Raw genomic sequence first — 71,863 nt, 5'->3', positions numbered from 1 at the left:
GGGGCGAAGGGATAGTGGATTTCCAAAGGGGGAAAAGGGGAAAGTATATGGAAGGGGTAGGAAGGAAGAAAAGATAAAATACATTAGAAAAAAGGAAGAAGAGAAAAAAAAAGTAAAAGAGAAGAAAAGTAAAGAAAAGAAAAAAGAAAGTACTGAGAAGAAAGGAGAAAATATTAAGGAAATGTTAGTTTGCTTGAATGTGATGAGAAGGGCCTGTAGTATAAGTCTGTACATCACAGTTGCTGCTTCGGTGGTCTGACTGGTCACGTGCTTCAAATCCTAAAAGAAGGTATAACCTAGAGATAAAGTGTATGTTAAAGAGTTTTCTCTGGACATTCTCGTAGTGCAAGCTGGGTATGGTATCTCATGTGACTGAGCCCCGAGATGCCATCTTAGTTTGTCCACCCTTTGTATCCAAGAACACCTGTGGACAGAAAAGTTGAGAGGTTATTTTAAATATAGTAAGATTAAGGCATTAAAACATCGTGTTATGAGATGTTTCCATTGGAGTCAGTGATTTCCCATGGTATTCTTTACCTGTGATCCTGTATAAGATCCCTAAGGGATTATTATGGGCCTTTGTAGTAGAAGGCTGATTACATACCTGTTCTCTCAATGCTGCTGTTTCTGCTGTTGCTGGTTTCTTTGTGGTATAATGTGTAGTCAAGAGTTTGTGTTGCTCCTTTTTCTTGTATTTTGGACCCTACTCCCGAGTATATGTTGACTATTACAGTGTTTGGAGTTTCTACCCTGTTAAACCCTGTTATTTGGTTGTTGAGTATTAGTTGTCTATAAGGTGTATGTTCTAGGTGCTTCAGAAAAGTGCTATCATTCTGTTTTATCTTTTGTCTTCTGACTTACTTCGTTTAACATAATATGTTCTAGGTCCATCCACATTGCTGCAAAGTCTGTGATTGTATCATATCTGACTGCCATGTAGTATTCCATTGTGTATAGATACCACATCTTAATGATCCATTCATCTGTTGTTAGACATAGAGGTTGGTTCCAGGACTTGGCTATTATACTGAGTGCTGAGATAAATAGTGGGGTGCACACATACATTGGAATGAATGTTCTTCCAACTTGGGGGTAGATACCTAGGAGGGCAATTGCTGGGTCAAATGGCAGCTCAATTTTGAGTACTTTGAGCACTCTCCAGACTGTTCTCCATAGGTGTTGAACTAGGGGGCATTCCCACCAGCAGTGGATGGGAGTGCCCTTTCATACCGCATCCCTGCCAACACAGATTGTTCCCATTATTTTTTATGTGAGCCATCCTCACTGGTGTAAGGTGGTACCTCATTGTTGTCTTGATTTGGATCTTCCTGATGATGAGTGAAGGTGAGCATGTTTTCTTGTGTTTGTTGGCCATCCTTCTGTTGTCCTCAGAGAAGTGTCTATTTATTTCATCTCCCCATTTTTATGGCTTTATTTGGTTTTGGGGGGCTCAGCTTTCTGAGTGCTTTGTATGTTCTAGATATCAGCCCTTTATCTGATATGTCAAGTGAAAAGATTTTTTCCCCATTCTGTTAACTGTCTTTTTGTGTTAAGTAAGGTTTCTTTCGCCATGTAGAAGCTTTTTAGTTTGATGTAGTCCCATTTGTTTATGTTTGATGCTAACGTTCTTGCCATTGGTTCTTGTCATTGGTGCTCCATCCTCGAAGACATTTTTGATATATAGTTCTTCGAGTGTTCTGCCTATTTTATTCTCGATAAACTTTATAGATTCTCGTCCGATTTCAAGGTCTTTGATCCATTTTGAGTTGACTTTTGTATAAGGAGTGAAGAATGGAAAAGGAAGAAATAGAAAGCCTAAATAGACCAATCACCTCATAGGAAATTGAAGATGTAATTAAGAAACTCCCTAAGAACAAAAGTCCAGGCCCAGATGGATTTACAGGTGAATTCTATCAAACATTCCCAGAAAACTTACTTGTTTATTTTTTCGAAAAACCAACTCCTGGTCTCATTGATTTTTTGTATTTTTTTTTAGTTTCTATGTTGTTTATTTCTGCTCTGGTTTTTATTATTTCTTGCCTTCTGGTTGTGGTTGAATTTCTCTGCTGCTGTTATTCCAATTCCTGGAGGTGACCCTTTAAACTGTTGATTTTGTCATTTTCCTGTTTCTTGATATAGGCCTGTATTGCTATGAGTTTCCCCCTAAATACTGCTTTTGCTGTGTCCCACAAATTTTGACAAGTTGTCTCTTCATTATCATTTGTTTCGAGGAATCTTTTTATTTCTTCCTTGAGTTGCTCTTTGATCCAGCTGTTGTTGAGCAGCATGTTGTTTAATCTCCAGGTATTAGTTTTTCTCCATTGCTTCTTCTTGAAGTCAATTTTGACCTCTGTTGCATAGTGATCTGATAGGGTGCTTCTAATGATCCTTACATTTGTGGTCTTATATAGGTTGGCTTTGTATCCTAAGACATGATCTATTCTGGAGAAGGTTCCATGTGGGCTTGAGAAGAATGTGTATTCTGCTTTCTGGGGATGGAGGGCCCTATATAAGTCTATTAGCCCTAGATCTTCTAATTTTTCATTTAGAGCTCTTATTTCTTTGCTATTTTTCTGTTTGGTGGATCTGTCCAGTGGTGATAGTGGAGTATTGAGGTCCCCTACTATTATATTTCCCTTCATGTGTTTCTTCAGATTTGTGAGCAGTTGCCTCACATATTTTGCTGGCTCTACATTAGGTGCATAGATATTGACCAGGGTTAGTACTTCTTGATTAATGTTCTCCCAATCAGTAAGTAGTGACCCTCTTTGTCTCTGATCACTTTCTTGAGGTTGAATGCAATTTGGTCTGATATAAGAATGGCTGTCCCTGCTCTTTTTTGTTTTCCATTGACCTGAATAATTACTTTCCATCCTTTTATTCTTTTTTGTTTGTTTGTTTGTTTGTTTGTTTGTTTTTGGGCCACACCCGGTGGTGCTCAGGGGTTACTCCTGGCTCTCTGCTCAGAAATAGCTCCTGGCAGGCACAGGGGACCATATGGGACACCGGGATTTGAACCAACCACCTTTGGTCCTGGATCGGCTGCTTGCAAGGCAAACGCCACTGTGCTATCTCTCCGGGCCCCTCCATCCTTTTATTCTAAGCCTGTGTTTATCCTGTAGTTGTAGGTGTGTTTCTTGCAGACAGCAGAAGTCCGTTTTATTTTTCCTAATCCAGTTCTCTACTATGTGTCTTTTAATTGGAGAGTTTAGTCCGTTGACATTTAGGGAGATTATTGACAGAGATGACTGTTGTGCAGTTGTGTGTGTAGGATGGGTTTTGTTACAATCGGGGGTTTGGATTGTGTAATTAGTCTCTGAGTAGGTCGTTTAGGATCGGCTTTGTTTGCACAAATAGTTCAAGTTCGTTCTTGTTTGAGAATGTTTTTAGTCTGCCCTCCCATATGAATGATAGTTTTGCTGGATATTGGACCCTAGGTTGGAAATTTCTTTCATTCAGTAGTTTAAATATGTCATTCCACACTCTTCTTGCTTGAATTATTTCAAATGGGAGATCTGGTTTGATTCTTATGTCCCTTCCTTTGTACTTGAGGGTTTTTTTCTCCCTTATTGCTTTAAGGAGTTCATCTTTCTCTTCGTTTTTTTGCCATTTGGATTACTATATGTCTTAGTGTTGGTTTATTAGGGTCTATTTTATTAGGGACTATCTTCACTTCCTGAATTTGCACTGAAGTTTCTTTCCAGAGGGTGGGAAAGTTCTCTGCTATTATTTCCCTGACTACTTGTTCTTCCCCTTTTCCTATTTTCTCCCCCTCTGGTATACCCACAATTCTTAGATGGTTTCTTTTGTCCTTGTTCATTAGATACTGGACTTTTCCTTCCAGTGCTTTGCCTTTTATTTCTTTGTTGGTTTCTTGGTCACTTTCGGTTTGCAGTTTTCCTTCGAGTTCTTCAATGTGCTTCTCCAACTCTGTGTTTCTGCTCATAAGGCTTGTTACTTGTCTTTTAATTCCTTCAATTCTTTTTGTATGAAATCTCTCATGTTCTTTAACATTTCTTCTTTAATTTGGCTGATTTGTTCATCCATAGATTTCTTATACTCGGTAGCTAGCGTTTCTTTCATTTCTTTTATCAATTCTTGCATTTCCTTCTTCATGGCTGCTTTTAGGTCTCCTTCCCATGGATCTGTGTGTTTTGGTGGACTTGGAAACTTGCTAGGGTTTGTCTCCATATTTCCAGATATTAGGGTTCTCCTTGATTTACCCATATTTCTTTGCATTTATTGGTGTGGTTTGGAGTGCTGTGCCTTCTAAATTCAGCCTGCTTTGGTCCCCCGTGGCATGGGGATGGGTCCCCTCCCTGAGCGTGGTTCTAGAGGGTGTTGTTAGGTGAGCTCACTGAGGTTTGGCTCATCCTGTGCTCTTTATGTAGCCTGATCTGTTGCTTTTCCCTTTTGTTGTCAGCTAGTTCAGGTCCTCTCCTGGGCACAATGGTGGAGGGCACTGTTGAACTTAGCTCCTTTGGCCCCCCTCCCCTATCTGGAAGTCAGCCCTCCTTCAGTGGGTCTGGTCAATTTCCTTCTCCTTATTCCTGCCAGCTGGTGCAGTTCTGCTCCTGGCCACAATGGTTAAGAGCACTATTTAGCCTAGCTCTCTATCCTCCCTCCCCTCTCTGGAAGTCAATGGAGCTCCGCCCCCTCCGAGCCTCAGGAGAAGAAATTCCCATAGTCAAACCCACCCAGTAACTACCCTCAGCCCTTGGGGAGTCTCAGGTCCACTCCAGGGCTCAGGGGGGTAGGCTGCTCTAGGTTAGCCAAAGATCCAGGTAGCAGGCCCAAGCTCACCCAGTCTATTGGTCCTAGCCCATCCCAGCTGTGCAGAGTGGGTCAGGTGCAGGGTTCTCCTCACCCTGTCTGCACTCAGCTCAGGCTTGGGTCCCTGGGAGGGGCTTGAGGTGTGGTGGCCAGAATCCTGTCTCAGGCTCCCACGTGGAGTGTGGAGGTCTTCTTTTATTTTTGGGGGGTTGGGGGGAGGTTGGGTTTGGCCACAACAGGTAACATGCAGGGGTTACTCCTGGCTATGTGCTCAGAAATTGCTCCTGGCTTGGGGGATCATATGGGACACTGGAGGATCAAACTGAGGTCTGTCCTAGGCTAGCGCGCACAAGGCAGGCACCTTACCGCTTGCGCCATCGCTCCCGCCCCTCTGTGAATACTTTTTGCATGTATTTGTGTGGCACAAAGTTGAAAACTTAGTTCTGAATCGACCCAGTTCTGGAAGCCTCCATTACCTTGAAGGCTTACATTATTCTCAATCTTCCTCCTTTCTTAGTTCATTTTTGAACTCAAGACTTGGTTAATGTGCTGTCACACAGATGGGTTAGATTTCAGATTCCTTAACTCTATTTTAATTTTTTCCATCAATATAATCTCATTTATTTCCCAAAAATGCCCCCAAATTTCTGACTCTCTAAATACCCCATTTATTAAAACTCTGTAAGTAAATAGGTTTTTGTTCCTTTGTTTTGTTTGTTTGGGAGCTGTACCCGGCAGTGCTCAGGGCTTATTCCTGCCTTTGTACTCAAGGATCATTTCTGGCAGGTCCAGAGATGGGGTGCCAGGGATTGAACCCGAGTCTGACATGTGCAAGGCAAGCACCTTAGCCACAGAGCTATTAGTTTAGTTCTTGAATTTAGTATTTTCATTATGATAGCTGCATCTTGGGAGATGAATCATAAGAACATATTTTGGTCACTTTCCCTGTTTTTCCTTGTGTTGATGTGTGTATGTATATGCATATGTGTGTGTTTGGACCACACCTGGCCTGTGCTCAGAAAATGTGCAGGCATAGAACCTGGGCATGCAATCAACCCATTGAGCTCTAACTTCTACTCAGTTCTTGGCCTTGTATTTTTCCATTTACTTATGGGGGGGGGGAACCCCACAAACTCAAAGATTTCTGCACTATAGTTGGCACACGGTTTCCTTCTGGCCAGATTACTCTCACCTGTCACTCTGAGCAAGCTACTCTTTCCTCCTGGGGGTTAGCTCTCACCCAAGATCCGTTTGGCCCTGGACAACTCATGGTCTTCTCTCCTGTTAGACTCCTGATTCTCCCCTTATGCCTTTCATTCATATTTAGCTTATTCCCTCAGTTGGATGAGGCATCAGAGCCACCACCAAAGGCGATGGAAACAGCCACAACAGGGAATTCTGAAATTTCACTTCGTGAAATTTCTCATTTTATCCTATTGATCATTTGGTTGGATACCTTTTATTTTCACAGTGTAGCAAAGTGCAGTCACAAAGAAACCAAGATTTTATAGAAGAACCCATATAGAAGTGTTTTCTTACATAAATTTACCTGAAGTTTGAATTTAGGAATCAATATTTTCTTCTTCTCTTTCAAATTCTTGTGAAATCTACATGCCTCAGTTTCCAAGGTGAATTGAACATTTCTTTTTCTTTTATGTCTTCCCACAGGGATCCATTTGTAATGACTTTATGGTGACCACTTGCTGTCCTCTTTGCTCTCTTTGCCAAATTAAGAGAGACATCAATAGAAGGAGAACCATGCGTACTTTTTAAAAAACAAACAAACAAACCCAAATATGGTAAGTCTCAGAATCTATGGATTTTTTTTCAAACTATATATAAAATGTTGAAAATTAGGTATTCTTTTTGAATAATTCAGTTTTAGCAATTCCTCGGGTTTCCCACATAGTGTTTTATAACAAAGTGGGTTTTATTTTTGTCTTATGAAAGATGGCATTATTCATTCTCTCAGGCTGCCATAACAAAGTACAACAGCCTAAACATCTTTGACAACAAACTTCATTCCAGTTTTGGATGCTGGAAAATTCAAGATCCACGGCCAGACGGCCAGACAGTTGAGTTTCTCCCTGAAGGCTCTCGTCCCCAATTACCTTCTTTTCCCAATGCCTTCCAATGATGAGAGAACTCTCTGGTCTCTTACAAGCAAACAGTTCTTAATGGGGGTCCTCACTTTTTGATCTTTTATAAAATTGATCATCTCCATAAGGTTCCATTTCCTAAAACCATCACATTGGGGCTAGGGTCACAAAACAAATTTTGGAGGCACACACACACACACACACACACACACACATTGACAATAAAATTTAAGTCCTATTTTAGTAAGTAAATCTAAACTTCACAAAATCTGATTGGTTTATTGGCAAAGAAATTTCCACTTAAAAATAGTAGAGATGGGCCCGGAGAGATAGCACAGCGGTGTTTGCCTTGCAAGCAGCCGATCCAGGACCAAAAGGTGGTTGGTTCGAATCCTGGTGTCCCCTATGGTCCCCCATGCCTGCCAGGAGCAATTTCTGAGCAGACAGCCAGGAGTAACCCCTGAGCAACGCCGGGTGTGGCCCAAAAAGCCAAAAAAACAAACAAACAAAAAATAGCAGAGACATAAAAGAAATAGAAAACATGTTCCCTTCCTAAGACAGACAAGAGAAATTAGCAGTTACAAAACAGTAAAGCAAATAAAAATTACCTGTTAGCTAATTGATTGGGACATAAAGCACTAAACAACGAGGGAAAGTTAAATAGAAAAGCCCTATAGGAAAAGATGAGCTTTGAAAGAGAAATATAGGTTTTTTTGAGATGTGATCTAAAAATTTTTCCTTTCAAATTTCAGTCATATCTCAACTGGTTTTTCGAAAATTTTCAGAATTTGCTATCAAGTACTTAGCAAAGTAGGAGTCGACATAATTTTGTGAGTCCAGTATAGAATATTTCTTGAATATAGGCAGAAAACATTCAGTTTTCCATTCCTGATAATTTTCTGCTCAAGTGAATGAGGACTATTGAAAAATAACTCTTAGAAGATCTGTCAACGGGCCCGGATAGATAGCACAGCAGCATTTGCCTTGCAAGCAGCCGATCTAGGACCAAAGATGGTTGGTTCAAATCCCGGTGTCCCATATGGTCCCCCGTGCCTGCCAGGAGCTATTTCTGAGCAGACAGCCAGGAGTAACCCCTAAGCAACGCCGGGTGTGGCCCAAAAACAAAAAAACAAACAGAAGATCTGTCAAAATATTAATTTATAATTTAATCTAATAAAATAATTTAATCTAACAAAATATTATTTTATCAACAAATAATGTATCAAATACCTCTAAAAAATAATGATACCTTATCTTGGTGGTCTTCCTCTCAAATCCTAAAATTCTAGTTTATTCATGAAAATACAAAAGATTAATCCAAATTGAGGCATGTTTTCTAATATACTTGGCAAATACTCCTCAAAACTGCCAAAAGGATGGGACCGGAGCAGTGGTGCAGCGGTAGGGATTTTGCCTTACACGCTGGCTGACCTAGGACAGACCACAGTTCAATCCCCCGAAGTCCCATATGGTCCCCTGTGCCTGCCAGGCGCGATTTCTGAGCACATAGCCAGGAGTAACCCCTGAGCATCACCGGGTGTGGCCCTAAAACCAAAAATAAATAAATAAATAAATAAATAAATAAATAAATAAATAAATAAAAACTGCCAAAAGGTGTGTCTAAGAAATTATCACAATCACGGGTTACAGTGCCATAAAGAAACTTGATGCCTTTAAGGTAATCATGTATTGAGATCCCAGAGCAGAAAAGGGACACTTGAATCATCTGTATAAAATATAGACTGACTACTTATAATGCATCAACGTTGGTTCATTGGTGTCACAATCTTCCTCAATAAGATGCTGGTGGGTGGGAGGATGCTCAGGGCATATCTGGCTTTTAAAGTCTAAATCAAGGTAAGGTGGATTAAAAACATTTGACATTGTTTTGTATTTATCTTTATAGATGAAGAGCTCTTACTGAAGCAATTAAAATCAGCAGACACCTCCTTAGCTTGACCTCTCTACTTATGCATTGAAATGGGTCGATATGTTTAAATATAACTAAGTTATTGTGGATTTGGGAGGGAGCAGGGGGACGAACATCTGGCAGTGTTTAGGGCTTACTCCTGGCTCTACACTCAGGAATCACTCCTGCCTGGGATCAAACCCAGGTCACCTGTGCGCAAGACAAATGCCCTACCCACTGTACTATCTGACCCCGGATAATTTTTAATAAATATCTCTTAGTGGGGTCGGAGAGATACACAGTGGTAAGGCATTTACCTTGCATGCAGCCAACCTGGGACAGACTCGGTTCGATTCCCGGCATCCCATATGGTCCCCCGAGCTTGCCAGGAGCAATTTCTGAGCACAGAGCCAGGAGTAACCCTGAGCATCACCGGGTGTGGCCCAAAAATCAATAAATTAATAAATGAACTGCTTTTAAAAAAAAGTCCATTAGTTTTTATAAACTGCTAAATTTAATTTCTCCCTGCTTTCATGCTAATACATGGTTTGTATTTCATTTAAATTCAAATCAAATAAAATACCTTACTACTTTTAATCTTTGTTTCTTTTTTTTTTTTTTTTTTTTTTTTTTGGTTTTTTGGTTTTTTGGTTTTTTGGGCCACACCCGGCATTGCTCAGGGGTTACTCCTGGCTGTCTGCTCAGAAATAGCTCCTGGCAGGCACAGGGGACCATATAGGACACCGGGATTCGAACCAACCACCTTTGGTCCTGGATCGGCTGCTTGCAAGGCAAACAACGCTGTACTATCTCTCCAGGCCCTAATCTTTGTTTCTTTGCTCTCAATGACATGTTTTAAAGCGACTAGTTAATTTAATAAGTCAGTCCCGTAATTTTGTTCTAGTCCTTTGGTTTCTTCACGAGATTTTTGTCCATAGCAACTCCCTGATCTTTCAGTTAAGGATTTTATGAGACGTGAAAGACTACAGATAGTAAATACAAGACATTTAAAATCCTTTAGTTAACATATTGTTCCTTTTCATGTTTATAAATAGTATTTGACCTTTCAGTTGAGGATTTTATGAGACGTGAAAGACTACAGATAGTAAATGCCAGATGTTTAGTGTCCTTTAGTTAACATATTGTTCCTTTTCATGTTTATAAATAATATTATTCAAAGCAACATTCTCTGCTTCCCAACAGTATAACTGATGCTATTGTGGTTGTATTAATCTTTTCATTAATTTGATTATTTTCTGGTTCTAGGAATCAAACCCAGGTTTCACACATGGAATTACTCTACCTGCATTGAGCTACATCCCTGGTTCCTTTTCATTTTTCTCCCTTCTGTTTTTGTGTTTTGTTTTTTTGGAGGGTCACACCCGGTGGCACTCAGGGGTTACTCCTGGCTCTGTGCTCGGAAGTCGCTCCTGGTAGGCACAGGGGACCATATGGGATGCCTGGATTCAGACCACTGTCCATCCTGGATTGGCTGCATGCAAAGCAAATGCCCTACTGCTATTGCTATCTCTCCGGCCCTCTCCCTTCTCTTTTAATGTGAAATACTAGAGCAATAAAAATTTAATTGTCAAATTCAATACCAATACTGATGTACAATTATGGAACCATTTATGTTTATTCCTTGTCACTGTGCAACATTTGTCCTGATTAAAACCTTACACCTTTAATTTTCTTCCCTCACTTCTTGTGTGTTGTGTATAGTATTTTGGGGGGCTGTTTGTTTTGTTTTTTTTTTCATCCAACAGTGCTCAGGACTTCCTCCTGGCTCTGTGCTTAGGGATCTCTTCAGGTGGCAATCAGGGGACCATGTGATTCTGGGGACAAATTCATGTTAGCTAATGAAGGAAAGCTTCTTATTTGCTGTACTCTTGCTCCAGCGGGGTCTTTCATATATCTGAGGTATCTGAGCTATCATTTCTGATACGATCTATTATTTTCCTTTTCCTTCGTGAGTTTAGCTAAGGTTTGTCAATCTTGTTTATTGTTTTGGGTACAAATAAAAACTATTTCATTGATCTCTGGTATTATATTATTTATAATCTTGTATTCCGTAACATTCCACCTTAAATTTTTATTATTTTCTTCATTCTACTTACCTTGGGTTCCAATTTTACTCTTCAAGTTTCCTGACATGGGAAGTTAGGCTATTTATTTGAGTTTTTCTTGATTTCTGATATTAAGTCTGCACTATTGTGAATATTCCCCCTTAGCACTGCTTTTGCTTTATCCCAAAAGTTCAGATAATTTGTCTTATTTGTTTCCAGGCATCATGTGCGTGTCTGTTGTGTGTGCTGTGTGGACCGAATTCAAATTCAAGTCAAATATTCTACCACCACTCCACATCCTCAACCCTGTTTCCAATAAGCCTTTTATATCTTCTTCCATTTTCTCTTTGATAGTGGTTGTTCAGTAATATTCTGTTCATTTTCCAAATGGTTAAGCTTTACCCAATGTTCCATTATTATTTTTTACCTCCATACCATCATTATCTGAAGATATTTTATAGGATATTTATTTTTATTTTTTGTTTGTTTTGGGGCCACACCGAGACGTTCAGGGGTTACTCCTGGCTAAGTGCTTAGAAATCACTCCTGGCTTGGGGGACCATATGGGACGCCGGGGATAGAACCCAGGTCTGTCCTGGGTCAACCGCATGCAAGACAAATGACCTACTGCTGTGCTATCGTTCTGGCCCCTTTATTTTGGGGTGGGGGCACAACTAATGGCACTCCTGACTCTGTATTCAGAATTACCCCTGGCAGGCTTGGGGGATCTTATGGGATGCTGTGGATTGAATTCAGGTTGGCTGTGTGAAGGGCAAACACCCTCACCTCTGTGCTAAAGCTCCAGCCCAGGATTTCTTTTTTTTTTTTTTTTTTTTTTTTTTTGGGGGGGGCACACCCGTTTGACACTCAGGGGTTACTCCTGGCTATGCGCTCAGAAATCGCCCCTGGCTTGAGGGGACCATATGGGATGCCGGGGGATCGAACCGCAGTCCGTCCTACGCTAGCGCTTGCAAGGCAGACACCTTACCTCTAGCGCCACCTTCCGGGCCCCAGGATTTCTATTTTGATTATTTTTTGTTTATTTTTCAACCCAGCATGTGGCCTATCTTGGAGAATATTCCACGTGCAAAGAGTATTCAGTGTTTGGGAGGTAGGAAGCCCTATATGTGACTATCAAGTCACAGTTTAATTCCTGTTAGCACTGCATTTCCTTATTGATTTGTGTTTGTTGATATGACCAATGGTGAGCAGATGTTAAAGTTTCTTACTATTGCCTTGCCATTAATCATCTCCTCAGTCCTATTAAGTACTTGCTTTAAGAACTTTACTGCTCCTTCCTATATGCTGAGGAGTTAAGTCCTCTTGATGTACCTACCGATTCCTTACTCAGTGTGTAATGACCATCCCAATCTAATAGATGTCTACTTGAAATCAGTTCTGTTTGGTAACAAGCATACCTGTCATAGCCTTTTCGGTTTTAGGTTACCTTTTACTTATAATTATCCTGTATTTATCATGAGAGTTCAGGTATATCACTAGAAGCAATGGAAGATGGAGTTTTGTTTCCTGGTGCACCCAGCCACTGTGGCTTTTTTTTTTTTTTTTTTTTGGTTTTTGGGACACACCCGGCAGCACTCAGGGGTTACTCCTGACTCCACACTCAGAAATCGCTCCTAGCAGGCACAGGGGACCATATGGGATGCCGGAATTCGAACCACTGTCCTTCTGCATAAAAGGCAAAGGCCTTACCTCCATGCTATCTCTCCGGTTCCTGTGTCTTTTAATTAAAGATGTCAATCCATTAACATTTAGGAAAATTGACATAAAAGAATTTATTGCAATATTCTGTGAAGATTTTAAGTTTTGCAGTTTGTTTCTTTGGCTTTCCTTTATTTTCTCCACTCTTCCTTTGATATCCAAGTACTTTTAATTTTATGTAATGACACTTCCTTTAACTCTTGTTTCTTCTAAATATTTTTGTTTTGAAAGTACTATGTAGGGCTGGAGCAATAGCACAGCAGGTAAGGTGCCTGCTTTGCACATGGCGGACCCAGGTTCAATCCCAAGCATCCCATATGGTCCTCTGAGCCAGCTAGGACTGGGTGTGGCCCCTACCCCCCAAAATAGGACTATGTAGTTTACACCTAAAATTCTCATTTCCCTTTCTAAATTTAAAACAAGTTGAGTTCTTTTTTTTTTTTTTTTTTTTTTTTTTTGGTCTTTGGGCCACACCAATTCTTTAAGTTCCCTTTATGCTCTCTTTCTTTCTCCTATCTTAATGCTTTTTTTTTTTTTTTTGGTTTTTTGGGCCACACCCGTTAGATGCTCAGGGGTTACTCCTGGCTAAGCAGAAATTGCCCCTGGCTTGGGGGGACCATATGGGACGCCGGGGAATCAAACCACAGTCTTTCCTTGGCTAGTGCTTGCAAGGCAGACACCTTACCTCTAGCGCCACCTCACCGGCCCCAATGCTTTTTTTCTTTTAATCTTCTGCTTCTGGGTGGGATTACCTTGCCATTTATCAAAAAAAAAAAAAAAAAACATTTAGTGGGGTCGAAGCAATAGCACAGCAGACAGGGCATTTGCTTTGCAGCAGCCAACCAGGCATCTGATATGGTCCCCCAAGCCTGCCAGGAGTAATTCCTGAGCATAGAACCAGGAGTTACCCTGAGTGCCATCAGGTGTGGCACAAAAACAAAAGACCATTTAGTATTTAGTATTTCTTGCAGGTCTCTTTTAAGAACTATAAACACCTTTAACTTTTGTTTATCTGCAATTACTTTCATTACTCCTTCAAATCAAGATGTTAGTAGATGGCTCTTTTCATTGATATATTAATTTAAATGTATCATAACTTTTTACCTGAAAAAGGAAATATGCCTTATATGGCTCCTTTATATATATATATATATATATATATATATATATAATTTGTTTGTTTGTTCTGGTTTTTGGGTCACACCTGGCAGCACTCAGGGGTTACTCCTGGCTCTATGCTCTGAAATTGCTCCTGGCAGGCTCAGGGGACCATATGGGATGCCAGGATTTGAACTACTGTCCTTCTGCATGCAAAGCAAACACCCTACTTCCATGCTATCTGTCTGGTCCTATATATGAATCTTTGCTCTCTCTTGCTGCTTTTAGGAGTGTCTTTTTTTGTTAGTTTGTTTTTTTGTTTTTTGGGTCACACCCGGCAGTGCTCAGGGGTTACTCCTGGCTCTATGCTCAGAAATCGCGCCTCAGAGGCTCGGGGGACCATATGGGATGGCGAGATTTGAACCACCCACCATCCTTCTGCATGCAAGGCAATTGCCTTATCTCCATGCTACCTCTCTGGTCCCCTAGGAGTGTCTTTTTACTTTGTCTTTTTTAATTTATGTCTTGGGTGTTCTTGTTTGAGTATTTTGTTTGGAAATCTTTGAGCTTCCTGTATCAGGGTACGTATTTCTTCAAGACAGGGAAGTTTTTCAACTTTTCTTTTCTTTTTTTTGTAAGAATAAAATAGTAACTATAAATATACATAATTTATGTGTTTGTAATGAGGAATCCAGAGGAAATAAAGGATGGTTAGTTTCTGGAACACTCCATCAACACTGAGGGGAGTTCCAAGGCCACACTTGGTGAACTCAGTGATGCTTGGGGTCTTATCTGGTTCTGTAGTTGATTCAGAGTAAGCTGCATGCAAGGTAAGTGCTTTAACCCCTGCACAATCTCCTCAATCCCTGAATAATTCTTTCTTGACTATGAGTCATGCAACTCCCTATCAAAGTCCACTATAGGCTTGCTGTATCTGGGAAACATTCTATAATCTTCTAATTTTATATTTTAGTTGGCACGAGTCCATAGACTTTAACCTTCAGAAGTATCAGCCTCATGTTCCTTCTGGTAGATGAGTCTAGGGGATCCTGTACAAAGTTTGGCAACCTTTATTTCTTATTATTTCCTGTCATTTCTTCACCTCCTGCATTACTGAATTTTAGCAAGTTCTCTCTTTTCTCATCACAGACCAAGAGACTCCCCCAAATTTCTTCACCATTTCTTCACCTCCTGCATTACTGAATTTTAGCAAGTTCTCTCTTTTCTCATCACAGACCAAGAGACTCCCCCAAATTTCATACTTGCACATAAACCCTGGAAAGTCTCTTAAAAATTATGGGGCCGGGCGGTGGCGCTGGAGGTAAGGTTCCTGCCTTGCCTGCGCTAGCCTAGGACGGACCGCGGTTCGATCCCCCGGCATCCCATATGGTCCCCCAAGAAGCCAGGAGCAACTTCTGAGCGCATAGCCAGGAGTAACCCCTGAGCGTCACAGGGTGTGGCCCAAAAACCAAAAAAAAAAAAATTGTTCCTGTTCTCTCAGAGTCACCTGGTAGGCCTCTTCCTAGGTTGCCTCCTTTGTGGTTAAGTCCCCCCCCCCACACACACACACACAAACACACTCTCCTAATAAAACCTTGCCTGAGAAACAAATTCTGTCCTATTAAATTCCTTCCTGCTTTCAAGAGCCAAAGAATGCAGCTTTACAAACCTTTGAATACAATTTGCTGGTAGATCTAAGAAAAAAATTTCAAACTTTTTTGGCCTACTGGTCAATTTTTTTTTCTTTTCAGGAAAAAATTTTTTTTCTTTTCAGGAAAAAATTTAAAATAACCTAGTACCCTCTTGAAAATCTACCTACCTTCTTAAAGAGAAAACAGAGAACACCTAAGGCAAGCACCATACTCCTGGGTCTTTGTTTTGTTTTGTTTTAGTCTATTATCTATTTTCGTCTAAGTATGGAGTAATACACCTTGGAATAAAAAGGAAATTGCTCACCAGCTTTTTTAAAGTCTGTTCCACCATTTCTCTGAAATCAACCTGTCTTTTGGGCTAGTCTATAATCTCTTTGCTAAATAAAATACACTTCCCTGTATGCACTAGTACTTTTTAGTAGTATACATACTTTCTTTTTTTTTTTTTTTTTTTTGGGGGGGTGGGGGGTTAGGGTCACACCGGGCAGCGCTCAGGGATTACTCCAGACTCTATGCTCAGAAATCGCTCCTGGCAGGCTCAGGGGACCATATGGGATGCCAGGATTCAAACCACCATCCTGCATGCAAGGCAAATGCTCTACCTCCATGTATCTCTCCGGCCCCTATACATACTTTCTTTTAGCTCAGTGACTCAGCCTTGATCAAACAGGCTTTGTGGCTAATCTCCACATTCCTAGTGGAGTTGAATTCAATGCTGACTGAGAGGGAGAAGGAGCAAAACAATATGCATTAATAAAAAATAAAAAAAAACACTACTTTTATTTGGTTCACCACCATTTATTAGAATAATCACATTTGGAGAGGCAAAAAAGCACTTAAATTTTACGTGACTACAACGTTATCACAAATCCCAAACTTTTAACCACAGATATTTCACTTACTCAGTTTAGAGAAAGAGCTTTCAACACATGAGTTAGTCTGCTACATGAAGAACCTGAATATACTGGGAACTACATATTTTTGAATGCCATAATTCTTGTTCTACTAATGTCTTCTTTAAATAAAATCCAGCATAAAAGAAATTGGAATTGTAAGTTCACAATGCAAAAACTATGGAGAGAGTGAAATTAACCTGGACATCATGGAGAAAGATGTAGTGCACACAGCTGCAAAGATTTACTGAGCCATCTGGGCTTCCATGGCTTGTGCTGTCCATTCTGGTGCTGTCTGACTGATTTTCTCCAAAAGGTTATTCACTTGAAAACAAAGTGATTGAATCTGTTTGTCCCATGTTGGCAGGGCTTCTCTTGCTAAAGAGAGAAGGAACTGAAGTTACAAAACTGAAATTGCTCTTAAGAATAAACAAAAAGGCAAATTAAATATAAACATGGTGGCAGCATTTTTACTCCAAAAATGTTTAACTAAGTTAGGTTATGAACCAAGTTAATAACTTAACCCAAGTAAGGAATAGTCAAGCAAAGTAGCTAAATCATTACAAATCAAAGTAGCACAAACCATAGGATAAATCCCATAAACATATACACAGATGTAAATGATTATTTCAATTACTCATGAAAACAAACTAGACCATGCTTAGCTGCAACAGTTGCTAACACAAAAGGTACCCTCCTCACAGAAGACAACAATCCCAGCACTAATGTCCACAACTGGTCTGACACTGCCACCTACTGGGGAAAGCAAATCCATTTAAAACCGTCCCTCCTTAACTGAAGGATATTTAAATATTCCAACAAAACCCAAAGAACCCACCAGATTTTTCCTCTATTCAGCAACTGGTACTAGAAGTTGATCATTTCGGGGCCAGGAAATAGCTCAGGGTCAAGAGTGTGTGCCTTGCATGCACAAGGACCAGTTTTGATTCCCCTGGATGGCAGGGCACCATCAGCACTATCTGGAGAGTAATCCCAAAACAACAAATACGGTGACAAAGCTCTGGCATATGTAAAGTAAAATATTAATACTAAGCTTTAGAAGGAAAAAATATTGATTACATATTACAACATGAATAAACCCTGAAAGCACTATGTTGAGTGGTATAGGTTAAAGTCACCTGATTTCTATGCCTGTATATTACAGAAAGACATTTTTTGATTAGTTTTTACTTTGGGGCTACATACAAAGAAGCACTGAGGAATCACTCCTGGTGGAACTCGGGAGATCATATGAGATGCCGGGAATCAAAACCAGGTTGGTTGTGTGCAAGTCAAACACCCTATCCTCTGTACTATTGCATCCTCAGAAAGACACCTTTATCAACAGAAATACAAGCATACATACATACACACACATATATACACACATAGACACAGAAATATCTGTATCTATATTCATCTATACAGATCCTCAATACATAGAGATAGAGACTAACCCATAATTACCTATAAATAAACCCACATTTATGTATCTAGATATAGAAATATTCATATCTAGGGCTGGAGTGGTGGCACAGGACATAAAGCGCCTGCCTTGCGTGTGCTAGCCTAGGATGGACCATGGTTCAATCCCCTGGCATTCCATATGGTCCCTCAAGCCAGGGGCGCTTTCTGAATGTATAGTCAGGAGTAACACTGGGGTGTGGCCAAAAAAGCCAAATATATATATCCATATCTAGGTCTGTAGATACATTTATATCAATATTTATCTATCTAGCCATCCACATATACGTATTATATCCCCCAGAGTAAATAAATCCAGAAAAAATAAAATGTAGATTGGTGGCAAGGTAAAAATGGCAAACTAACTGCTCAATTAGGATGGAATTCCTTTTAAGGAGTTAAAAATTTGTTTTGGGGGCCAGAACAACAGTACAGTGTGTAGGGCGTTTGCTTGCCAGAGAAGTGATTCCTGAGCTCAGAGCCAGGAGTAACCTGTGAACACCACCAGGTATGGCCCCCAAACAAAAACAAACAAAACAATAAAGAAAATAAAATGTGTTGGTTTTGGGGAGGGGACGGAGATAGCATGGTGGTAGGGCATTTGCCTTGCATGCAGAAGGACGGTGGTTCGAAACCCTGCATCCCATATGGTCCCCCAAGCTGCCAGGAGCGATTTCTGAGTGTAGAGCCAGATTATCTCCTGAGCACTGCTGGGTATGACCGAACCCCAACCCCCCCAAAAAATGTGTTGGTTTGGTTTGGTTTTGGGACCATGCCCAGTGGTGTTCAGGGAACCATGCAGTACCAAGGATCAAACTAAGACAAATGCTTTAGCCTATGTACTATCTCTCTGGCCAAAAAATATTTTGGAACTAGGCTGATTCCTTTAAATTCCATAAAATACATCAGGGATCACTTAACTGACTGATTCTGATTTGGGAGTCCGTGAAGTAACGCTGAGCAGTAGTGCCCTGTAGGTGCAGGACCCAACTTCAATCCCCAGCACCTCACATGCAATGTGTGGTCCTAGAGGAATTGGGCATGTGGTTTCCTAGGTGCTACAACAAAGTGTTTCACTTCCAGGGTACTGAACCCAGTTAAAATATTCATACCCCATCAGGTGTGTATGCATCACAATAAAGGGACCATCACAATAAAGGGAAGAGGAAATAAGTAAAAATAAAAGTTTATATGAATTTTTTGTTTTGTTTTGGTTTTGTTTTTGGGTCACACCCGGCGGTGCTCAGGGGTTACTCCTGGCTGTCTGCTCAGAAATAGCTCCTGGCAGGCACGGGGGACCATATGGGACACCGGGATTCGAACCAACCACCTTTGGTCCTGGATCGGCTGTTTGCAAGGCAAATGCCGCTGTGCTATCTCTCCGGGCCCAGTTTATATGAATTTTAACTCAAAATAAATTATAGTGGAAAGATAAAAGTTGTTTACCAAAAGTAACATTCATTATAAATAAGCCTGTCAGAAGTGAATACTGTGCACAGAAACCTGAGCGCTGCTAGGTGTGGCCCAAAAATGGACACAAACAATTAAAAACACCATAAAATCAAGAGGTAGAAATTATATATTGTCAACTATATACTAAGACCACAATGCACTGAAAATGATAGTGAATTACAAGCAGAAATGGAAATATGACTTTAACACCTAGAAATTAAAACAGTTCACTTAAAAGTCAGAGAGAAGGTAAAAAAAACATCTAGAAACAAATGAGAATGAGGATACAAATAATTAGAATATGCGGGACACAGCCAAAGAAGTATTAGGAGGAAAACTTATAGCTTTACAAGCACTCGCCTAAAGGCAGGGCCTACAAAAATAATGACACAGCTTAAGAAATTGAAAAATGACCAACAAAATTAGTCAAAAGCAAGTAGGAGAAAATAAAAAAAAACTTACAACAGAAATTAATGAACTGGACACCCAAAAAAAACCCCAAAAATTCAAGATCAATGAAAAAGTAAACAAGATCAATAAACCATTAGTAAAAATTCAGAAAGAGACAGAGAAAGAAAACACCTAATAAATAGATCAGAAATAAAAGGAGTATGACACAACAGATACTATAGAAATTCAAAGGGTAATAGAGATTTTCTTTAAAAATTTTTGTGCCTCAAAATTAGAGAATCTACAAGAAATAGATAAATTCTTGGATTCCTAGAACCTCCAAAAAAAAAAAAGAGAGAGAGAAAACATCCCAGAAACACTACCAGTTTCTATATCCCCTGATCTCAAAAGCAGAGACACCATAAAAGTAGAATTACAGGCCAATATCCTTTAGGGGTGGGGTAGGGGTTGGGACGCACCCAGCAGTGCTCAGGGGTTACTCCTGGCTCTGTGCTCAGAAATTGCTCCTGGCAGGTTCGGGAGACCATATGGGATGCATGCAAGGCAAATGTCATACCTTTGTGCTATCTCTCCAGCCCCAGGGCAATGATATCCTTGATGAAAACTGATGCCAAGATCCTCAACAAAGTACTAGTAAATAGAATCCAACAATTCATCAAAAGGTCATACAATGGGGCCGGAGTGGTGGCACTAACGGTAAAGCATCTCTGCCTTGCTCGTGCTAGCCTATGACGAACCACAATTCAATCCCCTGGCATCCCATATGGTACACAGGGCCAGAGAGATAGCATGGAGGTAGGGCGTTTGCCTGGCATGCAGAAGACCAGTGGTTCGAATCCTGGCATCCATCTGGCCCCCTGAACCTGCCAGGAGCAATTTCTGAGCACAGAGCCAGGAATAACCCGAGTGCTACCGGGTATGACCCCCCACTCAAAAAAAAAAAAAAAACCAAAACCATATGGTACCTCTAGCCAGGAGCACAAAGCCAGAAATAGACTCCCTGCACGTCACTGGGTGTGGCCGAAAAACCAAAAAACAAAACAAAACACTATGACCAAGTAGGATTTATGCCAATGAGGCAAAGATGGTCTAACATACTCAAGTTAAAGGTTTAACATATATCAAAATAATACACCATTATCAATGAAAGAAAAAGTAAAACTCATATGATCATATCAATAGATTCAGAGAAAACATTTGACAGATCCAGCACCCATTCATGATAACAACTCTCCTGGAAATTAAAGGAACTTTCCTCAAACATGGTCAAATCCATTTACCACAAGCCCACAGCAAACATGGCTGTGTCTCACCCTGGAGGGCTAATTTAAAATAATAATTCAAATTCTCACTAATTCAATAGTGAGAATTTGTAAAAAAAAAAAAAGTATGTAGTTTCCAGATATACCTCCAAGAGAAAACAATTCTAAACAGAGAAGAAAGAAAGGGGTCAAGGACAAGAAGAGAAACATAAGCCTGCAAGGTAAATCTAAGCATCACCTACCTAGATAATTAACTAAATTAAAGGGAATAGAAATTACCTAGACAAACTTAGTAAAGTGAGGAGAAAAGGGTCTACGAATACAACCTAGTCTAAGCAATTGCAACATTAATTTTTATTTATTTGGGGGTGGGGTGAGTCACACCTCATGGTGCTAAGGCCTTACCACTGTTGGTGGAGCTCAGGAAACCATATATGGTGTGGAAGATCAAACTGGTAAACTGCATGCAAGACAAGTGCTTTAATTCCTGTACTATCTCTCTAGCCCTCAATATGTTTTAATTATAAATATACAACAGTTCACTGCCATTTCAGTATAAGAGAAATAAGCAAATGCTCTTACTTTCAAAATGTACTATTCCATCAATCTGATCAATGAATCCATTCATCCGTCCTTCTGTTATCATCTGTGATGCTATCTTTTCTGCCTTTAAAAACAGAAACATAAAATTCTCAGTATATTATTGTACCAAACAGTTATTCATACAAAGATGAAAGCACTGAAAGCTCGTTTCAACTAACCAGCAGAGCTTTACTTCTATGTTCATCCATTTCCCAATCATATTTCCCAGTCATGTTTTTCCATTCTACTCAAGAATCCAATATCCTTACCAAAAATTCCCAATGCTCAAAATCAAACTAACAGTTTCCTTTTCCATTCAGAGTAATTAAAAATTACTTTAATATTCTTAAGTGGGTAGTGACTTAATAATCTTACATTCTGGGGCCAGGCGGTGGCACTGGAGGTAAGGTGCCTGCCTTGCCTGCGCTAGCCTAGGACGGACCGCGGTTCGATCCCCCGGTGTCCCATATGGTCCCCCAAGAAGCCAGGAGCAACTTCTGAGCGCATAGCCAGGAGTAACCCCTGAGCGTCACAGGGTGTGGCCCAAAAACAAAAAAAAAAAAATAATAATCTTACATTCTAACTATCATTTATTATTAAAATTCCATTCACTTTACTTGGTCTCAACAACAGAACATATCTCAATCCAAGCAGAAAACATCTTTTAAGCTTTGGTCTTCAAATTTTCTACTATGTACTGAATGTGTACAGATTAAAAACTGTGTCAGAAAATCCTAAAATAAGAATTCTATGATTTTAAAGTTTTCAAGTTAGGACTTTTTTGACTCTGGAAAACCATGTGCTCTTCCTTAAATATGCATTTCTGTTTCTCTCCTCTCACACTCCTTTAAATCAAAAAATTTTGCTTCACTAAGAACATAAAATTATCAAGTTAGTAAAAGGTCAACTCCTTACTTTTACCATAATTTAATTTTTTTTGCCACACCCAGTGGTTCTCAGGGTTTCCTCCTGTTATACACTCAGGGATCACTCCTAGCAATCCTTGGAAGACTATTTGGAGTGCTGAAAATCAATACCTACTATACTACTAACATAAAAATTATAGAAAACATTTATGATTCATAACTGACATACTACTGAATACTCCTGATGCTATTTCAAATTAAGAATGTTTTGCCGGGCCGGGTGGTGGCGCTAAAGGTAAGGTGACTGCCTTGCCTGTGCTAGCCTTGGACGGACCGCGGTTCGATCCCCCGGTGTCCCATATGGTCCCCCAAGCCAGGAGCAACTTCTGAGCACATAGCCAGGAGTAACCCCTGAGCGTTACCGGGTGTGGCCCAAAAACCAAAAAAAAAAAAAAAAAAAAAAGAATGTTTTGCAAATGATAGCAAATACCTTTTAAACACCACCAGTGGCTTGTTGGAATTCTTTTTTTTTTTTTTTTTTTTTTTTTTTTTTTTGGTGTTTTTGAGTCACACCCGGCAGCGCTCAGGGGTTACTCCTGACTCTATGCTCAGAAATCACTCCTGGCAGGCTTGGGAGACCATATGGGATGCCAGAATTTGAACTTCCATTCTTCTGGATGAAAGGCCTTACCTCCATGCTATCTCTCCGGCCCCTTGTTGGAATTTTTTTAACAATCAACCAAATCCTTATGACTAAGAATAAAATTAATTCTGTAATAAACTCAGTTAACTTCTTAGCTAAATCAAGCACACAAGTTACAACAGAACAGCAGAAAGTATAAACACAGTCATTCTTTCAGAGTTGAAATATTTACTACGTGAGTCAACCTAGAGCATGTATTTTAAAAGCATACTTCAAATCTCAAATTAGAAATCAGAAACCATGGGCCGGAGAGGTGGCATAGCAATAGGACGTTTGCCTCGCATGCAGCAGACCTAGGTCGGAATACGGTTCGATCCACCGGCATCCTATATGTTCCCCCAAGCCAGGAGGGATTTCTGAGTGCAAAGCCAGGAGTAACCCCTGAGCATCACTGAGTGTGGCCCAAAACCAAAAATAAAATAAAAAAAGAAATCAGAAACCTCTTAATTTAAACAGAAACTAAAAAACTTTTCACAAAACAGATATCAATAATTGGAACACCTAAGATTTATATTCTAGGCCCCTTTATTATGAAATATGATTATTTTTAGTTTTGAGGTCACACCCGGTGATGCTCAGGGGTTCTCCTGGCTATGTACTCAGAAATCTCTCCTGGCTTGAGGGGCCATATGGGACTCTGGGGATTAAACCAAGGTCCATCCTGGATCAGCCACATGCAAGGCAAATGCCCTACCGCTGCGCTATCACACTAGCCCCAAAATATGGCTTTTTATTTATTATTTTTTTTTTGTTTTGTTTTTGGGTCACACCCGGCAGTGCTCCTGGCTATCTGCTCAGAAATCGCTCCTGGCAGGCTCGCTTAGGGGACTGTATAGGATGCCAGGATTCGAACCACCGACCTTCTGCAAGCAAGGCAAATGCCTTACTTGGTTGGCAACCTTATTTTTCATTTTTTTCCCCTTTATTTAAACATCTTGATTTCAACTGAGCCAAATCTCGCCAAAACCACGATTGAAATTTATTTTGAGAGCCACACAGGGCATGCACTGACATAGGCTAGGAGCAGTCCTGACTCCTGGAGCGGCCACCCGGTACACAGAAGAGGCAAATTAAAAGTGTAAAGAGCCACACGTGGCTCACGAGCCACAGGTTGCCGACCACTGCCTTACCTCCATGCTATCTCTCTGGCCCCAAAATATGATTATTTCTAAAGAAAGGGACATGGATAAAACTCAAAAGATGTAGAACAGCATGCCTTGCATACACAAACCCTAAGGAGTTTGACTACCAGCACTGCATGATCAATCCAAACACTAGCAGGTCTGACCCAGTGAATCCCAAAAACCATTGACCTGAGCAGCACTGCACTGGTCAGCTTGACTACTGAACTTTCTAGCCCAGTGGTCAAAGACAATTCCAATATAGCACTATTTTAATATTCAAGTAACTTTTTTTCACTTAACTGAGTCATTTTCATATGCATTTTGTTGCAAATAATTTATTATAAATAATTTTCAGGAACCAGAGAGATAACACAGTGATAGGGCATTTTCCTTACAAGTGGCTGACCCAGGACCAATATGGTGGTTCGAATCCCGGCATCCCATATGGTCCCCCAAGCCTGCCAGGAGCGATTTCTGAGCATAGAGCCAGGAGTAATCACTGAGTGCTGCCGGGTGTGACCCATAAACCAAAAAAAAAAAAAGGAAAAAGAAATAACTACACTAACAATTACCATGACAATGTTAATGAGTGAGAGAAGTAGAATGCCTGTCTCGAATTCAGGCAGGGAGCTGGGGAGAAGGAAGATGGGGGCACTGATGATGGGACTGTTGCAATGGTGAAGGGGGTGTTCTTTTTATGACTGAAACCCAACTACAAACATGCTTACAATCATAGTACTTAAATATATGATTTAAAAATATAATTTAAAAAATTTTTCGGGGCCGGGCGGTGGCGCTAGAGGTAAGGTGCCTGCCTTGCCTGCGCTAGCCTCGGACGGATCGTGGTTCGATCCCCCGGCGTCCCATATGGTCCCCCAAGCCAGGAGCGACTTCTGAGCGCATAGCCAGGAGTAACCCCTGAGCATCACCGGGTGTGGCCCAAAAACCAAAAAAAAAAAAAAAAAAAAAAAAAATTCAAAATATAATTTAAAAATATAATATAAAATCAGCCCCATTTTGCAGGTGAGAAAACAGAGACCAGAGATGAATACATCTGGCCATAGACAGGGCTGGTGAATGAGCCACCTCCCCAGCATAAGGCCACACCTTGTCTTCCAGCCCTGCCATGACTTCAGACCTTGGGTCCTTTCGTTCCCACCAACTGTCTGAAAATCACTCCCCAGATGGGGAAAAAGGCTCAGCGCCACGAATCACCCAGGTCTGCACCACTGCTAGGTGCTGGCCCCTATAGCCAGAGCCCTCAATTCAGAGTCACATTCTGTAATGCTGAGGTGTGTGTGCCTTCATTCTGTACCTGAATCTCAAGGGGGGTTGGTATGGGAAGCTGGGAATTCTTCCGGGGGTTCTCCCACCCCCTGCCTTCCAATAAGAGAGATTCAAGGCTCACATGTCCAGTGTCTGCTTGTCTCTGGACTCATCAGCAGCAGAAGGAGGGGGAGCCAGTGGCCGCTGGAAGGGCAGGGCGGAGGCGAAGGAAAAAGGAGTTTATTGCTTGTGTTTGTTGCAAAGTAGAGATTGAGCTCAGGGCCTCACACGTTTCTTTTGGTTTTTTTTTTGGTTTTTTTTTTTGGTTTTTGGGCCACACCCGGTGACGCTCAGGGGTTACTCCTGGCTATGCGCTCAGAAGTCGCTCCTGGCTTGGGGGACCATATGGGACGCCCGGGGATCGAACCGCGGTCCGTCCAAGGCTAGCGCAGGCAAGGCAGGCACCTTACCTTTAGCGCCACCGCCCGGCCCCTTCTTTTGTTTTTTAACCTTAGTGAGTAGGAGTGGCATGTAGTGGCAGCAATTGAATATGGAGAACCTGCCTGTAGACCAGTAACTCAAACCCATTCAGCCTTCTCCCCTAATTTCCCTTGTTTTGCTATTGTTTTGTACTGGAAGTAAGAAAATACCTTTGCTGCAGGGATTTCCAAAAGAGCTCCAAGTTCTTCAAAGGTAATATTATTATATAATTTGCTTGCAGATAGCAAATTGTGTTCAATAACAGCTCTGTCCAAAATGCTAGAACCTTAAATAAATATACATACAAGTTATGTTTAAAATTCATTTTATACTGTTAGATGGTTCTTTAGATCCTGAAATTTCTAGATACACAAAAATTCATAATCATCATATCTTTTATAAAAAAACTGGAGTAACCAAGTATTTTAATCATTAATAAAATACATAAATATACATATCACATGTATTTGAAGCAATAGGTTTATAAGAATTTATAAGAAGCAACAGGTAATTAATTACTGACTAGCTGAATAGATTTAACATTTTGTATTTAGGGTTTTGCACCCTGTCCAAGCTAATGGATATATTCATGTTCTTTACTATAAGATATATTAGTAAGCAGCAACAAAATATCATGAAAGCTGTTCTGCAAACTTAATAAAGTTTGACAATTGACTCATTGTTATTGAATACATTAAGCAGTCATCTCTCTGTTCTTGTAGATATTCATTCAAGCAACACTTTACTCTGAGATAAAGTGAGAAATTTCCAGAAAGTTAAGCACTAGAGCATCCTGCACCTGTAAGTGAGGTAACACAAGCCTAAGGATGTCCTACCTAGACCTAAGGTCTTATCCTCAAGGTATCAAGACTTCTGGACAGAAAGATGGGATCTAAGTGGTAGCTTTTCTTATCTTTTCTTTTTCAAGGAAGGAAGAAAATAAAGGAGGAGAGGAAAAGCAGAGGAATAGGGAGAGAAAGAGAACAACTGGTACCTTCTTAAAGGACAATTAAATTAAACATATAATCTCTCTACTGATATGATTTAAACTCAAGACCCACTCAAGAGAGTGGGTGAAGAACACAGTCCTAAACGGACAGACCAATAGCATGGTCCACTTTGTGACTCAGAAGTCAGTGCAAGCTGAAGGGAAACGAAGCACCAGAATTTTAAAGAAAGGGTCTTTCAGCCACCCCAGGTAGGTTTCACCTAGCCACACAGTCCCAAGAAACTAAGGCAACAGACAGACTGGCAGCAGGGTCCTCCTTTGACTCAGAAGAGTCATATTTCAAGTCAGTATGTCCAATAAAAAGTGTGGCCACACATTTCTTATACTCAATGTGCCAGACTACAATACTTTTACTTAAAAGCACAACTGGAGGGCCCGGAGAGATAGCACAGCGGCGTTTGCCTTGCAAGCAGCCAATCCAGGACCAAAGGTGGTTGGTTCGAATCCCGGTGTCCCATATGGTCCCCCGTGCCTGCCAGGAGCTATTTCTGAGCAGACAGCCAGGAGTATCCCCTGAGCACCGCCAGGTGTGGCCCAAAAACCAAAAAAAAAAAAAAAGCACAACTGAACTGCAAAGATCACAATGGGAAAGCAATGCAGAACCCCATCAACACTTAGTGAAAGAGGACAGTAGTTCTGAAGACTCAATTAGTATCAGCTATCTATATAGCCTCTCAGATTAGGAGTTTAGAGAGGAAATTAAGAGGATGTTCAAAGAACTCAAAGAAACCATTTGAGTAAAAATGAGGATATTTTAAAGAGAAATGACAGAACTGGAAAAACTTGGTAGGCAAAATGAAAAACTAATTGAGAGACTTCACGAGCAAAGTAACAGTTGCTAAGAACAGAATAAGTGAGCTCAAAGATAAGCTGCATAACACCTCCAGACAATAGCAGAAGATGAAAGAGTCTTAAAATAAACAAAGAAAACATGAAAATAATCCACAAAATAAGCAGACAACATAGAATTTTTGGTTAAATTCAACAGAAACAATAAAAGAATCATTGAGATCCCAAAGAGTCACAAACAAAACCCCTATGAAGAAGCAACAGTCAAGCTGGAATGATAGCACAATAAGGAGAATATTCGTCTTTAACATGGATGATCCAGATTTGATACCTATATCCCATAAGGTCCCCCGCACAACAGTCAAAGACATCACTACTGAGAGGTTCCCAGAGCTGAAGAGAGAATGCACCCACATCCTGGATGCCCAAAGAGTACTCGCTAGAAGAGATCCAAAGGCAAACAATCAAGGCACATAGTTGCAACAACAGATAGAATACTGAAAGCAGTATGATCAAAAAAGAAAATTACGGGACCAAAGCGATAGCACAGTTAGTAAGGCATTTGCCTTGCATGCAACCAACACAGGACAGACATCGGTTCAAATCTCGACATCCCATATTGTCCCCCGAGCCTGCCAGGGGTGATTTCTGAGCACAGAGCCAGGAGTAACCCCTGAGCGCTGCCAGGTGTGACCTCCCCCCGCCCCCAAAAAAAAAGAAAGAAAAGAAAATTACACACCAAGGAACATCCTTGATCTACAGCAGATCACAAGCAACCATTCAGGCCCAAAGGCTGTGGTGGGATATGGTGAAAAAGCCTCAACAAAATGGTTCGAATCCCGGCATTCCATATGGTTCCCCGAGCCTTCTGGGGGCAATTTCTGAGCGTAGAACCAGGAGTAACCCGAGTGCTGCCGGGTGTGACCCAAAACAAACAAACAAACAAACAAATAAATGGTGAAAGATGGGGCCGAAGGGGTAGCACAGTGGTAGGGCGCTTGTCTTGCATGCGACTGATCCAGGACAGACCTCGGTACGATCCCTGGCATCCCATATGGTCCCCCAAGCCAGGAGTGATTTCTGATTTCTGAGGAGTAACCCCTGAGCATTAACAGGTGTGGCCCAAAGAACCCAAGTTAAAAAAAATGTAAAAGGTGAAAGAGCTATATAAAAACTACAAAACACTGCTTCAAGATTACAGAGAGGGGCAGGAGCAATGGCACAGCGGTAGGGGGTTTGCCCTGCACACAGCTGACCCAGGACGAACTGCGGTTCAATCCCCCAAGTCAGGAATGATTTCTGAGCATGGAGCCAGGAGCAACTGGGTGTGGCCCAAAAACAAACCAACAAACAAACAAAAAGAGGCTAGAGAGACAGCCCTATGATAGGGCATCTGCCTTGCACACCATCGACCCAGGACGAACTCAGGTTTGATTCCTGGCATCTGGTATGGTCTCCTGAGCCTGCCAGGAGCAATTTCTGAGTGTAGAGCAACCCTGAATGCCACCAGGTGTGTCCCAAAAACCAAAAACAAACAAACAAAAGAAAACACTGCTTCAAGATATAAGAGGACACAAGGAAATAGAAACACTGCTGCTCATGGATTGCGAGGATTAATATCATTAAAGTGACAATACTCTCCAAAGCACTGTACAGATTTAATGCAATCCATAAGAAAACCTGTGACATTTTTTTAAAGAAATAGATCAAACACTTTTGAAATTCATATAAAACAATAACTCTACAGCTAGAGCAATCCTTGAAAAAAAAGAAGATGGGGGCCCGGAGAGATAGCACAGCAGCATTTGCCTTGCAAGCAGCCGATCCAGGACCAAAGGTGGTTGGTTTGAATCCCGGTGTCCCATATGGTCCCCCGTGCCTGCCAGGAGCTATTTCTGAGCAGACAGCCAGGAGGAACCCCTGAGCACCGCAGGGTGTGGCCCAAAAACAAAAAAAAAAAAAAAAGAAAAAGAAAAAAAGAAGATGGGAGTAATCAGGTCCCCCAACTTACAACTATACTACAAAGCAATAATCATTAAAATAGCATGATACTGGAATAAAGACAGACCCTCAGATCAATAGAATAGATTTAAATATCCTAAGACTGACCATCAGACCAATGATAAATTAATCTTTGATAAAGGAGCAAGAAATACAAAATGGAACAAAGAAAGCCTTTTCAATAAGTGGTGTTGGAAAACTACAAACAAAAAAATGAACTCATCATTTTAATGCCATGCAAAAGAGTCAAATCAAAGTGGATCAAAGAGCTTGATATCAGATCTGAAACCATAAGCAACATAGAGGAAAACATAGTTAGAATTCTCTATGGCACGAATCTAAAGGCATCTAGCATAAATCCCACTGGCCAAGCAAGTGGAAGCAAAAATAAACAAATGGGACAACATTAAACTAAGAAGCTTCTGCACTTCAAAGGAAGTGGTACCTAGAATACAAAGACTGCCCATGTAATGGGAGAAACTATTCACCCATATCCATCTGAAAAGGGGTTAATATCTAAGATATAAACGGCACTCATAGGGGCCGGAGAGATAGCATGGAGGTATGGCTTTTGCATTTCGTGCAGAAGGTCGATGGTTCGAATCCCAGCATCCCAAATGGTCCTCCATGCCTGCCAGGAGCAATTTCTGAGCACAGAGCCAAAAGTAACCCCTGAGCACAGTCAAGTAATTAAGAATTATCATGAATAGGGCTGGAGTAATAGCACAGAAGGTAGGCACAGAAGGAAGGCATCTGCCTTGCACACCACTGACCCAGGTTTGATCCTAGGCATCCCATATGATCCCCAGAGCCTGCCAGGAGTGATTTCTGAGCACAGAACCAGGAAAAACCCTTGAGCTGCACCGATGTAGTCCAAAATACACTCCAAAAAAAGAATTATGATGACAAGGCTGGAGAGATAGAGTGGGTAAGACACTTGTTTTCACATGTGCTGACCGCGGTTTGATCCTGGACACCATATATGATCCCATAAAGTGCCATCAGAAATTCCATCAGAAGAGTAAACCCTGAATGGTTTGGACCCCGTCCTCAATACCCCCTCCTACACATACACACAAATAAAACTCACTATAGAAAATATCCCAGTATCCAAGGTTAACATCTTTTCTACTAGCATATATCTAAGTATTTATGGCCATATACTAGGAAGACATGAAGACACAATCATTACCATCAGCTGTAGTTGCTTTTTGGTGAGGCATCAGCATGGCAGCAAATTCTTGAAGTTGATTTCCTCTGATGATCCTATCCAGGTACATTTTTTCTAGAATCCCATAAGCAGCAAGTTGCTGACACCTTTCATCCTTGAAAAGAGTAGCAAGCATCCGAGAACGCTGCTGTCCTACGGAAACAAGTAAGAATCAAATAGTCTCACAATTCATTCCTTCACTAAAAAGCAATCTTCTGAGGCCAGAGCGACAGCACAGCAAGTAGGGCATTTGCCCTGCACACAGCCAACCTGGGTTCAATCCTCAGCATCCCATACAGTTCCCCAAGCCTGCCAGGCATGATTTCTAAGTGCAGTCAGGAGTAACCCCTGAACACTGCTGGATGTGACCAAATACACAAACACTCACACACATACACATACAAACAACAACAACAAAAGATTTGAAAAAAGAAAGAAAACAATCTATGACTCCAGTAATCTACTAAAGTCAATTATCTTTATTTGTGATAACTGTGTTCTACAAGGTTTGACACTATTGACAGCAACTTTGCATTTGTAAAAATGCAATTACTGCTCCTACAGAAAATATAGGGCTAGTTTCTTATGAGCCTCTGGTCACATTATTTCTGTCAAGTGAATAATATGTATGTTTTATCTGTTTCTGAATAAAGGTATCTTTCTGAATATGTACTTACTGATTCAACATTAATAACGCTTTATAAAAACAAAGAATCATAATAATCATGATACATTAAAAATGTATTTGTGGGCCGGGAAGGTGGCGCTAGAGGTAAGGTGTCTGCCTTGCAAGTGCTAGCATAGGACGGACCGCGGTTCGATCCCCCGGCGTCCCATACGGTCCCCCCAAGCCAGGGGTGATTTCTGAGTGCATAGACAGGAGTAACCCCTGAGCATCAAACGGGTGTGGCCCAAAAACCAAAAAAAAAAAATGCATTTGTATGTTGATGAAATATAAGATGAAAGTAAGAAAAGACAGGAAATTTTAGAAAAATAGTAAGGAAGAAGGAGTAGTCCTGTTAGATAATAAAACATGTTAAGCTAACAAAAGTCAAAAGGCCTGGGGCCAGAGCAGTGGCACAGGCAGTTGGGCGTTTGCCTTGCAAGTGCTAACCTAGGACAGACTGCAGTTTGATCCCCCTGTGTTCCATATGGTCCCCCAAGCCAGGAGCAATTTCTGAGCGCATAGCCAGGAGTAACCCCTGAGCGTCATCGGGTGTGCCCCCCCCCCAAAAGACAAAAAGACTAGCATTAGCCTATGAAACAGAATACTGTGTTCAAAATACTACAATGTTATTCAAATCAAGAAGGGAAAAAGAGGGGCCAAAGTGGTGGCACAAGTTTAAGGCGTCTGCCTAAAGAGCGCTAGCCTAGGACAGACCAAAGTTCGATTCCCCAGCATCCCATACAGTCCCCCAAGCCAAGAGCAATTTCAGGAGTAACCCTTGAGTGTCACTGGGTATGGCCAAAAAAAAAAAAAAAGATGGGGGGGCCGGAGAGATAGCATGGAGGTAAGGCGTTTGCCTTTCATGCAGAAGGTCATCGGTTCGAATCCCGGCGTCCCATATGGTCCCCCGTACCTGCCAGGAGCAATTTCTGAGCATGGAGCCAGGAATAACCCCTGAGCACTGCCGGGTGTGACCCAAAAACCACAAAAAAAAAAAAAAAAAAAGATGGATTATTACATCAAATGAATAACAATTTACTGATCACTCTTGACACGAATTGGATGCTGAAAGGGGATAAAGTGATATGTATGGTACTCGTTCATTAGTAATAATGCAAACCAGTGTCAAAAAGCAAAGAGACAGTGAGTGAGTGAGTGAGTGAGTGAGTGAGTGAGTGAGTGAGTGAGTGAGTGAGAGAAAGAGAAAGAGACAGAGGGAGAGAGACAGAGAGAAAGACGAGGGAGACAGAGAGAGAGAGACAGAGAGAGAGACAGAGGGAGGGAGACAGAAAAGTAATATGCCTGCCCTAGAGGCAAGCAGGGGAGGGTGGGTGGAAGGAAAACTGGGGACATTGGTGGCAGGAAACGTGCACTGGTGAAGGGTGGTGTACATTCTATGACTGAAACTCAACTATGAACAATTCTGTAACCACAGTGCTTATATAAAGTAATTATAGATCTATCTATATAGATCTATCTGTATAGAATGTGTATATATATTTATTATATATGTATTTATATATAAAGAATTCTGGGCCCGGAGAGATAGCACAGCGGCGTTTGCCTTGCAAGCAGCCGATCCAGGACCAAAGGTGGTTCGTTCGAATCCCAGTGTCCCATATGGTCCCCCGTGCCTGCCAGGAGCTATTTCTGAGCAGACAGCCAGGAGTAACCCCTGAGTACCGCCAGGTGTGGCCCAAAAATAAAAAAAATAAAAAAAGAATTCTATAGATATATATAGATATAGATATAGATATAGATACATATAAAGAATTCCGTTTTGGCCAGACTACAGCGACAAACTAGGGTTGCACATGGTTGACCCAGTCGATTCCAGCACACATATAGTCATGTGAGCCCACCAGGAGTGTACCTCCACTCAAAGATTACTCCTGGTGAGACTCAGGGAACTTTATGTGGTGCTGGGGAATCAAACCAAGTTGGCAGCATGCAAGGGAAACACTCTACACTATGTACTATTGCTGTGCCCCCAAAACTGAAATTTTTTTGTTTGCTTGTTTGTTTTGGGGCTACACCGGATAGCTGTGCTGTTTAAGCGTGGCAGCCCTGCCATTTGTAATCCCTAGCAGTGCAAGTGATTTCTGACTACACTTCAGTGAACAATGCACATAAACCACGAAAAGCAATGCCACGACGGAAAGCACCATAACTCAACAAGATGGAAAAATGGGAGAGTGTCTTGGTGAAGAAGTGCCACTCATGGCCAGAATATGGATGAGCATTCACTAGCCCCCAACGAGCACTCCAAGCACAGCATGTGCACCTCAACTCGGAGGGTGACCCATGGCAAGCATATGCTTCAGCAATGCAACTGAAAGAGAGCGCCACAACGAAGTGTGCCAGCCCCTCAGCCTGAGGATGGTCCAGCTACAAATGTACAAGAACCACAGTCAGGTGTACATGGCTGTGCCGCCCCCAGTCTCATCAATATCAACAAAGGAAAGGTAAAGTAATGAAACAAAAAATATAAGAGAATTGATTTGATTAAATCAACAACCTCAGGGTAGAAAAGTCAACAAAACCTAGAAGTTATAAATGAGAAGATTTAAGAAATAAAAAATTTGGGACCAGAGAGATAATATAGAGTGTAAGGTACTTTCCTAGCATGTAGTCAACTCAGGTTTGATCTCCTGTATCCTTTATGGTCCTCCAAGCTGGTCAGGAGTAATTACAGTCCCCAGAACCACCAGCGTGAACTCCAAGAACTGAGCGATGAGGAACCCGAAAATATTGCCAGGAGTGGTCCAAAAACAAAACTAAACTAAGATTCAAGAGAAATATCATCTATCAGATTAGTGAAGTTTTTTCTTTCCTCTTCTGCAATGATAAGGGGTTGTATAAACTCATTTGTGGTGCACCCGAAAGTAGCACACTTTGTTGTGGTACTGGAGACTCCACAGAACAGTATTGTTGGGATCAGGATCACACTTGGCATATAGGCATATAGGGAAGTGCTGGGGATCTAACACATGAGCTCAGAGATGCAAAGATATTGTATACCAAGGCTTCTTAAACTTTTCACTCATGAGTCCTTTTACCCTGAAAATATTTTACAGTACACCAATATATTAAAATGCAGACAGGATGGGTCAGAGTGACAGCCAGGGACCGGAGAGATAGCATGGAGGTAAGGTGTTTGCCTTTCATGCAGGAGGTCATCGGTTCGAATCCTGGCATCCCATATGGTCCCCCATGCCTGCCAGGAGCAATTTCTGAGCTGGAGCTAGAAATAACCCCTGAGCACTGATGGGTGTGACCCAAAAACCACACAAAACAAACAAACAAATAAACAAACAGTGACAGCGCAGCAGTAGGGCTTTTGCCTTGCATGTGGCTGACCCAGGATGGACCGAGGTTGGATCCCCAGCATCCCATATGGTCCCCCAAGCCAGGAGCGAAGTAACCCCTGAGCATCATTGGGTGTGGCCCAAAAACAAAAAATACAGCAGGTAAGGCACTTGCCTTGCACACAACTGACTTGAGTTCAATTCTTAGCACCCCAAGCCTTGCCAGGAGTGATTTAAAAGAAAAAGATAAAAAAAAAATGTATACACTATATACATTGTGAATACAATGTATTCACTGTTATAAATTATAAAGAAATATATTTTAAAGTGACCCCACATAAATTTATGGAGTGGTTTAAGACGCTAAGCTCTATACAACTAATCCAATCCCAGGGCCCCATATAATTTTTTTTTTGAGTAGGCAATGTGTGAGGCAGCAGGCACCCATGAACAGTTGCCTGGAGAGTAACACTAAAAGATAAAATAAAAGATAATACCTATTTATATCAAAAGTTTAAACTGTATGTGTTCAAAAGTTTAAACTGTATGTGAAGAATTAAACTAGGGGCTAAGCAGACAATACAGTGCCTAGGGCAGCCAACCCAGCTTCAATCTCTGGCATCCCATATGTATTCCATATGGCACCCCAGTGTATAATGCAAACCCTAGGAGTCAGCCCTGAATACTGTTGAGTATGGGCCCCCTCCCAAATATAAACCAAACCTATCAGTACAGTATTGTTTATAACTGATTAAATAAATTAAACTGGTTTAGTAAACCAAACAAATAAACAAAAAAGATGAAAAGAGTAAGCTTATGTATGTTGGCATATAAAAAAATCACAAACGGGCCAGAGCGATAGCACAGTGGTAAGGTGTTTTGCCTTACACATGGTCAACACAGGACAGACTCCGTTTTGAATCCCGGTATCCCATATGGTGCCCCGAGCCTGTCAGGAGCAACTTCTGAGCGCAGAGGCCAGGAGCAACTCCTGATTGCTGCTGGGTGTGATCCAAAAACAAAACAAAACAAAACAAAAAATTCACAAATATAGGGGCTGGAGCAATAGTGCAGCGGTAGGGTGGTTGCCTTGCATGTGGCTGACAAATGACGGATCTCAGTTCAATCCCAGGCGTCCCATATGGTCCCCAAGCCAGGAGCGATATCTGAGCGCATAGCCAGGAGTAACCCTCGAGTGTCACTGGGTGTGACACAAAAAAAACAAAATAAAAATCACAAACATCTAGAGCTACATAAAAAAAAAAAAAAAAAAAAGCACATTGTGGGGCCAGATAGCACAGTGATAGGGAGTTTGCCTTGCATCCCGTTGATTCAGGATGGACAGTGGTTCGAATCCCGCATCCCATGTGGTACCCTGAGCCTGCCAGGAGTGACCCTTGAGTGCCACCGGGTATGACCCAACCCCTCAAACAAACAAACAAAAAAGCACATAGTGGGGTCAAAGCAATAGTACAGCAGCTAGGGCATTTGCCTTGCATGCAGCCAACCCATTTCTGATTTCTGGTTTCCCAGAAATTGCAAAGAGTTTATTTCTGAACATAGAGCTAGGAGTAACCCCTGAGTGTTGCTGCCAGGCTGTGGCCCAAAAACAAAAAAAGCAAGTTGCAATTACGTACATCATGCATCCTTTGTATATTAAAAGGGGGCTACACACATATATATATATACACACATTTTATTAAAAGAAATACAACCAGGGTCGGAGAGATAGCATGGAGGTAGAGCCTTTGCCTTGCATGCAGAAGGACAGTGGTTGGAATCCCGGCATCCCATATGGTCCCCTGAGCCTGCCAGGATTTCTGAGTAGAGAGCCAGGAGTAACCCGAGTGCTGCTGGGTGTGACCCAAAAACCAAAAAAAAGAAAAAAGAAAAAAGAAATACAACAACCAGTAATAATTCCTTTACATATGCTATATAATAATTCCTTTATATATATATATATATATATATATATATATATATATACAGAATATACTTTATGTATTGGGGGCCAGAGAGATAGCATGGAGGTAAGGTGTTTGTTTGCCTTGCATGTAGAAGGTTGGTGATTCGAATCCCGGCATCCCATATGGTCCCCCGAGCCTGCCAGGAGCGATTTCTGAGTATAGAGCCAGGAGTTAGTAACCCCTGAGCACTGCCGGGTGTGACCCAAAAACCAAAAAAAAAAAAAAAAGAATATACTTTATGTATTGCATAATAATCAGTATTCAATAAAATGATATACATAGTACAAAAAGTCATTCGAGACTATTCAGTAATAAACATATTAGGGCGAGGAGACAGCTCAAAGGGCTAGATCGCATGCACTAGGAACCCCACGTTCAAGCTCCAGCCAAGCATGGCTCCCTGAGCGTAGCTGGAAGCAACCTCTAAGTGCACAGATGGGAAGCCCCATGCACTGCTGTGTGGTCCCAAAACCAAATTATAGTAATAATATCCTAGACAATTTAAAATTATCAGTATTTCCTCTCAAAACCTTTCTGGCTTTAAGTTGGATGATTTACATGCTACAATTTAGTAAACAAAAATCATTTTTGTATTTAATGAAGAAAAGGAAAAATGGGAAAACAGAGTGATAACACAATGGACAGGACATTTTCCCAGAACACTACCAATCCATGTTTGATCCCCAGCATCCCAGAAGGTCTCCCAAGCTTGCCTGGAGTGAATTCTGAAAGCAGAATTAGGAGTAACATAGGAGGGAGCGAGGGAGGGTGAGAAAAATGCCAGGTATAAAATAAAAAAGTTAAAAAAAAAAAATCCCAACAGTAATGCATTAATATATTACCAATCTTTTTACATTCTTTTTCCATTTTGTACATTTTAATTTCCATCAATGCACTTCTCAATCTGGTATCTATTTTTTCAGAATGCCTTAGGAAAAGTAAACTTCATATTACCTAATTGTTCCTATACCTGTGAGTAACAAACTGATACAATAAGTTAACAATCAATTTTAAGGTTGTCACTAAAATAAATAATAAAATGTTTAAACTACATTTGTTTTGTTTCAAGACCACACATACGAGTGTTCAGGGCAGACTCCTGGCTCTATGCTCAGGAACCGCTACGGGCATATGGGACCACTGTGGGACCATACGGAGTACTGGGAATCGAACCTAGATAGGCCTCATGAAAGGCAATCACCCTACCCATTGGAAAGGCCAGCAAGTAGGGCACTTGCCTTGCACACAGCCAGCCTGGGTAAGTCTTTATGGTTCTCTAAGCCTAACAAAAGTGATTCCCGAGCACAGAGCAAGGAGAAAACAAACTCTAAACACAATCAGGTGTGGCCCAAAAACAAAAATCTAAATAAACAAACATGCTTATAAAAAGCAATTCCTGGGGCAAGAGTAGTGGCGCAGGGAGTAAGGCATCTGCCTTGAGTGTGCTAACCTAGGACGGACAGGCATCCCATATGATGCTCCAAGCCAGGGGCGATTTCTGAGTGTAGAGCCAGGAGTAACCCCTGAGTGTTACCAGGTATAGCCCAAAAACAAACAAAAAAGCAATTCCTTACTACGTTCTATAATTTTTTTTTATTTTTATTTTTATTTTTTTGGCTTTTGGGCCACACCCGGCAGTGCTCAGGGGTTACTCCTGGCTGTCTGCTCAGAAATAGCTCCTGGCAGGCCGGGGGGGGGGGGGGGGAACCATATGGGACACCAGGATTTGAACCAACCACCTTTGGTCCTGGATCAGCTGCTTGCAAGGCAAACGCCACTGTGCTATCTCTCCGGGCCCCTACATTCTATAATTAATGAATCTTATTAAACAAAGATAAATACTTGTGAAAACATAAATTATACATTTACCTGCTGATGCTAAGATGGTACAATGCAAAGCATGTTTTAAGGCTTCTAGTCTTTCACTTTCATGAACTATTGTCTTGTAAGAAAGCTCATTGTACCTTTGTGCAGCTTCAATAAATTTTCTTCTATAATCAAGAACACGTGCATAGCATACCTACAAAGGGAAATGTTCCAATTAGGAAGAATCATTAAAAAGTAAAAGCAAAAATCTTAAAAACAGTGTACCTAATATTTATTTATTTATTTTGTTTTGTTCTGTTCTTGGGCGACACCAAGTGACACTCAGGGGTTACTCCTGGCTATGTGCTCAGAAATCGCTCTTGGCTTGGGGGACCATATGGGACGCTGGGGGATGAAACCGTGGTCCATCCTTGGTCAGCTGCATGCAAGGCAAACACCCTACCACTGTGCCACCACTCCGGCCTCAAGATTGTACCTAATATTTAACAGGATTTATCTATCACATATGCCATCAACTTAGAACAGAAGAAATTCTCCAAAAAAAAATCAATTCTAGGGTTGGAGAGATAGTATGGTGGTAGGGCATTTGCCTTGTATGCAGAAGGACGGTGGTTCAAATCCCAGCATCCCATATGGTCCCCTGAGCCTGCCAGGAGCGATTTCTGAGCATAGAGCCAGGAGTAACCCCTGAGCGCTGCTGGGTGTGACCCAAAAACCAAAAATAAAAAATAAATCAATTCTAAATGAGCTTATATGAATGAATGAATGAATGAATGAATGAATGAATGAATAACTGAGCTTATACCTTATAATGTATCTGTAATTGTTCATTGGTTGATTCATTCTGAAGCAATGATGCTCGATTTATGTAAGCCTCTGCCTGGACTGGATCGTCATCCTCCAGGTATAGCCTAGCAATTTTCAGGTAAGTCTCCAATTTATAATCTACATTGTACTGTCTAGGATAAAATAGAAAAACAGAGAATAAATATTTTAAGACACAGAAAAAAATTTCCATGCTCCTCTAAGAGCCAATAGTACTGTGGGTAGGGTGCTGGCCTTGCATGCAGCTGACCCGGGTTTGATACCCAACACTACATACGATCCCCAACCCCCACACCAAGATCGATCCCTGAACACAGAGCCAACGTAAACCCTGACTAACACCAGGTGTAACCAAAAACAACAACAAAAAATCAACAAGTAAGGCATTTACCTTGCCAACCTGGGGTCAATACCTGAGATCCCATATGGTCCCTAATACTGCCAGGAATGACCCCTGAGCACAGAACGAGGAGTAACCCCTGAGCACCACTGGGTATGGCCAAAAGAAAAAGAAAAAGAGTCCCTGAAGCCTGCCAAGAGTGATTTCTGAGCATAGAGTCAGGAGTAACCCTTGAACATCACCAGGTATAGACCAAAAATCAAAAAAAATTTACAGGGACCAGAGTGGTGGCGCAGCGGTAGGGTGTTTGCCTTGCACGCGGCTGACCAGAAGTGTGATCCTCCACCAACTTAAGCAAGCATGTGTATGAGCGCACCAACTTGGGGTGTGATCCATGAGGTCTACAAAAAAGTTTGTGTGGTGTGTGTGTGTGTGTGTGTGTGTGTGTGTGTGGCCCTGCTCATCACAACAATGTCAATACAGAAGAGGTAAGAGAGAAAGAAAATAAGAGAAGTATACAGTCAAAACACCAAGAGTACCAGGCTGAGAAACACTGCCACACACAAACTCTCTAAGGCCCTACCTAGAGTCCACTTCTCCCCTACTAGAGTCTTTCTCTTCAAATCCTGCAAAAATCCCCTCGGGTCAGAGAGATAATACAGCAGACAGGGAGTTTGCCTTCCACACAGCAGACCAGAATCAAACCTCAAAACTCCACCAGGAGTGATTCTGAGCAAAGAGTCAAGAGTAAACCTTGCACAACCCACAGACGTAACCCAAAGACCAAAAACAAACCAAAAAAGCCACTCTCCTGAAGTTAGAGAGAGAAGAAGCGCATAGGGCTGGAGCAAATGTCTTGCAAGTGAAAGGCTATGAGTCCAATTCCTAGCACTGACAGCCCTCAGCACTTCTGGGATAACCCTGGAATGTCCTATCACCACTGGGTTTGAGCATCATCACTGGACCCATCCATGTGTTGAACTGTCTAGTCCAACTGGTGTTAGTCTTCCACATAGCTGACCTAAGTTTGATTCCCAATACAGTCACCAGATCATATGGTCGCCAGATACTTGCCAGGAATGATGGAAGAGTGATCCCAGGAATTAACCTTGGCACAGCCAGATAAAGCTCCCAAACCAAGTAAAATAAAATTAAATAAAATTTAAAAAAAAACAAAAAACAAAAAACAAAGATCACACAAAGGGGGACTGGAGAGATAGCATGGAGGTAAGGCATTTGCCTTGCATGCAGAAGGATGGTGGTTTGAATCCCGGCATCCCATACGGTCCCCCGAGCCTGCCAGGAGCAATTTCTGAGCATAGAGCAAGGTGTAGCCCCTGAGCGCTGCTGGGTATTACCCAAAAACCAAACAAACAAACAAAAAAACCAACAAAAAAATTACACAAAGGACCAAGGTTCAATACACAGCACCCCATCTAGACCCTGTGCACAACTTAAAATAATCCCTAAACACAGGAGTAATCTATGTGTGTGGTCCAAGAAAAAAAAATAAAACAAAATAAAAATAATACTCTCTAACATTTCTCATAATTCCTATCTCATGACCTTATTTCTACCATTGCTTGTCTATAGTTTTTTCTCAATCCAGTAGTTATTGGTTCTTTTAAATGTAAATCAGGGGGCTCGGAGAGATAGCACAGTAGTGTTTGCCTTGCAAGCAGCTGATAGAGGACCAAAGGTGGTTGGTTCAAATCCCGGTGTTCCATATGGTCCCCCGTGCCTGCCAGGAGCTATTTCTGAGCAGACAGCCAGGAGTAACCCCTGAGCACCATCGGGTGTGGCCCAAAAACCAAAAAAAAAAAAAAAAAATGCAAATCAGGGACCAGAGTCATTGCAAAGTGGGTAGGGTCCTTGCCTTGCTTGAAGGTGACCTGGGCTCAATTCCCAGCATCCCACAGTGACCCTACCCACACCAGAAGTAATCCCTAAGCACAGCTCCAGGAATAAACCCTTAGCATTCTGAATATAGCAACCCTCTTCCACCAAAAAAGTAAACCAGGGGTCTGAGAAAGTGTACAATGAATAAGGAGCCTTGCACACAGACAACCCCGTTTGATTCTCCCGCCCATAAAATGTCTGAGGCTCACCAAGAATGATTCCTGAGTACCACCAAGTCAGGAGTAATTTCTGAGCACTGCCAGGTATATCCCCAAAACAAACCCAAAAACCTCAAAAAAGAGGGCTGGAGAACAGTAGATATAACTTGCCTGCAGCAGACTAGGGCTCAATTCCCTGCATCCTATATGGTTTGCTGAGCACTGACAAGAGTTAGACCTGATTGCAGGCCAAGAGTAACCCGAGTATCATCAGGCATGGCTCAAAAACAAACTAACAAAAAAGAAAAAAGAAGGGGCCTGAGCAATAGCACAGTCATAGGGCATTTGCCTTGCACGTGGCAGACCTGTGATGGACAGGTTTGATCCCTGGCATCCCATACGGTCCCCCGCGCCTGCCAGGAGTGATTTCTGAGCACACCACCCAGTATGGCCCAAAAACCAAAAGAAAAAAAGAAAAAAGAACATAAGATCATGTCAAAAGCCTCTACTGTAAAGCCACAACCATAAAGGCTTATGTAATTTGGCAGTCAGTACTTTCATCTTATCCCCTCTGGCCTCTCTACTCATTCTTCTCTATTTTCTCTGGTCTTCTCTTTAAGTACTTCAAACATACTATCTTAGGGAATTCATACCAGCGATACTCTACAAAATAACTTATTGAATGCTTATAACCACTCTTAATGTTTTGAAAGTTTTAATGTTTGAAAAGATAACAGACTAACAGCCATGCTAATCATCCTATTTAATGATATACTTTTTTCTTTTTACCTTCTAAAAACTTAGTTTTCTGTACTCAAGTGGAGAAAAAAAATTGAAAGTGAATAATATGTATTCTATACAGAGCCATGCAATATTCACTATTTACTATACTTTTGTCCTGTTTCCAATGGAATTCCCACCAATACTTGGGCTGCATTTCTCCAGTCTTCTTCCTTTTCATATATGGATGCAAGATGCTGTCTAATGGAAGCAACCTAGAATAATAAGTACACAAGTTAAGTTATTAGCAAGTAATTAGGTCATTTTATTATTGATAAATTATTCAAATTATTAAGCTGATAAGAAATAGTTGAAGCCCAAATTATCCCATGAATTTTGTATCACTAAAATATCAACAATGGACTGAAATAACACATTTTTGCAATGTAGAATATAATAAGAATTTAGTTTAAATATTAAATTTTGCTTTCATGTAATGCATATATAATGTTAGGGTCTTCTATATTTCAATCTAATTAATTTTACTGAATTTTAAATTGTCTAAAGATGGCTATTTATTTGGTTCATAAATTTAGCTGTAATATAAAAACTGGAGTTAAAACATTCCAATACTGATTTGACACTGTAAAATACTACTTTGGGCATTGCTTTGACAAGAATAAACTTTAATGATTATTTCCTTTAACAATTTTTAAATGTTTCCCAAAATAAATGCTATTATCTCAAGTTAAAAATAAATCATTATTCTAGGGGCCGGAGTGATAGCGCAGCAGTAGGGCATTTGCCTTGCACGTGGCTGACCCAGGGCGGACCTCAGTTTGATACACGGTGTCTCATATGGTCCCCAAGCCAGGAACCATTTCTGAGTGCAAAGTCAGGAGTAACCCATGAGCGTCACTGGGTGTGGCCCAAAAAAACCAAAACAATAAAGAAAGAAAGAAACAAAAAATCACTAATCCAGATATTTACCTGCTCCTCAAATGAAATGACTCGGGGCTGGATCTTTTCCAAAGTGAAATGATAAATTTCTTTGGCTATGCTATCAGGCAGGTTAGGTAGATGTGTGCAGAAATCAGTCAGCAACTGTCGAGAGATCACCAGACTGACATTCTCATTTACCACTTGTCAAAAAAATATAAGAGATAAGAAAACATGAGCAACTGATATCTTTTAATTAAACAATCTTTAAACTAATTATAAAAACAATTTATATCAGCACAATTTTCAATATATCATTCAAGGATTTTCGATTTCTATTTCCTTATACCCTTCATAATCACTTTCCTCAATTCAAATAATTGGGTTATACAAAGTCTAATCCAGGGGTCCTCAAACTTTTTAAACAGGGGGCCAGTTCACTGTCTCTCAGACCGTTGGAGGGTCTGACTATAGTAAAAACAAAACTTATGAATGAATTCTTATGCACACTGCATATATCTTATTTTGCAATGAAGAAACAAAACAGATACAAATACAATATGTGGCCCGTGGGCCATAGTTTGAGGACCACTGGAAGGCAGTAAGATTAGCACACTTTTCCAAGAAACAGAAATGTTGGGAAGAATTTATTTTGTTTTGTTTGGGCCTCACCCAGTGGTTCTCAAGCCTTACACCCATCTTCTTGTACTTAGGAATCTCTTCTGGCAAAGCCTTGGGAAACTGTATGTAGTGCTGGGGAACCAAACTCTGGTCAGTCGTGTTCAAGGCAAGCACCCTACCAGTTGTACTAACACTCTAGTCCTGGGGGGGGGGGGGGAGGGGGGAGTATTTTTCAGCTGAAAATTTTATATTCTTCCTCTATTAATTTTGTTAATAAAGTACAGGTCTGGGGTTGGAGAGATAGCGCAGCAGTAGAGTGTTTGCCCTGCACATAGGCAGATGGTGGTTTGAATCCTGGCATCTTATATGGTTTCCTGAGCCTGCCAGGGGGCTATTTCTGAGCACAGAGCCAGGAGTAACCCCTGAGCGCTGCTGGGTGTGACCCAAAAACAAAAACAAGCAAACAAGAAGCGTAGGTCCAGCAATCTATATTTTATTTCTATACTACTACTCCACTTATCTAGTTACAAAAAGGAGTTAAAGTAGAAACAATGAAATGATTTTCATGTAAATAAAGCAAACAGAATCAGCTTGTATCCTCCTAAAGAAACAGCAAATAGGAACTTAAATCAGTACTAGAAATATGGACACATTTCACATTTTACCAATTTATTTACAAATGTTTATGAAGCAGTATTGTATGGAGAGAGATAGGTAAGATATTTTTGTTTGGGGCCATACCCAGTGTGCTCAGGGCTTACTCTTGGTTCCTCACGAAGGAATCAATACAAAGAGGGCTTGAGGTGCCAGATGAGATGTCAGGGATTGAACCTGGGTCAGCTGAGTGCAAGGCAAGTGCCTTACTCACTGTACTATGATTTTGGCCCAGTGACAGATAAGATGAAAGCTCCAGAACCATCTGTTAGCACCATCTGTTATGTGTTCCCAAATAACAAAGTTAATTTCTCTGCGACTTTGCTCCTGAGCTGTGGGTAAGGTATTTTGAAAATTAAATATGATATACATAAAGCAAGTTAAACCCAGGTTGCTTTCTTCGGGCTGTAGAGAGTATCGGAGGTAAGGCACTTGTGCTTTGTACTCTGTGCCAAACAACACCACATGTAATTCTAAAGACCATCAGGGGTCATTACTGAGTATACAGCCAGAAATAGTTCCAAAGCACCCAGGTGTGGTCCCAAAACAAAAAGCTCAGAGCTTTTAAAACTTCATTTGTAAGCCCTTTTTATTCCAGAAATTTTTACTCAACACCAAATATAAAGGTACTATATAAAACAGGTATGCAAAGCAACCATTTACTCAAAGTAAAACATAAAGAAATGGGGCCGGGAAGGTGGCGCTAGAGGTAAGGTGTCTGCCTTGCAAGCGCTAGCGTAGGACGGACCACGGTTCGATCCCCCGGCGTCCCATATGGTCCCCCCAAGCCAGGGGTGATTTCTGAGCGCATAGCCAGGAGTAACCCCTGAGCATCAAACGGGTGTGGCCAAAAAAAAAAACATAAAGAAATTTATTTCAAAAACTGTTTTGGGGCCAGAGCGATAGCACAGCAGTAGAGCGTTTGCCTTGCACGTGGCAGACCCAGGATGGAGCCAGGTTCAATCTCAAGCATCCCAAAGGGTCCCCCGAGCCTGCCAGGAGCAATTTCTGAGCACAGAGCCAGGATGAAACCCTGAGCGCTGCTGGGTGTGGCCTAAAAACAAAAATATTTTAAGGCTTTTTTTTTTTTTGTAACTCCCACATTCAGTTACACAACCCACAGGGGACCAGAATACACAGTTTAAGATAACAAATAAAAGTTTTAAACAATATCTGGCACACAACACTCAATACAATATTATATTTTACAACTGGAGTAATAGGAGTTTCACTACATCAGGTGAACAAGTGGCACTGGGGGATTGAAACAGGGTCTGACCGACTAGAGAGATAGTACAGTGTGTAGGAGGCTTGCCTTACATGTTGCCAACTGGGTTCAATCCCCAGCACTCAATATGGTTCCCCAACCCTGCCAGTAGTGATCTCTGAGAGCAGGTCCGGGATTAAGCCTTTAGCACCAAAGGGTGTAGCTCCCTTCAAAAGAAGATAAAAGACATAGGGTCCATCTCATGCAAGACAAGTACCTTAACCCCTGTACTATCTCTCCAGCCCCTATGCAACAACTTCTAAACATTGCCTAGATAAATTAAGCCAACCCAGCAATTACTGAGAATATAAAAGATGGTTTTAAAACTTACTTCACATACATGATTTTAATAGTAAATGGCTTTCTATGAGTTTGCTGGATTCAAAGTTATAGTTCAATGTTCTTTTTATTTATTTATTTATTTTTTGTTTTGGTTTTTGGGTCACATCTGGCAGCACTCAGGGATTACTCCTGGCAGGCTCGTGGGACTATATGGGATGCCGGAATTCGAACCACCGTCCTTCTGCATGCAAGGCAAACACCTCACTTCCATGCTATCTCTCCGGCCTTACAATGTTCTTAATAAAGCCATTACTAACAGTTTTTCTAACCCCCTGCCAGTTCATTTCACAAACAAAGCTCAATTTTTGAGAAAATAACTTAAGCCGTATCATTCCTTTATAAAGATATTACAGAATTCATTAGTGGTTAGTACTAGATATAACTGAAGAAAGGGTCTTATTAGAGGTGCCTATCAGATTTATTATATTAGAGATTATTACACAAATACTTCCAGGGGAAATTTAAGTAAATAAAGGTTAGAAATCAGAAAACTTACTTTCTGATTTGTGCTCCTCTCCTAATTGATGATCAGTTTTTTTTAACTTAATCCTACTACTCATTTTACAGTTTAAAAATTAATTGCTACAGGCCGAAGCAATAGCTCAGCAGTAGGGCGTTTGCCTTGCATGTGGTCAAGCCAGGATGAGCCCGGGTTCGATTCCCAGCATCCCAAATGGTCAACCGAGCCTGCCAGGAGGGATTTCTGAGCACAGAGTCAGGAGTAACCCCTAAGCTCCGCCGAGTGTGGCCAAAATTAATAAAAAATAATTGTTTAAACATAACACTCACTTTACAATATATCTTAAGTGTTACCAACATCAACATATTCATGAGCATATTAAAAGCAAAATCAGGGGCCGGAGAGATAGCATGGAGGTAAGGCGTTTGCCTTTCATGCAGGAGGTCATCGGTTCGAATCCCGGCGTCCCATATGCTCTCCCGTGCCTGCCAGGAGCAATTTCTGAGCCTGTAGCCAGGAATAACTCCTGAGCACTGCTGGATGTGACCCAAAAACCACACACACAAAAACATAAAAAAATAAAAGCAAAATCAAGTGTTACTAATATTGTAATTCAATAATTCAGCTTACACTCCAGCCTGCAATTTTTGGGTCACACCCAGCAGCACTCAGGGGTTGCTCCTGGCTCTGAGCTCAGAAATTGCTCCTGGCCGGGGCAGGAGTGATGGCAAAGCTATAGGGCGTTTGCCTTGTACAGGCCAACCTAGGACAGACCACGGTTGGATCCCTCGGCATCCCATATGGTCCCCCAAGCCAGGAGCAATTTCTGAGCGCATAGCTAGGAGTAATCCCTGAGCGTCACCAGGTGTGAGCCAAAAACAAAACAAAACAAAACAAAACAAACAAAAAAAAATCGCTCCTGGCAGGCTCGGGGGACCATTTGGGATGCCAGGATTCGAACAACTGTCTGTCCTGAGTAGGCTTCGTGTAAGGCAAAAGCCCTACCGCCGTGATATCTCTCTGGCCTCTCTAGCCTGCATTTTTTTGGGGGGTCACACCCGGCAATGCTCAGGGGTTACTCCTGGCTCTATGCTCAGAAATCGCTCCTGGCAGGCTCGGGGGACCATATGGGATGCCGGGATTCGAACCACCAACCTTCTGCGTGCAAGACAAATGTGTTACCTCCATGCTATCTCTCTGGCCCCATAGCCTGTATTTTTAATAAGTTTCAAGATCACACACTTGAAGTGAGGGAGTTGGGGGGAAATGCCATGAACAAAGGTATTTCTAGGTTCCACTGAAAAGAAACGTCCTTAGAGGGGCCAGCGCGGTGGCACAAGGGGTAAGACATCTGCCTTGCCTGAGCTAGGGTGGACCACGGTCCAATCCTCCGGAGTCCCAAATGGTCCCCCAAGCCAGGAGCGATTTCTGAGCGCAGAGCCAGGAGTAACCCCTGAGCGTCACTGGGTGTGGCCAAAAAAACAAAACCAGAACCAAAACAAAAAACAAAAAAAGTTCTTAGAAACTGAAAAGGAAGGACCGGAGTGATAGCACAGCAGTAGGACATTGGCCTTGCACACAGCCGACCTGGGAGGAACCTGAGTTCCATCCCTAAGTTCCCAGAGCCTGCCAGGAACGATTTCTGAGTGCAGAGGCAAAAGTAAACCTTTAGCACCGGCTGGTGTGACCCAAAAACAAAAATAGAAAGAAACTGACATAGGAGGAGGGATGAGACCATGAGACCAGGACCCATCTTATTTATCTTATCTTTTCCAGCATCACAATAAGTTATATAAAAACCAACCTAAAATCCTAACAAAATTTTGACAAAAGGCAAGCAAAGAGTGTGGATCCAGGACAGAGAGTGGTTCGAATCCCAGCATCCCATATGATCCCCTGAGCCTGCCAGGAGCAATTTCTGAGCACAGAGCCAGGAGTAACCCGAGCACCATCAGGTGTGACCCAAAAACCAAAAAATAAATAAATAAAAAGGTTTGGGTGTAGGGTTATTTTGGTTTGTTTTGGTTTTTGGTTTTTGTTTTGGTTTAGATTGGTTTGGGGGGCATCCAGTGATACTCAGGGAGTTATTCCTGGCTCTGAACTCAGTAATTACTCCTAGCAGTGCTCAGGGATACCGGGGATCAAATTCAGGTCAGTCATATTCAAGACAAATGCCCTATGCAATAGTGCTATCACTCTGGCAGATCATTTTTCAAAATATTTTTTTTCCGGCCTCTTCCCTCCCACCTCCCTGCCTGCCTCCCTCTTCCCATTTTTCAAAATATTTTAATACTAATAACCACTACTCATAAGACATTAATATGCTAGGAGCTATTTTAACCACTTTTAATATCTGTATTAGCCCATTTAGCCCTCCAATAATTCTAGAGTATATAATGTCCCCATTTTACAAATAAAGACAAGAAGGAACTGGAAAGATAGTATAGGAGATAGGGGACTTGCCTTGCATGTAGCCAACACAATTTTGATCTCTGTCACCCCCATATAGGTCCCTGACCATGCCAGGAGTGCCCCTGAGCCTTTGCAGAGCCAGGGAAAAGAAGAAAAAAATGAGAAGAGGGGGAAGGCAGTAAAAGGGAAGAAGAAAGGAAGAGAAAGGGAAGAAGAAGCAATGACTAAGGAAAGGGAAGGGGAAACAAAAAAAAAAAAAAAAGGGCCCGGAGAGATAGCACAGCGGCGTTTGCCTTGCAAGCAGCCGATCCAAGACCAAAGGTGGTTGGTTCGAATCCCGGTGTCCCATATGGTCCCCCATGCCTGCCAGGAGCTATTTCTGAGCAGACAGCCAGGAGTAACCCCGAGCACCGCCGGGTGTGGCCCAAAAACCAAAAAAAAAGGAAAAGAAAAGAAATAGCAATGTGCTTAACAGCTCACCCAAATTAACAGAGCTAACAAAACAGACTGAATTTAAATCCTGATTTTACAATATTGTCTTAGTTTATGTACTGATAGCTATACAAAATTATAACTAACAGTAATCAAGTTATAAAAGATTACATTCTAAAGCCAGTAGTATGGGCAGGAGAGATAGCATGGAGGTAGGGTGTTTGCCTTGCATACAGAAGGACAGAGGTTGAAATCCCGGCATCCCATATGGTCCCCCGAGCCTGCCAGGACCGATTTCTGAGCCAGGAGTAACCCCTGAGCACTACCAGGTGTGATCCAAAAAAACCAAAACAAACAAACAAAAAAACTAAAGCCTGTAGTGTGACTCAGTGGTGAAAGCACACCTCACAGGCATAAAACCCTGGATTTAATTCTCAGCACAGCATACAGCTTAAATGCTGGGGGAAAAAAAAGTCTATCTCAATGGATATTTCATTTCGTTTCAACGCAAATAGTGCTAATTTGACATAAAACAATGCTTGGGCAAACCTTAAAGTGCTAACTTTTAATAACAGGCAAACATTGAATTTTTTTTTTGTTTTGTTTTTGTTTTTGTTTTGGGGCCACAACCTGCGGTGCTCAGGGGTTACTCCTGGCTGTCTGCTCAGAAATAGCTTCTGGCACCACCTTAGGTCCTGGATCAGCTGCTTGCAAGGCAAACACCGCTGTGCTATCTCTCCGGGCCTCAAACATTGAATTTTTATTCCACTTACTTGCTTCCACAAAAGCTTTCAAAGCTTCTAGTTGTTCTGCCCCAGATAACTGAATGGCTTTTTCCAAGATCTGACGATACCTAAAACAATAACAAATAATAAATGTTCAGAAGGCACTACACATTCTAATGCTACCTCTGATGTTGATTCATTTCTATTTACCCTGGTTTGTTTCATGGAACTCAAATGTAGGACTCTCTTTATAGAAAAATCACAGAACATTTTTATGTTTCCAGTTAATCAAAGAAAGATTTATAATCTTGGGCCTGGGACATGGCTCAAAGGGCCACAGCATGTGCTTTGTAGGAACCACAAAGTTCAATCTCTTGCTCGGCACAATTCCCCCAGCACCAAGTCAGCAAAAGCAGGGTATCTGTCTCTATCTTTTTCTCTCTTCCCTCTCTCTTCTCCTTCCTTCTCTCTCTCCTCCTTTCTTCTCTCTTTCCACATACACACATACTCACACAATCTATATTTGTAAAATACCATTTCTTTTTAGTTTACCAACTTGCAAAAAATGTTCAGAAGAATAAATCTCTAAGTTACTGGGTCTACCATCTCTTTCTTAAAAGTTTTTTTCCGGGGCCGGGCGGTGGCGCTGGAGGTAAGGTGCCTGCCTTACCTGCGCTAGCCTAGGAGACGGACCGCGGTTCGATCCCCCGGCGTCCCATATGGTCCCCCAAGCCAGGAGCGACTTCTGAGCGCATAGCCAGGAGTAACCCCTGAGCGTTACCGGGTGTGGCCCAAAATCCAAAAAAAAAAAAAAAAAAGTTTTTTTCCCCCTTTGGTTTTTGGGTCACACCCAGCAGCACACACTCAGAGGTTAGCCCTGGCTCTATGCTTAGAAATGCTCCTGGAAGGCTTGGGGGACCATATGGGATGCCAGGATTTGAACCAACAACAGTCCTGGGTCGGCTGCTTGCAAGGCAAACATCTTACCGCTGTGCTATCTCTCCAGCCCCTTTCTTGAAACTTTTATGATTTACCTTTTTTTATTTTTGGGGAGGATGTATGATGGAAGCCTCTAAGTTTTTGGCATACAATGTCCAGCAACACACATACCATCAAGTTACAAAGAAGTACATTATAAATTAAATGTAGTTTAAAATTTTTTGCAAAACTTTTGTGAGTTATTTTCAAATTATATAAATATAAAATGTATATAAATCCTTTTTTTTGTTTGTTTGTTTTTTGTTTTTGGGCCACACCCGAAATGGCTCCTGGCTTGGGGGACCATATGGATGCCAGGGGATCAAACCACGGTCTGTCCTAGGTTAGCGTGTGCAATACAAAAGCCCTACCACTTGCACCACCACTCCAGCCCCATAAATCCTATTTAATGAGTATTCAAGTGGATTTTAGTAGATTTATTATGTATGTGACTACAATAAATTAGACATCTGTGAAATAACTAAAAAAAAAAAAAATCTCAGCGTTTCAAAGCTAATACTAGGTGGCTTTCAAGTTAGGTAACCCTGGGCCCAGAGAGATAGCACAGCGGCGTTTGCCTTGCAAGCAGCCAATCCAGGACCAAAGGTGGTTGGTTCGAATCCCGGTGTCCCATATGGTCCCCCGTGCCTGCCAGGAGCTATTTCTGAGCAGACAGCCAGGAGTAACCCCTGAGCACCGCCGAGTGTGGCCCAAAAACAAAAAAACAAAACAAAACAAAGCAAAAAAGTTAGGTAACCCTGCTGAACCCAGCTCACCAGGACCCAAGCAACACTGCATCACCAAACTACAATTCAGCACTTAACCATCAGGTTGGGAGGCAGACCCAGTACTGCCAGGTGGTACTCCCAGGAATACTGGGACCCCAGCACTGCTCAGAAGGCTCCATTCTTTGCACCTCCAAAATATTAATGACATAAGATACTAAAAGAGAGCAGGAGAGTACCAAAAACTATCAGTATACCAAGAGTTTGTGTGTGAAATCATTTGCTGACTAGAAAAATGCAGCAGAAGAGAGGCATTTTGTGGGGGTCTAGTTTTAAGGAATGCAGTCAATCTGCTGGAAATTTTGAGAGTTAAATTGTCACTTCTGGAGGAAGTGCTAGAAGAACTAAAAGAGCTAGAAGAACATGAAGACATGAGAGCCTCACCTATCCAAAGAAGAAACACGAGGGCTCTGAAAATAAAGTTATAAATTCTACTCCAAGAGTCACTTCAGTAAACGAACAAAAAAAAAATTCCATTGCCAAGGACCAGAGACACAGTATAGCAGGAAGGGTATTTGCCCTGCACACAGCCAACCCAGGTTTAATCTCTGGTGCCCCATATGGTTTCCTAAACCTGCCAGGAATGATCCCTTCAGTACAGAGACAGGAATAAGCCCTGAGCACCACCAGGTGACTCCAAAACAAAACAATACGAAAACATTTTTTAAGTCCACAATGTTTCACTCTAAGTTCCTCTTTGATAAAAGAGGAATTCAAATTAAAAGACAGAATTTTGTTGTTGTTGCTGTTATTGTTGTTTTTGGGTCACACCCAGAAGAGCTCAGGGGTTACTCCTGGCTCTATGCTCAGAAGTCGCTCCTGGCAGGTTGGGGGACCAGATGGGATGCAGAAATTTGAACTGGGTTCCATCCTGTGTTGGCCCAGTACAAAAAAATAGCTGTGCTATCGCTCTGGTTCCAGAATTTTCCTTATATTTTGGTTTGGATTAGTCCCCTCCCAAACAGTGCTCAGAAGCTCCAGAGACTACTATTTAGCCCACAGCTAAAGCAAATCCACCTAGATTATGTCGATGAAGTTGCAAAACATAAAGAACCTTATAAAACAAATACTAATAAAATTTCTAGAGAAGTAATTTTCTTTTTTTTTGTTTTTTGTTTGTTTGTTTGTTTGTTTTGGGTCACACCCAGCAGTGCTCAGGAGTTACTCCTGGCTCTATGCTCAAATATCGCCCCTAGCAGGCACGGGGGACCATGTGGGATGCCGGGATTCAAATCACCATCCTTCTGCATGAAAGGCAAATGCCTTACCTCCATGCTATCTCTCAGGTCCCAAGAAATAATTTTCTAATGGATTGATCTTTAAGTTTTCTAAATATCTCAATTTAGGGGGAAGATCTTTGGGCAAAAAAAAAAAAAAACAATCACTATCTGGAATACTGTACAATAAAAATTCTAAGTCCAAAAGGTAGATATTGTAGCTGTATTTAAAATTAAGGGCTAGAAGTCAGGCACACAAGTTTTCTCCCTTGGCCATGAATTATAAGACCTACCGGGGCCGGGCGGTGGCGCTAAAGGTAAGGTGCGCCTGCCTTGCCTGTGCTAGCCTTGGACGGACCTCGGTTCGATCCCCCGGTGTCCCATATGGTCCCCCAAGCCAGGAGCAACTTCTGAGCACATAGCCAGGAGTAACCCCTGAGCGTTACTGGGTGTGGCCCAAAAACCAAAAAAAAAAAAAAAAAAAAAAAAGACCTACCGAGAAGTTATCTCTATACTTGTTTTTTCATTCATAATATAAATATTACTTAAGAAGTTACAACTGGGGGAGTCTAGCAGGAGTAGGCTTGGCAGGCCCACGCCATGCCGGAGGCCTGCTTGGCCAGGCCAAGGGGGGGGTGCGGGATTTGGGTAACCCCAGCACCCCTCTGCCGCCTTGCTCCAGATCTCCAGGGCTTCCCCGGGCCACACCCCTGGGCAAGCCAGTGAGTTGGGTCCCTTGGTGGAGTTTGAAGGTACCCTAGGCCTTCCCCCACTATCCATGCGGCTCCTTAGGGAGGGTCTGGGTGGGGCTCTGAACTTCTATTCTCCCAGCTTCTTGAAGGATCTCTCCTTCCTGGGAGCCGGGAGTCTAGCAGGAGGAGGCTTGGCAGGCCCACGCCATGCCGGAGGCCTGCTTGGCCAGGCCTAGGGGGTGGGGGTGCGGGATTTGGGTAACCCCAGCACCCCTCTGCCGCCTTGCTCCAGATCTCCAGGGCTTCCCCGGGCCACACCCCTGGGCAAGCCGGTGAGTTGGGTCCCTTGGTGGAGTTTGAAGGTACCCTAGGCCTTCCCCCACTATCCATGCGGCTCCTTAGGGAGGGTCTGGGTGGGGCTCTGAACTTCTGTTCTCCCAGCTTCTTGAAGGATCTCTCCTTCCTGGGAGCCGGGAGTCTAGCAGGAGGAGGCTTGGCAGGCCCACGCCATGCCGGAGGCCTGCTTGGCCAGGCCTAGGGGGGGGTGCGAGATTTGGGTAACCCAGCACCCCTCTGCCGCCTTGCTCCAGATCTCCAGGGCTTCCCCGGGCCACACCCCTGGGCAAGCCGGTGAGTTGGGTCCCTTGGTGGAGTTTGAAGGTACCCTAGGCCTTCCCCCACTATCCATGCGGCTCCTTAGGGAGGGTCTGGGTGGGGCTCTGAACTTCTGTTCTCCCAGCTTCTTGAAGGATCTCTCCTTCCTGGGAGCCGGGAGTCTAGCAGGAGGAGGCTTGGCAGGCCCACGCCATGCCGGAGGCCTTCTTGGCCAGGCCTAGGGGGGGGTGCGGGATTTGGGTAACCCCAGCACCCCTCTGCCGCCTTGCTCCAGATCTCCACGGCTTCCCCGGGCCACACCCCTGGGCAAGCCGGTGAGTTGGGTCCCTTGGTGGAGTTTGAAGGTACCCTAGGCCTTCCCCCACTATCCATGCGGCTCCTTAGGGAGGGTCTGGGTGGGGCTCTGAACTTCTGTTCTCCCAGCTTCTTGAAGGATCTCTCCTTCCTGGGAGCCGGGAGTCTAGCAGGAGGAGGCTTGGCAGGCCCACGCCATGCCGGAGGCCTGCTTGGCCAGGCCTAGGGGGGGGTGCGAGATTTGGGTAACCCCAGCACCCCTCTGCCGCCTTGCTCCAGATCTCCAGGGCTTCCCCGGGCCACACCCCTGGGCAAGCCGGTGAGTTGGGTCCCTTGGTGGAGTTTGAAGGTACCCTAGGCCTTCCCCCACTATCCATGCGGCTCCTTAGGGAGGGTCTGGGTGGGGCTCTGAACTTCTATTCTCCCAGCTTCTTGAAGGATCTCTCCTTCCTGGGAGCCGGGAGTCTAGCAGGAGGAGGCTTGGCAGGCCCACGCCATGCCGGAGGCCTGCTTGGCCAGGCCTAGGGGGGGGGGGTGCGGGATTTGGGTAACCCCAGCACCCCTCTGCCGCCTTGCTCCAGATCTCCAGGGCTTCCCCGGGCCACACCCCTGGGCAAGCCGGTGAGTTGGGTCCCTTGGTGGAGTTTGAAGGTACCCTAGGCCTTCCCCCACTATCCATGCGGCTCCTTAGGGAGGGTCTGGGTGGGGCTCTGAACTTCTGTTCTCCCAGCTTCTTGAAGGATCTCTCCTTCCTGGGAGCCGGGAGTCTAGCAGGAGGAGGCTTGGCAGGCCCACGCCATGCCGGAGGCCTGCTTGGCCAGGCCTAGGGGGGGGTGCGAGATTTGGGTAACCCCAGCACCCCTCTGCCGCCTTGCTCCAGATCTCCAGGGCTTCCCCGGGCCACACCCCTGGGCAAGCCGGTGAGTTGGGTCCCTTGGTGGAGTTTGAAGGTACCCTAGGCCTTCCCCCACTATCCATGCGGCTCCTTAGGGAGGGTCTGGGTGGGGCTCTGAACTTCTGTTCTCCCAGCTTCTTGAAGGATCTCTCCTTCCTGGGAGCCGGGAGTCTAGCAGGAGGAGGCTTGGCAGGCCCACGCCATGCCGGAGGCCTGCTTGGCCAGGCCTAGGGGGGGGTGCGGGATTTGGGTAACCCCAGCACCCCTCTGCCGCCTTGCTCCAGATCTCCAGGGCTTCCCCGGGCCACACCCCTGGGCAAGCCGGTGAGTTGGGTCCCTTGGTGGAGTTTGAAGGTACCCTAGGCCTTCCCCCACTATCCATGCGGCTCCTTAGGGAGGGTCTGGGGTGGGGCTCTGAACTTCTGTTCTCCCAGCTTCTTGAAGGATCTCTCCTTCCTGGGAGCCGGGAGTCTAGCAGGAGGAGGCTTGGCAGGCCCACGCCATGCCGGAGGCCTGCTTGGCCAGGTCTAGGGGGGGGTGCGAGATTTGGGTAACCCCAGCACCCCTCTGCCGCCTTGCTCCAGATCTCCAGGGCTTCCCCGGGCCACACCCCTGGGCAAGCCGGTGAGTTGGGTCCCTTGGTGGAGTTTGAAGGTACCCTAGGCCTTCCCCCACTATCCATGCGGCTCCTTAGGGAGGGTCTGGGTGGGGCTCTGAACTTCTATTCTCCCAGCTTCTTGAAGGATCTCTCCTTCCTGGGAGCCGGGAGTCTAGCAGGAGGAGGCTTGGCAGGCCCACGCCATGCTGGAGGCCTGCTTGGCCAGGCCAAGGGGGGGGTGCGGGATTTGGGTAACCCCAGCACCCCTCTGCCGCCTTGCTCCAGATCTCCAGGGCTTCCCCGGGCCACACCCCTGGGCAAGCCAGTGAGTTGGGTCCCTTGGTGGAGTTTGAAGGTACCCTAGGCCTTCCCCCACTATCCATGCGGCTCCTTAGGGAGGGTCTGGGTGGGGCTCTGAACTTCTATTCTCCCAGCTTCTTGAAGGATCTCTCCTTCCTGGGAGCCGGGAGTCTAGCAGGAGGAGGCTTGGCAGGCCCACGCCATGCCGGAGGCCTGCTTGGCCAGGCCTAGGGGGGGGGGGGTGCGGGATTTGGGTAACCCCAGCACCCCTCTGCCGCCTTGCTCCAGATCTCCAGGGCTTCCCCGGGCCACACCCCTGGGCAAGCCGGTGAGTTGGGTCCCTTGGTGGAGTTTGAAGGTACCCTAGGCCTTCCCCCACTATCCATGCGGCTCCTTAGGGAGGGTCTGGGTGGGGCTCTGAACTTCTGTTCTCCCAGCTTCTTGAAGGATCTCTCCTTCCTGGGAGCCGGGAGTCTAGCAGGAGGAGGCTTGGCAGGCCCACGCCATGCCGGAGGCCTGCTTGGCCAGGCCTAGGGGGGGGGTGCGAGATTTGGGTAACCCCAGCACCCCTCTGCCGCCTTGCTCCAGATCTCCAGGGCTTCCCCGGGCCACACCCCTGGGCAAGCCGGTGAGTTGGGTCCCTTGGTGGAGTTTGAAGGTACCCTAGGCCTTCCCCCACTATCCATGCGGCTCCTTAGGGAGGGTCTGGGTGGGGCTCTGAACTTCTGTTCTCCCAGCTTCTTGAAGGATCTCTCCTTCCTGGGAGCCGGGAGTCTAGCAGGAGGAGGCTTGGCAGGCCCACGCCATGCCGGAGGCCTGCTTGGCCAGGCCTAGGGGGGGGTGCGGGATTTGGGTAACCCCAGCACCCCTCTGCCGCCTTGCTCCAGATCTCCAGGGCTTCCCCGGGCCACACCCCTGGGCAAGCCGGTGAGTTGGGTCCCTTGGTGGAGTTTGAAGGTACCCTAGGCCTTCCCCCACTATCCATGCGGCTCCTTAGGGAGGGTCTGGGTGGGGCTCTGAACTTCTGTTCTCCCAGCTTCTTGAAGGATCTCTCCTTCCTGGGAGCCGGGAGTCTAGCAGGAGGAGGCTTGGCTGGCACTGGTAATCTCTGTCCAGTCTACATTTTCAAAATCGCGCGGGGGCTATCGCCCCCGCGCGCACAAGAAACATTAATAGTACTCTCACAAGAAACATTAATAGTACTCACTATCATTGAATTATGTTTTTATGTATGCAGAATGTCCATTTTGTACTCTGCCCTTTTGCATACCCCTTCATAAGTTCATATTTCTCTTTAACTTCTTTAACTCCTATCATCATTACTCCTTTTTTACCCTTTCTAACTTAAGTACTGTTGAGTCCTAATTCACAGACCAAAGTGGTGCCCTAGAGTTATCACCCACCCAATTATTTTAAAAGGCATAAAAAAGGACACATATCTTTTCAACATTTTATGGGTGTTTTCTTTGACGGCTATAACTTTTGCTAAATACTTTCTTATTACAGTGATGATCCCTCCCCCCATGTTTTTATCTTCTCTTTATGAACTGCTCAATATGGAATTTGGTGTGAAAGAATCCCTCAGTTTAATACTTATGTTTGAACCAAGTCATGGGTCTTGTTGGAAATGTTCTTATGCCCCCATATATCTGATAGCACCACGTGGCTTTATATCTTGTTTGCGTAGGCACACTAACATAGGAAAATACTATACATACCAATAAGTTCTTATCTAATAGAAATGGGAACTCACAAATCTTGTAGTGCAATGAGACCTTACACCCTGAACATTGACATAAAGACCTGGCACAGGCCTCAGAAGAATGGGCATTCTCCATTTACCCCTTGATCTACAGAAGACATTTACAAAAACATCCAAGGTTGTATATAACATCACCTGGAGGCATTCCTGTACCAGGGACGACCCTACAGCTGCTCTGACATCGATCTACTCAAAAGAGACATCCCTTAACACTGAGAAGACAACAAGAACAATGACCTGTTTACTGGACAGGGCTTGCTCTATTGCCCCTTTATGGTGAGGTTTGTCTATAACATCACCTGGAAGCAATCCTCTACCACGGAAGACCCTACCACTGCTCAGACATCGTCCTGCTCAAAAGAGACTTCCCTTAACACTGAGAAGACTTAACAACAACAACCTGCTTACAGGACAGGGCTTCCTGCATTCCCCTTTCATGGTGAGGTGAAACGAAAAGGCACTCCACATCATGACTTCAATGTAGGACATGCAGATTCCAGAATCTTTAATACAGAAACATGAGACCAACAACAGAGACTGTGTGATAAGTGTGTTGGCGCTACGGACAATGTCTTGGAGTGAACGATAACTTTCCTGAGGCCTAGAGCTGGTCTTATGCCAGGAAACTTCAGGGGTAGGATCTCTTTGTATTTAGGCCAAGGCTATTCCTTTCCATGCCTCTCATATTTTGGTGGGCCTATGCAAACAACAATTGCCACTCTAACACCGTTTTTACTGTGCTCCTTTGACTCTAATCCTTAAAACACACCCACTTAAAATTTGAGGTTAACTTAAGCTAATATGCATGTACATGGAAATGTAAAAATACTATGCCTCTAATGTTTAAGGAGTTACGTAAGTTTGATGGCTTTAGATTGCCTTGTGTGCTGTTAAGAAATATTATAATGTGCTACAATCTGGGGACTTGAGGAAAAAGTAATTGCACATGGATTCTGTTTTATTTATCTTAACTTTCTTGGTGAAAATTCAAAGTTAAGATATCAGCAAGGGGACTTCTTCTGATATTATGTTATGGGTGATTGTCCTTCCACTGTAACTTTACCTTATCCTCTTTCTTTGCATCTTTTGTTCTCATAATTCATAATAAAAAATTATAAAAAAAAAAAAAAAAAAAAGAAGTTACAACTGGGGCCGGGCGGTGGCGCTAAAGGTAAGATGCCTGCCTTGCCTGCGCTAGCCTCGGACGGACCGCGCTTCGATCCCCCGGCGTCCCATATGGTCCCCCAAGCCAGGAGCGACTTCTGAGCGCATAGCCAGGAGTAACCCCTGAGCGTTACCGGGTGTGGCCCAAAAACCAAAAACCAAAAAAAAAAAAAAAAAAAAAGAAGTTACAACTAAGAGTTACATGGGACCAGAGAGAAGGCACTGCCGTGCATGAGGCACACCCAGGTCCAATCTCTGGTTCTTCATATGGTCCCCAAGCATGCTAGGAGTTGATTCCTGAGTGTAGAGCCAGGAGTACAGGAGTAAGCCCTGAGCATCCCCAAAGGAGGGAGGGACAAATTAAATTAAACTACATTTATGGCCGGGCGGTGGCGCTAGAGGTAAGGTGCCTGCCTTGCCTGCGCTAGCCTTGGATGGACCGCGGTTCGATCCCCTGGTGTCCCATATGGTCCCCCAAGCCAGGAGCGACTTCTGAGTGCATAGCCAGGAGTAACCCCTGAGCATCACCGGGTGTGGCCCAAAAACCTAAACTACATTTATGGTAGGCCTAGTACATGGCAAACACTATATTGGGGAACTTTACTCTTGAAATTCACTAAACAAGCTGCTGTGCCTAGAACAGAGAACCAGAGAATTAGATTTAGAAAAGGCTTTTGAAGTAATTCAATCTATCCATGTTGGGTTTGAGTGGGGAATATGGATGGGGCGGGGGTGGCATGTCCATCCTTAAATAGTTCTAGCCTACTCTATTATTAGGAAATTCTAAACCAAAATTCACCTCTGTAAAGCAATCTTCTTTACTAAGCAACTTCTAAATTGTCAGAATACGGGACTGGAGAGATAGCATGGAGGTAAGGCATTTGCCTTTCATGCAGAGAAGGTCATCGGTTCGAATTCCGGCGTCCCATATGGTCCCCCGTGCCTGCCAGGAGCAATTTCGAGTATGGAGCCAGGAATAACCCCTGAGCACTGCCGGGTGTGACCCAAAAACCACACACACAAAAAAAATTAAATTGTCAGAATAGCTGAAATGTCTCCCATTACTCTCCTTTATGCACACTAACTTTTTGAAAACCACACCTTTAGGGCCATAGCAATAGTACAGCAAGTAGGGTGAGTGCCTAACACACACGGTAGTCTGAGGTTTGATCCCACAGTACCCTGAGCTCCATCAGGAACCCTGAGCACAGAGCCAAGTGTAGCCCAAAAGTGAAACAAGAAAAAAAAAAAGTTATAATGGCTTCCTATTATTTTAGGCACCATTCATGCCACTGAACATAGAAGGAAAGAGAAGCCCTATTTCTATAAATGTAACTCAACAAAGACCTAGCATCCATGCTCCCATCCCTGTCATCAAGGAGACTGCTTTTAAGTTGGAGAGAAGTAAACAAATACCTGCTTGAGCCAAATATTAAATGCCGCCAGCGAAGAATAACTAGGAAGGTGTTATGCGTGGACGGGTATGCATGTCTACTGTCAGGATTTTTGGAAGAAATCACACCTGAACTGGGTTTCGAAGAACAGAGTAGGTTTTGACCAAGTGAAGCAGAAAAGCTACCACAGGACTTCAGAGACAGTACAGTGGACAGGACGCTTGCCTGGCCGGCAGCTGACAAGAGTTCAATCCTTAACACACAAATACAACCCCGATAGTGATTCCTAAGTGCAGGGCCGGGAGTTAAGTCCCAAGCACGGCCAGGTGTGTCCCCAAAACGGGCGGGGGAAAAAAAGAAGTCCTATCCTGATCCTTATTGTCTTTGGGGGTTCACTGCAAGTCAGCAAAACCCTCTGTAACAGCCCCGCAGATATTCGGGCTCCCAAGGTCCTGCCCCTCCGGGCCAAAGCGAGCGTGCCTCTGAGCTCGTATTACAGGTTCCAAGGAGCCGCTTCAGAGGCCAGAGCGATAGCAGAGCGGTCAGCGTTTGCTTTGCACGCGGCCAAGAAAGGACAGACCCCGGTTCAAATCCCAGCATCCCTTATAAGTCCCCTGCCTGGAGTGACTTCTGAGTGCAGAGCCAGAGTAAAACCCCTGAACGCCACCGGGTTTGACCCATAAACAAAGAACCACAAATGGTTTACTATCTATAGTAAATCCTCAAACAGTTACAGAATAGGTAAGGTGCTCATCTTGTACCTTGCCAAATGGGTTTTCATTCCCAGCGTCCTCCATATAGTCCCCCTGAATCTGCCAGGTCTAATCCCCAGGTGAAGAACTAGGAGTAAGTAACCTCTGAGCATTGCCAGTGGGGCCGCTCAAAAAAGTTTAAAACACAACAACAAGAAAACCCAACAGTTTGAAAAGGTACAGGAGGGGCCAGAGAGAGAGAGAGAGCATGGAGGTAGGGTGTCTGTCTTGCATGCAGAATTGCCAGTGGGGCCCCTCAAAAAAGTTTGAAACACAACAAGAAAATCCAACAGTTAAAAAAGGTACAGGAGGGGCCAGAGAGAGAGAGAGAGCATGGAGGTAGGGTGTCTGTCTTGATGCAGAATTGCCAGTGGGGCTCCTCAAAAAAGTTTAAAACACACAACAACAACAAGAAAACCCAACAGTTTAAAAAGGTACAGGAGGGGCCAGAGAGAGAGAGAAAGCATGGAGGTAGGGTGTCTGTCTTGCATGCAGAATTGCCAGTGGGGCCCCTCATAAAAGTTTAAAACACAACAACAAGAAAACCCAACAGTTTAAAAAGGTCCAGGAGGGGCCAGAGAGAGAGAGCATGGAGGTAAGGTGTCTGTCTTGCATGCAACAACAACAAGAAAACCCAACAGTCTAAAAAGGTACAGGAGGGGCGAGAGAGAGAGAGAGAGAGAGAGAGAGAGAGAGAGAGAGAGAGAGAGAGAGAGAGAGAGAGAGAGAGAGAGAGAGAGAGCGAGCATGGAGGTAGGGTGTCTGTCTTGCATGTAGAATTGCCAGTGGGGCTCCTCAAAAAAGTTTAAAACACAACAACAAGAAAACCCAACCGTTTAAAAAGGTACAGGAGGGGCCAGAGAGAGAGAGCATGGAGGTAGGGTGTCTGTCTTGCATGCAGAATTGCCAGTGGGGCCCCTCAAAAAAGTTTGAAACACAACAACAACAACAAGAAAACCCAACAGTCTAAAAAGGTACAGGAGGGGCCAGAGAGAGCAAGAGAGCATAGAGGTAGGGTGGTGTCTGTCTTGCATGCAGAAGGTCTGTGGTTCGATTCCCAGCATCCCATATGGTGCCCAGTGCCTGCCAGGAGCGATGTCTGAGGGCAGAGCCAGGAGGAACCCCTGAGCATCGCCTGTCATGACTCCAAAACCCAAAAAAAACCCAGGATACACTTGATTCGGGGATGGCCACATCTGGATCTTTCCCATGCATGGGCCTCCAGCAGCCAGCTAGCTCCCTGCCAAGCCTTGCCTCTGGGTGCCAGCAAGGGGACCCGAGAGAAAAGGGGGGCAGAGGGAAAGCAGCCCCAACTGCACAGGAGCCTCGAGTCTAGGCCAAGGGCAGAAGCATCAGGGGAGGCGGGGAGGCCTGGGGAGCAGCCCCCTGCACCCCGAAAGCCCCCCGACCACCTTCCTCCCAAGGCCCCCAGGAATGCATGACTCACTTGCCCGCCAGGTCTTTATGAGAGCCGCTCGAATTCATAAGCTGAGCCAAATCCTGTCTCACGGCCGCCGCCATCTTCCTTGCAGCTCCGACCGTCCGGCGGGAGGCCCGGGCCTCGAAGACATAGAGTGCAGTCCTCCAAGTGGCGGCTAGAGGGGACTCCTGCACGCCACCGAGTGGCGCCTCCGTTGGAGCAGAGTGTCCAAAGGAAGCGGCGCACACTTACGCCCGCCTCCGGAGATGATTGACGCGAAGCCCTGGACCCGCCCATTTCTTGCCTTCCGGGGTCAGGCTCGTTCGCGCCGACTTCGGATTGGACAGGGAAGAACCGGTGCAACTCGAGTTAAGGGCCGCCGACTGGAAAGTACTGTATGCGCTTTAAGTTCCGCTCCAGGGGCCGGAGAGACAGAGAGCACAGCGGGGGAGGGCTTGCCTTGCACGCAGCTGATCCAGGACAGGCGATAGTTCGAATACCTGCTTCCCAGATGGTCTCCCAGGAGCGATTTCTGAGCACAGAGCCAGGAGTAACCCATGAGCACGCTCTACTCTCTCTCCAGTCCCAACAAGTTCTATTTCTACCTCAAAATTATCAGAGGTCTGTCCTTTGCAAAATATAATTAAATGTGTAGAATGTGATACATCACCACGTGTCCAGTACCCTACTGTTTTCCTTCTGCTTCTGGAGTAATAAAAAACTTTATTATGAAATATTTATTATGAAAATCCTTACACTTGAATACCAAATTATATTGGCACACTACTTCTATATATAATGTGTTCATACTCTGGAAAATCCAACATTTTCTCAGGCAAATGTATCTTGGTAAAGATTTAGGATTTGGGGGCCTTGAAGGATAAAACAGCAGCAGGTAGGGCACTTGCCTTGCACACAGATGACCCAAATTTGATCGCTAGGACCCTTTATGGTTCCCGATCATCACCAGGAGTGATCACTGAGCACAGAGCCAGGAGTAAGCCCTAAGCAATACCAGGCGTGGCCAAAAAACTAAATGAATGAAATATTTAGGACTTTTCTGCAAAGAGCAATTATTTGATCCCAAGAAATCAGGTGACAGGAACCATTGCCAGAATGTGGAGGGTCCAGAGAAGACACTTGCGTTGTAAAACACATACGATGCCAGGGATGGAAATCAAACCCAGCACATTGCTTAAATAAGGCATATGGTATAAGTACCGCATCTTCTTCACCCAATCAGTTGTCAAAGTCCTAAATCTTAATATAGTCTTTCTGACACTTTCCATCACAGAAATAATTTCAGGAAATGAGAAATAGTGAAGAAAGACTTATTTGAGAAAGAAACAGAAGGAAGGAGAGATATAGTGAAAAATATTATTTACCAAGAGATATTTGCTTGAGAAAATACAAGCTTTTCTAGAGCAGGGATATTACCTCACAACAGAAAGACTGGAATACATCAAAAGAACAAAAACAATCAGTATAGGCATGGATGAGAGAGGAAAGTGAACCTCACTCACTACTGAAGGAAATGTTGATTGCCCAAACCTTTTTTTAATATAATTTATTTAAAGAAAATCATTACATAATGGACACAACTGATCATAATACATTTGTTTTAGGAAAACCAAAAGCAACGTGATTTAAAAAAAATAGAAAATTGGGGCCGGAGAGATAGCATGGAGGTAAGGCGTTTGCCTTTCATGCAGGAGGTCATCGGTTCGAATCCCGGCGCCCCATATGGTCCCCTGTGCCTGCCAGGAGCAATTTCTGAGCCTGGAGCCAGAAATAACCCCTGAGCACTGCCGAGTGTGACCCAAAAACCACAAAAAAAAAAAAAATAGAAAATTGAAAGAAAAACTAAAGAGATGGAAGAGAAAGGAAAGAAGAAAAGTTCAATAGCAAGTATATTTTTGAAAATGATTGAATCACAATGAATTCATTAAAGCATCAGCAAAAAGTTTAGTAAGCTCTCTCTTTTTTTTTTTTTTGTTTGTTTTGTTTTTTGGGCCACAACCATTTGATGCTCAGGGGTTACTCCTGGCTAAGCACTCAGAAATTGCCCCTGGCTTGGGGGGACCATATGGGACACCCGGGGAAACTGTGGTCCTTCCTTGGCTAGCGCTTGCAAGGGAGACACCTTACCTCTAGCATCACCTCCCCGGCCCCAGTAAGCTCTCTTTAAAAAAAAAAAAAAAAAAAAAAAAGGAAAGGAAAAAAAGGATAAGAGTTTAAAAAAATACAGTAATAACGGTGTGAGAGTGGCAATTGTTGTTGCTTGCATAGGCCCCGCAAAATATGGGGAAAATGGAAAAAAAAAAAAAAAGCCTTGGCCTAAGTACAAGAAGACTTATACTCCTGAAGTGTTCTGGCATAAGACTGACTGGGTTCCAGGCATAATAGGTTGTCCAACCCCTGAGTGGTCTGTGGTCCCAGTGAAATTTTTTCACACATTAGCTGTTGTTGGTGTCAGGTTTCTGTAGTTAAAGATTCTTGTTTCTGGGCCCGGAGAGATAGCACAGCGGTGTTTGCCTTGCAAGCAGCCGATCCAGGACCAAAGGTGGTTGGTTCGAATCCCGGTGTCCCATATGGTCCCCCGTGCCTGTTGCCAGGAGCTATTTCTGAGCAAACAGCCAGGAGTAACCGCTGAGCAACACCGGGTGTGGCCCAAAAACAAAAAAAAACAAAACAAAACAAAACAAAAAAAAAGATTCTTGTTTCTGTGCATTTCCTTCATCAAAGTCAGGATGATGTGGAGCATCCTCTAGTTTCACCTCACCATTAGATGTGGAGCATCCTGCCCTGCAAGCAGGTTGTTGCTGTTGCTGAGTCATATGGATGTTAAGAGAACACTTTGGAGTAAGTCAATACCAGGGTAGAGGTAGGGTTTTCCCTAGTAGAGATTTTATTCTTGGTGGTGTTATAGACAATTGTGGTTGTTTCCATAGATGGTCAATGGTTCAGGAGTGTATGGTCAATGCCTATTCATCTGAAGTCTGAGCCGAGTCATTATGCCAGTGTTCAGGGTATAAGGCCAAGCTGCATTACAAAATATGTGTTCTATCTCTATTAGATAAGAACTTGTTTGCATTTGTAATATTTTCCCATTTTAATTGCCTATGCAAAAGAGGAACAATGGCACAAGGTGCCATTATTGGTGCTCTGGGGGGCCGAGGAAACAAGTCCAACAATCCCCTTAACTTGGTTCTAACATGAATTCTAAAGAGAAAGACTCTTCTACCAGAATTCCTTATTGAACAGATCACATAGAAAAAAATTGTCACTGTATAAGAGTTACAGCAGTTAAGGGAATATATCTAAGATATTCAAAGGAGATATACATGTTCTTTTATGTCATTAGAAATAGTCGGGGAAGGATGTTGAATTCAGGACACCACTTTGGTCTGTAATTTGGCCTTCTTGAGTCTGCAAAATGGCTCCCAGCAGTCCCATATCAGGAAATGTCTTTGAGTGGGGACTTCTCATAAACCTAGTATGGTAGCAACCACTGTTACACAATGAAGGTAGTTGGAGGACAGGAGGCCACTGAGAGTAGATAAATAGGAACAGAGTTTTGGGCTTTTATCTCAGGCTAAGAGTCTATTCTTTCACTTTGGGAGCTGGTTGGCAGCTGGATTGAGTGGGGATAATGATGTGCTTCATGAGGAGCCAAGAACTGAGGGTAAAAAATGGTTAAATGTGGGATAATAGGTGGTGAGGGTGAGGAAGTAAGGACTAAAAATAAGCTTCTGGGTGGTGAGCCAAGAGTATAAGGAGAGTCTACAGCATAGACATTCTGTTTATGACAAACAGATTAAACCCAATGATATCCTAATTATCTATACTTCATGCACAGGAACATGCGTCCCCTTTAAACTCTTCCCCGCAAGCCTTTTGGGGGGGGGCAGCAATATGAACATTCCTCAAGGGGCCGGGAAGGTGGCACTAGAGGTAAGGTGTCTGCCTTGCAAGCGCTAGCGTAGGACAAACCACGGTTCGATCCCCCAGCGTCCCATATGGTCCCCCCCAAGCCAGGGGTGATTTCTGAGCGCATAGACAGGAGTAACCCCTGAGCGTCAAATGGGTGTGGCCCAAAAACCAAAAAAAAATGTGATAGGACAAAAAAAATATAGGACAAATAAAATGAACAAAAAATGAACATTCCTCAAAAAATGTTAGGAATTGTGTGTGCTTCTATATGACCCAGCAATTCCACTCCTCAAAATATCCCCCAATTATTCAGAAACATAATCCAGAAAAGATATTTGCACTTCTGTGTTCATGTCAGCACTATTCACAGTAGCCAAAATATAGAAACAACCCAAGTGCTAAAGAACAGATGACTGGATAAAGTTATGATATATATATATATATACACAATGGAATACTACTAGGTCACAAGAAAAGATAAAATCAAGAAATGTGTTGCTACGTAGATGGTTGTAGATGCTGGTAAAGTAAGATCCCAAGACATAGAAGTCACGGGTGAGGTCAGATCCTGGGAGAGTAGAGTACTCACAAAGAAACATCCACCAGCCTCTTTGGGAGAGTAACACATTTTATTGTAGGTGGGAAATGGATAATTGCATTAGGGGAGAGTAAGGTTGGACACTGTGTCAGCCAATCAGTTAGGATGTGAGGGGGCATTAAAACAGGGTGTGTGGGGTTGATAGCACAGAGGGTAGGGCACTTGCTTTGCACACAGCTGACATTGAGTTTGATCGCTGACATCCCATATGCCTCCGCAAGCCTGTCAGAAGTAACCTCTGAAAAATGAAATAGGGGCCAGAGAGATAGCACAGCGGTGCACATAGCCGCTCCAAGACAAACAGGGGTTCGAATACCATATGGTCCCCCCGTGATGCCAGGAGCAATTTTCGAGTGCAGAGTCATGAGTAACCCCTGAGCACCACCAGGTGTGACAAAAAATAATAAAAAGAAAAAGAAAACAGGGTGTGTGTTTCTGTGTTTAGGTTGGACACTATAAGGAAATAAGGGAAAGAAGGGTGTGTGTGCTCTGGGTGATAAAACAACGGTGTGTGCTGGGTCTGGGAGATAGCACAACAGTAGGATGTTTGCCTTGCGCGCAGCCGATCCAGGATGGATGGTGGTTTGATTCCCAGCATCCCAATGGAACGATTTCTAAGTGCAGAGCCAGGAGTAACCCCAAAGTGCCACCAGGTGTGACCCAAAAACAAAAATCAAACAAACAAAACAAGGTTTGTGCTTAGGGTTACAGATGTACAGAGAATCATGCTGAGTGAAGTTAGTCAGAGGAACAGTGACATATTCAGAATGATCTCTCATGTGTGGGATATAAAGAAACATAATAGGGGCTGGAGAGATAGCATGGAGGTAAGACATTTGCCTTGCATACAGAAGGTCGGTGGTTCGAATCCCGGCATCCCATATGGTCCCCCAAGCCTGCCAGGAGCGATTTCTGAGCAGAGAGCCAGAAGTAACCCCTGAGCACTGCCGGGTGTGACCCAAAAAAAAAAAAGAAAGAAAGAAAGAAAAAAAAAAGAAAGAAACATAATAATGGAATATGAAATGCCCAAAGGCAACAGAAACAACATGAAAACTTTTGTTCAGTGTAGGGAGCCAGATTCTCCCTGACAGTCTTGGCATAAGCACAGCCATCTTGTAGCAAACTGCCATTTTCTAACAGGCCTGTCCTTTAATCGAGCTATACATTGAATGTGCCAACTGGCCATGAGTCGATGCAGATCAAAAGAACCATAAGGTCACACTCTTCTGGCTCAGGAAACTCAGACCTACAGATAGAGCATTTGATATATTCCTCAGGAAACTTGTATTAAATTAACAGGCACATGACAAACCTTTTGAACAGCATGATGACAAATGCTTGCTTGACAAATGTTTGCATTGTCCCCTCCTCCCTTTGTGTAAAAACTATATAAGTCATGGCATTTCAAAAATAAATCGATACCATAATCAGAATCCTTGGTGGTCCCCTTTTTCCTACCCATTTACTTTTCAGGTGCAGACCCTTTATATGACCACGAATAAACTGAAGCTGCTGGCCGGCACAGTTCAGTAAGAGCTTGCCACTGTGTGTGTGTGAATTGGGTAATTTGGGAGGGAATAGATAGAACAGGCAAGGATCGAAATATTAAAACAATGATGGAGGGGGCCGGAGTGGGTGGCACAAGTGGTAAGGCTTAAGCGGTAAGCGCTAGCCTAGGATGGACCGCAGTTCGATCCCCTGGAGTCCCATATGGTCCTCCAAGCCAGGAGCGATTTCTGAGCGCATAGCCAGGAGTAATCCCTGAGCCTCACAGGTGTGGCCCCAAAACAAAACAAAACAAAACAAAAACAATGATAGAAGGAAAAGGTCACTCTGGAGTTGAAAGTGATATGCATGATACCTTATCAATAACAGTCCTGTAAACCACAGAGCCTAAAGAAGGAGGAATAAGAGGGACCATAGCAATAGCATAGTGGTAGGACATTTGCCTTGCAGGCCACCGACCCAGAACGAACCCTGGTTCAATTCCCAGTATCCCATATGGTCCCCAACGCCTGCTAGGAGAGACTTCTGAACACAGAGCCTGGAGAAATCCCTGAGCACTGCTGGGAGTGGTCCAACAAACAGGAAGAAAGAAAGAAAAAGAAAGAAAGAAAGAAAGAAAGAAAGAAAGAAAGAAAGAAAGAAAGAAAGAAGAAAGAAAGAAAGAAAGAAAGAAAGAAAGAAAGAAAGAAAGAAAGAAAAGAAAGAAAGAAAGAAAGATAAGAAAGAAAGAAAGAAAGGAAAGAAAGAAAGAAAGAAAAGAAAGAGAGAGAGAAGAGAGAAGAAAGAAAGAAAGAAAGAAAGAAAGAAAGAAAGAAAGAAAGAAAGAAAGAAAGAAAGAAAGAAAGAAAGAAAGAAAGAAAGAAAGTGAAAGAAAGAGAAAGAAAGAAAGAAAGAAAGAAGAAGAAGAGAGGGAGGGAGGAGGAAGGAAGGAAGGGAGGGAGGAAGGAAGGGAGAAAGAAAGAAAGAAAAGAGAGAGGGAGGGAGGGAGGAAGGGAGGAAGTAGGAAGGAAGAGAGAAGAGAAGAGAGAAAGAAAGAAAGAAAGAAAGAAAGAAAGAAGAAAGAAGAAGAAAAGAAAGAAAGAAAGAAAGAAAGAAAGAAAGCAAAGAAAGGAAAGAAAGAAAGAGAGAGAGATAAGAAAAAGAAAGAGAGAGAGAAAGAAAGAAAGAGAGAGAGAATGAAAGAAAGAAAGAAAGAAAGAAAAGAAAGAAGAAAGAAAGAAGAAAGAAAGAAGAAAGAAAAGAAAGAAAGAAAGAGAGAGAGAAAGAAAGAGAGAGAGAGAAAGAAAGAGAGAGAGAGAAAGAAAGAGAGAGAGAGAGAAAGAAAGAGAAGAAAGAAAGAAAGAAAGAGAAAGAATAGAGAGAAAGAAAGAAAAGAATGAAAGAAAGAAAGAAAGAAAGAAAGAAAGGAAAAGAGAGAAGAGAGAAAGAAAAAAAAAAGAAAGAGAAAGAAAAAAAGAAAGAAAGAGAGAGAGAAACTCTCAGGCAGAAGACACTAGCAATTTACACTACACAAGTTAGCTCTATGCTCATAAAGCTCTGCTGGCAGGCTGGGGAGACCATATGGGATGCCGGGATTCGAACCACTGTCCTTCTGCGTACAAGGCAAATGCCCTATTTTTATGCTATCTCTCCGGCCCCCTGGAATTTCAATTCTAAACCACTTATCTGCATCTATTTTTGTCCGGTCCTCCACAGTTTTAATTATGGTTGCTTTATAATATAGCTAGAAGTCATTGGCTTCAATTGCAGATACCCCCAAATGATACCCCAGTATTACCAAGAATAATCTCTGAGCACAAAGCCAGGCATAAGTACTGAGCATCACCAGTGTGGCTCAAAAATCCAAAATTCATACATATATTATTGAGTCACTGTGAATTAAAATTTTATTCATGATTGCACTTCAGACATGCAATGTTCCAACACCAACTCCTTCACCAGTGTTCACTTTCTGCCACCAAAGTGTTCAGGGGACCATATGTGTGGAGCCTGAGATTCAAGCCAGGGTTTTCCACATTTAAGGAAAGTGCCTTATGCCTGTATATCTCTTTAGCCTCAAAAACATTGTATAGGACTGAAGAGATAGCACAGTGGTAGGGCATTTGCCTTGCATGCAACCAACCCAGGACGGACACGGTGGTTTGAACCCCAGAATTCAATATTCCATTAAGCATTTGTTGTTTGGCATTTTTATTTTTTTTACATATGATTCTTACTTCCCTTATAGGAGGACCAAAAATTTCCATGTATAGTTGAATTATTTTTCACATAGACAGCCATCCATTGCCACATGTTAACTTGATAAATATGCACTAATTCAGGAACCAATGTGATTATCAAGCATTTGACTTGTGGCTATTGCAAATAGAAATATGCTATAAGTATATAACACAGAAAGAAAAAGCAAACACGACAATAGAGCGAAAAACATTAACTGAGCAAAGAATCAAACAAAAAAATTATTTCTAAGGATTCTCGCACAGATGGCCTTAGCAACCTACAGATTCCCCTTTGGAAAGGGGACAGGTGAAAGGGGGAAATTCTCAACCAGGTGCACTTTCTGTAGTCA

General features: G+C 43.1%; 2 protein-coding genes across 3 annotated transcripts in view; one reads left to right on the top strand and one right to left on the bottom strand.

Moving 5' to 3' along the window:
* Positions 1-6,546, top strand: part of PLAC8 (placenta associated 8) — a 13,613-nt gene extending 7,067 nt beyond the window's left edge. Inside the window, exon 3 of the mRNA XM_049790301.1 lies at positions 6,442-6,546. Within this exon, the coding sequence (XP_049646258.1) occupies positions 6,442-6,546 (105 nt within the window). The remainder of the gene's footprint in view (positions 1-6,441) is intronic.
* Positions 6,547-16,093: 9,547 nt separating this feature from the next.
* On the bottom strand, positions 16,094-63,395 carry COPS4 (COP9 signalosome subunit 4). Of its 2 annotated transcripts, XM_049790274.1 has the most exons (10): positions 63,285-63,395; positions 50,440-50,519; positions 43,530-43,681; positions 42,711-42,814; positions 39,403-39,556; positions 38,640-38,790; positions 30,811-30,981; positions 25,990-26,105; positions 21,381-21,465; positions 16,094-16,587 (listed from the first exon to the last, which is right to left on the bottom strand). In XM_049790274.1, the coding sequence occupies exons 1-10, from the start codon at positions 63,356-63,358 to the stop codon at positions 16,454-16,456; spliced, it is 1,221 nt and encodes a 406-aa protein (XP_049646231.1). In that variant the 5' UTR covers positions 63,359-63,395; the 3' UTR covers positions 16,094-16,453. The 2 variants fall into 2 exon arrangements, with proteins under 2 accessions (XP_049646231.1, XP_049646232.1); XM_049790275.1 differs by lacking the exon at positions 21,381-21,465 and having other exon boundaries at positions 16,531-16,587.
* Between the last annotated feature and the right edge of the window lie 8,468 nt (positions 63,396-71,863).

This window comes from Suncus etruscus, chromosome 16 (genome assembly GCF_024139225.1).
Source record: "Suncus etruscus isolate mSunEtr1 chromosome 16, mSunEtr1.pri.cur, whole genome shotgun sequence".
In the NCBI taxonomy this organism is placed as follows: Eukaryota; Metazoa; Chordata; class Mammalia; order Eulipotyphla; family Soricidae; genus Suncus; species Suncus etruscus.
The sequence above is the reverse complement of the archived record's forward strand: the minus strand, read 5'-3'. Positions and strand labels throughout refer to the sequence as shown.

What these genes read in the sequence shown, in the direction of transcription:
- COPS4 (XM_049790274.1), bottom strand. Translation starts at nt 63,358, where the DNA reads ATGGCGGCGGCCGTGAGACAGGATTTGGCTCAGCTTATGAATTCGAGC. An exon ending in CATAAAGACCTGGCGGGCAA is followed by an intron (nt 50,520 to 63,284) that starts GTGAGTCATGCA and finishes TTATTGTTTTAG; the next exon opens with GTATCGTCAGATCTTGGAAA. An exon ending in TCATTTCATTTGAGGAGCAG is followed by an intron (nt 42,815 to 43,529) that starts GTAAATATCTGG and finishes TTATTATTCTAG; the next exon opens with GTTGCTTCCATTAGACAGCA.